The sequence below is a fragment of the Gobius niger genome (genome assembly GCF_951799975.1).
Source record: "Gobius niger genome assembly, chromosome: 8".
NCBI classification, from domain to species: domain Eukaryota; kingdom Metazoa; phylum Chordata; class Actinopteri; order Gobiiformes; family Gobiidae; genus Gobius; species Gobius niger.
In genome coordinates, this window is record NC_136859.1 from 28,087,458 (window position 1) to 28,159,546 (window position 72,089).

General features: G+C 42.4%; 2 protein-coding genes across 2 annotated transcripts; one reads left to right on the plus strand and one right to left on the minus strand.

The window, feature by feature from the left end:
- Window positions 1-1,496: 1,496 nt before the first annotated feature.
- Window positions 1,497-44,354, minus strand: fhl3a (four and a half LIM domains 3a). The gene is made up of 7 exons (XM_079561966.1): window positions 44,206-44,354; window positions 31,985-32,060; window positions 10,097-10,261; window positions 7,190-7,364; window positions 4,975-5,144; window positions 3,445-3,631; window positions 1,497-1,819 (listed from the first exon to the last, which is right to left on the minus strand). Exons 3-7 carry the CDS (start codon window positions 10,250-10,252, stop codon window positions 1,668-1,670), a joined length of 840 nt encoding a protein of 279 aa, XP_079418092.1. The 5' UTR covers window positions 10,253-10,261; window positions 31,985-32,060; window positions 44,206-44,354; the 3' UTR covers window positions 1,497-1,667.
- An 11,179-nt stretch (window positions 44,355-55,533) lies between these two features.
- Window positions 55,534-57,579, plus strand: utp11 (UTP11 small subunit processome component). The gene is made up of 8 exons (XM_079562041.1): window positions 55,534-55,720; window positions 55,851-55,912; window positions 56,199-56,301; window positions 56,381-56,497; window positions 56,567-56,660; window positions 56,771-56,901; window positions 57,199-57,309; window positions 57,391-57,579. The coding sequence occupies exons 1-8, from the start codon at window positions 55,661-55,663 to the stop codon at window positions 57,472-57,474; spliced, it is 762 nt and encodes a 253-aa protein (XP_079418167.1). The 5' UTR covers window positions 55,534-55,660; the 3' UTR covers window positions 57,475-57,579.
- The last annotated feature ends 14,510 nt before the right edge of the window (window positions 57,580-72,089 follow it).

The window sequence follows — 72,089 nt, forward strand, 5'->3', positions numbered from 1 at the left end:
ATTCAAGGGTTTTTCATAACACTACCCCACAAATACACGGGCTCATGAAGTAGTAACACACACGCAGCCACGACCACAAAAACACACACAAAGTGTAAAAGCGAACATTGATTTAATTAGACTTCACAAATAAAGCATTTAGTCGCTTCACATAATTCTGATTTACAGTAAGTCCATTCGGCTGTGACCACAACGGCACACTTTATATACTGTACGTTGAAATGCTTATACGCCAACTCTGACTCACCAGCATCAAAGCTGAAGAAAAAAAAAAGGGGGGGTTACACAAAGAGATTTATAACTTTAGACGCAAACAATAAAACACAGGTTTGAAAGCGCGGTAATACAAGGCAAATAAAGACATGCACGCTCCAGAATCATCACTCAGCTGCTAATGCCGCTGCTCACTTTGAGCATCAGCAACACATAAATATTTACAAAACAAAAGCACAAGCCCAATTCCAAAATGCTGAGTCACTAAAAAAAAAAAAACATACATTGCTAATCAAGCCAGTTAATTCATTTTAGATATGAATATTGAAATTCCTCCAGCACTTTCTTGTTTCGAAGCCTTTGTCGTCCTCGTCCCAACTTGTTTGAGCTGCGTTGCCACATTCAAAATGAACAAATAGTACGACATCGGACTTAACCTCTGGATTTGTTAATACTAATTCATTCATTACAGTTAGTAAAACTGTGTCCCAAATTTCAGGGGAATTGGTCTGATAAAACAAAGTTACATTTAGATGAAACAGACAAAAAGCAGTAACACGACATCAAAGTGGCATATAACCTGTGCCAGGGCTGTGAGAAAGGCTTGTGTGCACATACAGGAGAGTAGAAACGTGTGTAATGCTTGCAATGTTAAGTGCAACTGAACTGATTAAAAGAGTATAATCATTTGCTTGCAATTATTCATCATGTTTGTGGTCGTTTGCCACTATTTTACTACAGTGTCTCGCCTCCTTCCACATCTTTATGTTCAGTACAACGTGACGTCATACACCAGTGAAAGAAAAGTCAGCTTCATTCATTTTGAATGTATGAAGCACGGACGATCACCATTTCCTCTGATTGGGAGACGCAATTTACAGAATCATGTATTTTTCATAACTACGAGCGTCTCTTTTTTTAATAACCACTCTCTGTGTCCCTCCTCTGGGTCCAGACCCATCCTTTGGGAACCATTGCATCTTAAGCACATGGAAAATAAATCCATCTCCTCCTCTGACCTCAACAATATAATGCATACGCTTCAAATTTGTTCAAAAGTGACTTGCACTTTTTGCTCTTTGGCATGATAGCTTCTTACTTTTGCTTATAAGGCACATTATCTGCATACTTGTTAAAATCTTAATGAGAATTCTTTGTAATATTGTACAATACTTGGCGCTTGGACTCACAAGTGGCTACAATTAGCAAAAATGATTTGTAATATCTGGTGGCTAGTTCATACATTATATAAAAAAAACATTCTGTGACTGTATGTAGAGATTCATTTTCACTGGCAGTATCATAAACAAACATCCATACAATCCCAAACAACGACTCGCATGCAAAACCAAGCAACTGATATTTCACAAATGAGAAAAGCATGGCTGTGTCCAATGCCTTGAGTTGAAACAAGAGTCAGTGGGGTAAAGAAGGCAGCTACTGTAAGGCTGGTCTTATAGGCTGGTGTGGCATTCGCGGCATAAGATCCTTTCCCCGTCTGGAAAGAAGCCGGCCCCGACCAGAGTCACGGAGCAGTCGCTGCAGGTGAAGCAGGGCTGGTGCCACTGACGGTCCTCGAAGGAGATGTACTTCCCTCCTCCGAAACCTAGCGCACAGGGAGGAAAAGAGTTTTAGTTTTTGTATTTATTTGAAAACTAGGGAGAGTCCTTTTCTTTTTCACTCTCAGAATTGAATCATATGTTGAGCTGGGTACCGTTAAACGATAACAGTCTGATATCGGAAATAAAGTTGAGGTTCTACCCGTATCGGGGGGAAAAAAAGAAAAGCATCAAAATCTATCTTTAGATCCAAGTTTTCATGGTGTTGGTCCAGGGACACCATTAACACAGTACAAAGTAACTCCTGCCCCTAGAGGCCATAAGCGCCACTGCAGGTGTCATTGCATGTTGCGTTTTTTTACTCATTAATCGCCGGGAGAGTAAATACAACACTGACAGAAAAAAACAAAGGGAGAGAGGGATATTGTACATCCAATTATACAATGAAGATCATTTTTTTTCACTCAAACTTGGCTGTAAATACTGTTTAAGTGGCGCTAGCCCACAGTTAGCTTTGCCCATTAGCCTGTTAGCTTCTTCTTCGTGATTCCATTAGTGTGTATTAGGGCCTCTGACCCGGTGCAGGGAAAGTTGCAATTGTGGTTTTCTGGCCAGAGACACCAGGGGGAGATGAAAGACCCCCCAATCATCCCATTGACACTTGTATTACCCCCAGAGGGACTACGAAAAGGATTTATTTTGGTAAACAAGTTACTTAGTTCTCCGTTAAAGGAAGTGACTTGGTTGCTTCAGCTCAAACAATGCGCAATTGTTTTTACACATTATTTTCTGGTTTTTCCCCCCAATTTTCGCTAATTTTTATTACTAATATTTTCCCCATTTTTCCCCTATTTCCCCCCCCCCCAAATATTTCCTAATTTTAGCAAAAAATTATCCCAATTTTCCCCAATTTTATTTCCCATTTTTCACACACACATATTGTGATTTTGCAGATCTTCCGCACATAATTGTTTTGTTTTCTGATTCTAGATGACAATTATTATAGAATCGGTATCGTAAAAGTATGGTTCAGATATTGGTATTGAAAACCAAGTATCGTTAAAGTACTGGTATCGGAAAAAAATTTAACAATACCCAGCCCTGATCATATGTCTTTTTGAAAGTGTAGCACACAAGTTTTATATATTTTTCATTGGATTTATGTATTTTTTATGACATTTATTTTAAATAGGAATAATATGAGTAATGGTTAAGTTACTAAAGTATTGTGCTGCTTCTTCAAGCCGTCCCATTATCGTATTCAGCAGACCAAAGCAAATTGTGTTATGACATGAGCCTGGTTGATCCCCTCAAATGCTGAAATAGCAGAAAGTTAAGTGCCTGTTTATTGTTTTTCTCAGACATGTTCCCTTCTCCACACAATGGCCGTTTATTTGTCCAAACCATAAACACATGAGCTTCACTGTCAATCCACTTTTTCCGAGGTAACGGCTTTGTTCTTTTTCCCCCAGCACCAAAACCACGCGCAGCCGAATATGCACAAACCCGGAATGTATTGACATCTCTGACAGATTATTGCCACATGATCGAAATAACACCGCGGTTTGCATATCCAAGGATGAGACGTTGATTGTAAACAACTGCACGTGCCTTTAATCAAATCCACTCAGTCCATAAAGTAGGTTGATCTCTAACTTAATTGCGGCGGTACCTGTGATGGGCTTGGAGCAGGCCTCGCACTTCTTGGCGTACAGGCTGCCGAAGCACTTGAGGCAGTAGGGGTTTTCGTCTCGCGAGGTGAAGTGCTGCCCGGCCAGCTGCGTCTTACAGCTCGTGCACACAAAACACTCCTTATGCCAGGGCTCGTCCCTGTAGGTCACCCCTCCTTTAGCCAGGGTCTGAAACCAAGAGGGGGCAATGGTCAAATGCGATAAATAACTTTTGATATTGCATAATAATAATCATTTAAAAAAACTGTTGCATCTCTCTTGTGGACTTCTGTATTCCAAAGTATTTCTATACAAATACGAGTGATGATGTGAAGTCCGTAAGGATCTATGTATATCGTAATATTGAATATTTTACTATTTAATTAATAGTAAATAGAATAAATTAATGTGGTGTGAGGTGGGATTAAATGTTCACTAACAGATTTAGGCAGATTTGTGAATAATATTTCTGTTGTGTATTAGATTAGATTAGATTTTTATTGTCTACTTATTGTGAAATTCGGCTCACCGACACATAAAAACACAAGACTAGGACAATACAAACATGACCAGTAGAAAAATACATAGGAAAAAGAAACGTAGTAAAATAAAACAGAAAAAAAAATGACAGAACAGTTCAGTCCATTTCTGTGGCTAGTGTGTTCAGGTCGCTGTTTCATTCAGAATTCCCACAGCACAAGGGACAAAAGCTTTCTTAAACACAGACTTTTTAGCCAGTGGAACTCTGTATCGCCTCCTAGAGTTTAGAGGCTCAAACTGAGAGTTCAGAGGGTGAGTACTCACTGCTTACAAGTTATAAATGGTAAAGTAAGTGCTTCGTCTTTCAGGTAGTGCGTGCTCGAGATACAGGAGTGTAATCAAAACATATAAGTATGTAAGTGCTTTGTTTGTCATTGTACAAGCGTACAACGAAATTGTGTTGAGTCCTGAGCCGCTGCAACTGAGCCGTCCCGCCACTGTGGGTCAACCTGACCAGCATGTTTATGGAGGCCGGGGAAACGTAGCACCCGGAGGAAACCTGGCTGGCTGCTTTCAATGCATTCAATGGTGCAATAAATTAGCCATTAATACACAACTAATTGATTATCTTTTGATCAATCATTATTTGAAGCATTTACTCTGACAGCCCTTGTAAAAACACGTCTGTGCTAATTGTTACTGTGTTTTCAAATTGATCTAAATTGATCAAATCTAGTTTCTTGAGGTCTGGTCCCAAAGTGATCCGTTCTGCAGAAAAAAATCATGAAAAATCTCAAGGTTTATAGAAGAGTAATATTTCTGTCCAATCATTTCTGACACCAGCGTGCTATTACATGCAAATACTGTCAAATTTTGATTTTTAGTTCATACATTATTTTTTTCTTCAGTATGTCTCTAGTTCCGACCCATACTGTATATAGTGCAGAGTTTAGTGTACTGTATTACTGCCACAGTCTGCAGTACCTTTGGTAAGTATAGCACTATTTGGCATTAAAATTATTATTTTGACCTCATTATGGTAAATGTTGCACCTTTTTACAGCGTGTGCAGCGTGGGGCGAACTTGTCCTCGTAGCAGGTGACGCAGTAGTGCTCGTCTTTGTCCGGGATGAACGACTTGGAGCCAATGGGCTGTTCGCAGCTGTGGCAGATGAAGCAGCCCTCGTGCCATGTGGAGCCGCCGTACTCCAGCTTCCTCGTGCCTGACGGGACAGAAAATACATCCAGAATATAAAGACATAATGATGATGGAAAGAATGAACAGCTAAAGGGACCCATTATCCTTTTGAAATCTCCTGTTAAAGTCATTTTGGTGTTTCTGGTCATACTTTAAGCGGGCTATAAAAAGATGAAATTATTGCGTGATGGTATATAAAACTCATTTTGTTTCAGTAAGGTTTATTTTATTTTGAATCATAATACCACAGCCACCACAATACTTTCCGATTGCTGGAAATCTGATTTTCTTAATGTCCCCAGCCACTCGGTAGCACAGAAATCGGCCTGTTGAGTTCATATGGTTTTACTCTAAAGCAAGGTACAATAGTTCTGTAAAGTGCTGGATTTGATGAAAACACTGACGATAGACCAAACAGATCAAAAATATTCTTTATCCTAATCACCAAGAGCAGTGGTTCTCGTCAGGAGGCACCCAGGGCCTGGTGTAGACATGATTTACATCCAGTATAGACCTAAGTCAGGTCTGCTTTAGACCCTTTTTTTTATCTGGTTTGGTGCTGAGAGCTTGTAGCTTGATCTAGGCCTGGTGCTGGTGATACTTGTTGCAAGGTGAACTATTTCACGGCAGTGTACAAGTGACAGCAGTATAATGAGAGTCAGAGACCATTCCAAATCCATTCAACCAAACAAGAGTAAATATGAAGAAATGATCACAAATAAGCACAGACGTATGCATCTAAGTGTGCTGAAATTTAAAGTGATAGTCTGTAAGATTGCAAAATGAGGAGAAAGAGGGAGAAATACATTTTAAACAGTAAAAAATAAAGTTTCCCTCCTTTGGGCCAGAAAGCCACTCCTGTTTGCAAAATAAGGAGCATATGAACAAAATTTCAAAAGCAAACGATCAAGCTCCTCCCCCTCCCCTCCTGGTTGGACCTGAAAGGACCGGTCAAAGGAAAGCTCGTCTCATTGGTCAAAGTGATGGCACTGGGGAGTCGAATTAGCTGCAGAGATCGGCGAAGGGAGAGACTTTAGAAAAAAATTATTTCATACTACTTACATAACGTCAAATTGCAGGCCCAGGCGGTCAATTATATGTAATCTTTATCATTTGTAAAAGATTTAAACTTACAGACAATCACTTTATTTATAATCAATTCTCGATTCAAATGTACAATGTTTGGTACAAAGGCATTCTATAGGGACAGTTTACCTGACCCACACCTGACACTAACTCACATGTGAACTTTTACAATGCTTAACAGACATGTGATGTTTCATCTACACAAGTCGATTCACCTAATCCTGGGGCTGGAAGTAGGTCAGTTGTAGCTGGAAGCAAAGTCTGCAGAATGTGCTCCTGTTTATACCCATTGTCAATAAACCTCTCCTCTGTCTTCTCCTTATATGTCCTCCTGCACCAGCGCCATGTTTGACGTTGATTCTACGCTGTAGGGCTTTCTGGCAAAACCGCGCCGGTATATGTGCCGTATGTTTGCGTTCTTTATCAAACTGAACCCAGATGAACTCTGAAGCCCCGTAAAAAGGAGAACGACTGAGATGTAGGTTTAATATAAGGAAATTAGAAACCTTTTTGCAATAATAGTGAGATATTATCATGAGGATCTTGAAAAATCTAAACACTTGGAGGTATCTGTTTCAGTAGTGTAGGTATAACTTTGCAAGACATGTGCATTAACCACTTTCGAGCCGGGATTTAAACAAAGATGAGTGTTTGAATGTTTCGCCAGCTTATAGCTCTACATGGGTGCGTTAAAGTAAATACAATAGACAAATGAGCCATTACGCTGTACATCTACCGCTGCTCCTGGAAGCTTAGCTATTTATCTTCACAGCACAAGTCACAGCACTGGCACGTGATGTTTCTAGCATTTATGCGCTGGGATTGATTTTGCAATGTGAACAAAGATCTCATTTCCTTTGATCCGGGTGCCACAACACTCCGCTGCAGCATTACCAGCGGCCTCCCCCGCCCTATCACCACCAATATCTGGCTTCAGACAAGTCAAGTCTCCCATAAAGGCTCGCTGGCTGGGTTCTCTCTTACCAGGCATGACCACCTTGTCACAGGCCACGCATTTGGAGGAGAACTCGTTGCAGTAGCAGTCGTTGCACAGCAGGGCGTCGTCCTGACTGGTGAAGGGCTCGTCGGCCAGAGAGCGGTCGCAGCGGAAACAGCGGAAGCAGTGCTCGTGGTAGTGCCGGTCTTCGTAGAACAGTTCCTGAGAGGGCAGAGGGATATCGGTCACAACGTGCATGAATACTGGCCAGCTGTGGTTCAATTTCTGGTGCTGTAGGTGCAGAGGGTGAGCTGTTGAATCTAAGGGTGTACTCACTTATTCCATGCTGTCCTGTGAATGTTTACATGTTATGGCCAATGAAAATATGACAAAATGTAAATGTTTGGGTGGTATTAGTTGAAGCAGACACTGTTTACTCATTCTTGTGATTTTAATAAAAGATCAGACCACATTTTAAGACCAATTTAGACAGAAAAGTAAGAAATTCCTCACTTTTTCCTCCCACTGCAACTGTTTGCGTTCTTGAAATCTTTGCAACTGCAGGTTTTCCGTAGTGAATATTGTGGGACATAGGGTTTTTCAATGGCTATGACTTGGCTAGTCTATCCAAGCACATTTAGAGGAACAATAGTCATGGATTTGATTGCGAATGAACATGCCAAATATCACTGTGTTCAGCCAATCACATGTCCCTGAGTGAATGAACTATCAAACACTTGCCAAAACATAGACAAAATAAATTGCATTAAATTACAAGAATGGATTAAACAAAACTACAGAACATCTCTCAACAACGACTTGATGTTCTCCAACATTTTGGCGCCCCTGGGCTGCTGAGTTCTCAGACATGAAGAAGAGAGCGGTTAGTTTCCCGTTGATGCATGTCTGTTTGGGTCACAATGACACATGAGCTGTGTTCAAGGCACTAACCACAATGTGCTCACACTGCGCACAGTGATGCATGCTCCACTCTGAAAAATGTCCTGTCGAAAAGAGGAGTAAGGAGATTTGCTGCAGAGGCCCGGAGATGCCAAAAAAATGTGCTCGGAAGATTTTGCATCCATGTCTTGCGAGGCTGCTAATAACTCACCGTTCCTAAGCACAATCTGTTCATTTAGTTGTGTGTTTTGCGTTCAACTGATTTATGAAATGCTTGCGTTTTTCATTAGGGGGAGGTTACAACTTGTTTCTCGTGAATTATATGGTTTTACGGGATAGAAATTAACCCATGGCCCGATGTGGACTTAGCTCAAATTGTCTGTATAATTACAGGTTAAACCAGGCATCCCATCGTGAGCGGACGCACGAAATACAGAGAAAACGCCTCATTTAAACAAAGGGATGCATCAAAGCAGCTCATATTTCTATGGTGAATTTTACTGAAATCCAAAAGTCTAATGAATGGACATGTTATAGCTTATACAAGAAAGAATGAATATATAAATATGTACCTGAGATTATTGACCTCTTAATGACACTATACTACATTTCTAGCAGTGCCAGAGGAAGCTACTTCAGTTTAAACGGAATGGAGACAAAACTCCATTCCAACAACCAACAGTGTTGTATTTCTAAGCACATTTCACAACATTGAGGGTGTGTTTGAGGATCTGTACATTACAGCATTTCTATAAAGGCTCCAAAGTAAAAAAGTACATTTGAGTTGTGTGTTTTGTTCATTTTAAGAACTTTGTCATGCAGACTCCAGAAGAGAAGGTGGCAGTGGTGCAGATGTACCATCGAGGCCACTGACTCACAGCAAGAAAGAAGGTTTGGCCCTGTTGCATTGCCATACAGGTAGTGCAATTGGGTGCAGTTTTTGTTGTTTTGAAGCTGCAAAATTACTTTTTAACACTTATTTACCTTTATTTATTTTCTACTTCAGTACTTACACTTAAAGGTGCATTTTGGAACTTTTTATGTGAAAAAAACCTTTTATTTGTGCGTATTTGACCTTTCAGTGACCCAGCGGCTCTATGAGTAGTCAGCACATGATACCTTTCTTTTCTATCACAGTGGCATCTATGATGCTGCAGGATCAGTTGTTTTTAGAGTTTCTGGAAGGTTTCACTACTGATGGACCCTCTCACCAGAAAATGTTCAAAACAAATGTTCCTGGGGAGTTGTGGAGGCCACCGGGATTGAAAGTAAAGGTGCCATGCCAGTCACAAAGAGGTTAATTGTGTACAAATATCAGTTTTGTTTAGTTGTATTTGCTTAATGCACCTTTAAGTATTAATTTGACTGAGCAACTGAGTAATATGTACCAGGAGTGTCAGTACTTTTACTCAAATAAAGAAATCAAGTACTTCGACCACCACTGCTAAATACTTCTTTTTCATACCTAATTTTGGATTTGAAAAAATGGGACATTTTTTCGGGGCCCACTGCGAGCCGTCCAACCACCCCAGCCAAACTCCAAGAGGGGTAAACTACGGCCATTTCCCGGCCAAAATGGGGGACTTTCCAGCTATGCTAACATTGTGACAACTGCCACCCAGGCTCTGCAGGTGGCAGTTCTTACGAGGGTAGAGAGTTCAGTTTGGAGACGCAGGGGAATCCTTTTTTATCCTATTTTGTCGCAGTATGGGAGAGTTACAGGATAATGCTAAAACGGGAAAACAGCAGGAAAGAAAGGTAAAATTATACAGTGCTGACCACATGCAGCAGTCTCTTTGATTCCCCACGCACATCTCTGTGCAACAAAATATACTGTAACTTTGAGAGTTTATAAAAGCACTATTGGTATTATTAGTTCACTGTAAAAGTTAACTGTTCTACTTCATTACATGAGTCAATCCCGACCAGACAGGACCTGCACTGTAATGCCGTCATGGTGCATAGAAACATGTGCGATGAGCTTCTTTTTTTTTTTAATAATGTGGTAAGCAGCAGCAGCAGCAGGTCTGATCACGCCCGTGTCGGGGCCTCACCCGCGCGTCATGGCCGATCAGCTCCTTGCACTCGTCGCATGTGTTGGAGAAGAGGCTGTCGTAGCACGGGACGCAGTACGGGCTGTCGTCGGACTGGATGTACTTCCGGCCATACAGGGACTCCTTGCAGTTGTCACAGTCGAAACGGTCCGCCATCGTAAAGCCCTGGAAGACACTTCGTGGGATGTGCTTCAGATGAGCTGCGAACCCTAGAAGAAAAAGAAAATGTGATAACCAGCCTCGGTCTCCCCTATCCTTCATAATCACAGAAACTAAATTGCCATAAAATCGCAGAATCATCACACACACACACAAAAAATCAGCCTTGTTCCGCGCCTTCGTATGATTCACCCGCTGCCATTTCAACACCAGTCACTTCTTTCCTCTGCCAATATTTATGCAGTAAATACTTGGCCGTGTCCTCGGGCTCAAACAAAACACGCTGCACAAGTGGAAGCAAGTGGAAAAAAGACAAACAGAGCAACTCGACAAGCACCAGAGCAGGCAGCTATGAACCTCTATTAACTTTTATTACCGTAATGAACAAGAGTGTGGTAGCAACGAGGGATCGGGCGGTCTAGACTGGCACTGTCGCTCTGTTTGTGTGCAAAGGACAAAGCTCCCATGTCGCTGCCTCGCCGTAAAAGCTGCACTGGCTGAAAGCGCACCTGTATTGTAAATATTTATGAGTCAGACCCCACTTGGAAAATGTGGACCACCAGCAGATCCGGCAAGGCTCTGCAGTGTGTTTGTAAATTAGAAGAAACTGTTTGCATGCCACGCCCTTGCCCCGTCTGCATAAATAATTGCAAGTACATACAGATATTGAAAAATAGGGAGAGAAAGAGGAACTAGTACAGTTAAGACCTCTATAAACATGTTCTGAAATGAGATTCTTGTATTAGTTTAACAGTTCATACTGTATTTCAGTTTTCTCTTAAATGCTCCTGAACATGTATATAAACAGTATCTTGATTTGAAATACACATTTGATAATGCAATGCATGGACTTCACCCGGTCCCAAGAGTCATAGCTAGAGGTCGACCGATATGGGTTTTTCTAAGGCCGATGCCAATATGCTTGGCCGATATTTTTGAATGATATTTTTGGCAAATTTTTTTCCAAATATTTGGTCTATAATCCTGTAAAAACAAATACTTGGCCACTCCAGCCAAAGTTATCAAATTTACTTTAGGTGATTTAATCATAGTTTCTGTCCCAGCTTTGATTGGTTGCCGCTAGCATTAGCATGCTGCCATTAGCATTAGCATCCTGCCGTTAGCATTTTGCACGGCGATCAAAAGTACAATTGCGGTGGTTTACACTAACTTGAATTCTCCAGGTTCTGTGCTTCAAAATGACATGCAGCATGGCCATATTGACTGAGATTTAGTGAAACTAACTAACTTTAGTACTAAACTTGTAGTTAACCAATTTTCAACGCAATGTTTCACAATTTCCCTGAGGCCGAGGATAGTGGGAGGACCTGTTTTAAAGCCCTGACAAAATTGTAAAATCCCCAAATATCGGCCCGATACAGCCAGCCGATATATATTGGTCGTCCTGAGACCCTGTGTACGACCTGCATTATTAGGCCCCTGTCACATCTTTTAATCCTCGCTCTAAAGGAGACATCTTTATTGTCTGAAACGATGCTTTTCATCTGGGGCCATGGCACCCTGTCAGAACCAGCAGCTGCGGTTGGCTGAGCACACAATTACATCAGCGGCCTGTCACGGCTCCTAAAGTTTCAAAGTTGTTGACTAAGCTAAACGCCGGCCAAAGACCATTTGATCGTGTGTGACAGTATGGCTCAATGTTGGCAAATTATAAACAAGCTTTATTCCCTTAAATGGCTGCACAAACGTATCAAATGTCGAGGAAAAATGTGGCATGACACAGGTTGAACTAATTATCTTGGCGCTCGCACAATTCACAAGACAAATGTATCCATGAAAAATTATTGAAAAGACTTGGCCACAGAGATGAATGTTACAGTTAAAATACAGTGGTATAATAGTCTGCAAAATGATGCAACAGCTTTTGACAGGGTGTGGCAAACTCTGCTGGGTTTTGCTCCTGATCCTGACAGAACCTTTTTTTCCTTTTTTTTTTAAGTTTGCCATTGCAGGACAGGGCCTGTACCTTGACCTATGTAGCAAATTTATAAAAAATGTTCTTGGTTGAAAACATTTAAACACAAATAATAAAGAATAAAGAAATAAATATATTTCTCCAAAACATGAATCTTGGTCAAAACTTTTGTCATCATTATTTGCAATTGCAGTTTCATTGATCGAACAGTCTTCAGTGTTTTATGTCTTGTCAGTTGACTTGACTCTGTGCAAAACTTCAAATTATAACAACACCGCCCAAGATGTGACTTCCTGTTTCAATCCAGCACACCAAAATAAAAGCACCATCTTATTCATTAGTTAAGCAGTTCATTAGTTCAGCTTTCTTTCTGCCTCAAAATTAACAGACAAAACATTAAAAATGTGTGTATTTAATTATATTCTTGTAATGTTGCAAGTACCTGCTGAACTAATCAATGAGGCGAGCTGTGTGTTTTTATTTTGTTGTGCTGGATCGAAACAGGAAGTGACTTCTTGGGCGGCGTTGTTGTGATGTAAGTCAATTGAGGAAAACTGCTTCGTGACATATGACTACACCCAAACCTCTAACCCAATGGTGCGCACTTGACGTCAAAGGCCCAACGAAAAACTGTGCATTCGACACACCTTTTCTTTAGAATTTCCTGATTGTCCTCCCCCGTTGTCATCATCAGTTATTGTAACATGCTACAGCTACGTGCCGCGCCAGGTTGAAGGTACAGCGTGTGCCTTTATCACTCGGTAGTGGACGAGATCAGGCACGACTCCCGAGGTGGGAAATCTGCGCCATGACGTCAGCTGCAAGTTTCCAATACAAAAGCACACAGATGCTCATTGTCTCCCCCTAAATACAAATAGCTCACAATTTACAGAAGAGCAAAAAAATAAGGTCACACAATCTCCATCCATAGATCTCGTGCTGGTATGTAAATGTTTAACTTGTAACTTCCCTGGTTCTGTTTAGGATCAACTGTACGTTCCTATATTGCTCAACCGCTCCATCGCGGCTCCAATCTTTCCTTCTCTTTCTTACTACAAGTATTTGGAGGTCGCCCGTAACATACTCTACAGGATTGAGCAAGCCTGCCGAGTGTGCCAAGTCCAATCCGATAAGATTAAGTAACAGTTGATTCACGAAAGCGTGGAAGGGAATGCTGCGCGGAACTGCGAAGATCCCAAACCCTGATATCAGAGAGAGGTTTGTTTTTGAGGTGTGGCAGAGACTTATAGGTTTGTTCAAATAAACTTTGCTGATATTGGTGACGTTGGATGGCTCGTTTTTGTGTTTTAAACCAAATCAAGGAGGCACAGAGTTTAAAGCCACACCGCGTAGAATTTTACCCAATAAATAAAATAGAAATACAGCCTTTTATTTTATGACAGATATTTTCATCATTGAAAAATACCTCATAAACGTACAAACATGTCCAAAATGTCACGCAGTGTGCCTTTAAATAAAAATGAATGTTTGTTGTTCTATAATTTGTTCATATATTTGCAATATTTTAGGACATCATTCAATTCTATACTTCAACCTTTCTATACCTTTCTATATGGGCGGCACGGTGGCGCAGCGGTTAGCGCTCACGCCTCACAGCAAGAAGGTCCCGGGTTCGATTCCCACCTGGACGGGGACTTTCTGTGTGGAGTTTGCATGTTCTCTGCGTAGGTTTCCTCCGGGTACTCCGGTTTCCCCTACCACTAAAAACATGTACAATAGATTCCCCAATGGGGCCAGGACTCCCCTGAAAAAGAGATTCTTAATCTCAGTGGGACTTTCCTGGTTAAATAAAGGTCAATAAAAAATAATAATATAGATGAAGTACAATGAACAAATTGGATTTTGAAAGGAGTTTTATATGTATTTGCTCATATGTATTGGACTCACAGTACCTCCTGATGTACTTATTCAAGATAATTCAAATTAGGTGGGTCCTGAAGGATTTTCGGATCGATAAGGGGGCTGCGATGACCCGGACTTTGGGGATGGCCGCTTTATCTTATTGGGGTAGATGGTGTATACAGTGATAGACTGTTTTTCCCTTTGCTGACAGTCAAAAAATACATTTCTGCCAAAGATTTTTTTTGCATATAGGGCGTTCTAAGTGAAACTTTATATAAATAACTGTTCTTATACTCTTTGTCTCCAAATAAAGAGTCACTCAACTTCCCCGCTTTCCCTGAAGGCTATTAAACGTTCTCAAATACACTCAAGCCAGACTGAGTGAGTGTTACAACAGCTGAAATTCTGACAAATGTGTCTGCTTTATTGACAAATGATCCCTTCACTGTGTTAGCCGCAGAGTCATCTAATGGTAACTGTTGTAACATGCTGTCACTGACCACAAACGGTGATAAGGTGAAAATGGAGCTGTATCCTCCCTGATAAGAGCTATAGTAGCAATAACATTCCTCATCATTCCCTGTGAGTCAACTTATAGGCTCCGGTTCTGTTTTATACTGGAAGGGCAAAGTTCAGAGACGTCCCAAAGGATGAGAAATCGTGAGCTTTTGAGAATTTTTTGTTGGTCGCTTCAAAATGATCAAGCACTGTCTTGCTCATGTAAGATATGGCACGCCTTGGTGTCTTCTAGTTCACCTTAAACGCTAGTTTTCATCTTAACTCCTCTCTCAAATCTGGCACATGAAGTGACATCTGTGGTATTCGGATGAAACTGACGACTCGTTGTTAGAGGTTGTTATTGAAACAAGTTTAAAAGGTTAAATGTTGCGAATGAAGCGAATGAATGGAAAAAAAAAATGTTTTAACCTCCGAACCCCCACCTTAACCGAGCACTATGACTCTGCTTTAACCAAATCCAAAAGCTTCTCGACTGGAGCTGACAGCCTCTAGGTCAATGTCACGCCTCATTTGAAAGCTAGGACCAACAAAACTCATCTAAACTGATCTTTTTACTTGTGTTGTTGCCATCACTTTTTTTGTTGCACCTTCATCAGTTTGTCTCCATTTTTGCCGCTTTTTTTCCGGAAACTTTTAGATTTGGGTACTGCCAAACTGGGAAAAAATATGCTAAAGAATATGCTACGACACTAAAGCTAACAAACCCCAACAAAATCACTGGTAAAAGCATTAGAGCTCTTCCATGACAAACTTTGGCCCGAGAATAGAGACTTGCTCTCGTCTTCTAAAGTTTCCATTTGACTCACTACCTTTGGGTATCAAAGTTTTGCCGCCATGGACGTCAGAGGGAGTTGAACCCTGCTGCGGGGTGCACTACATTCAGAGACCGATGACCCCAAACGGCACATCCCAACGGGCTTTACATCTCCTACTGTACACCCTCGCATCAAAACTTCCCAGCAGCGGCAGTGGCCCATCTCCCCCGTGTCTAGTGACTAACAGCCTCTATTTGGGTCAATAATGCTCTAAAATACCAGAGCAGTGACTGAACTCGGCCCCCTGGGAAAAATGTGGGCTTCAAGGAACTCGCGGCCGCTGTTGCTGCTGCTGCTGCTGCCTACACACAGGACGGGCCCAGAAATACGCCATTGCATTTAATTATAGAGTTCAGACCTCCATGAGCAGCAGTGCAGTCGGGTCCATAATGGGCCACATGGAGTTCATCTGAGGAAATTGGTTTGAATAAACTGTTTATCACATGCAGTGTTTAGGGACAATACAAATGATTGCAGAATCCTGGGATGCTTTGGAGCTGGGTGATAGCGGTCAGGACTTGGTATAGTGCAATAAAATGGGAAACAACTAGTCAGGGGATTGTCTCAATTATCTGTGTTCTTTTTTTGTAAGTCAGTTATGATATTGTCTCACCTAAGTGTAAAGAGTGACACATCAAAAATACTGCACATACTGATAAAAAACAGATTACCTTATTTTTCCAAAGCTAAGTAACTATAAGCCAGTAAGTATAATGTAGAATCATTATGTTATTGCTGGCTTAAAGAGACTAGATGCAAGTTGGTCATTGTTATGCTCATTACTGCCACCTCAGGTCTTACACGTAACTGCAGCTTCTATATTTAGCTCGTGCATGACGGCACTTCGGACCCGAATTAACACCTTTTTGAGCGACAGTGCAGGATTTTAGAGGCAGTTGTGGTGAACAGGTCATTCTACACATTAAGACATTGCTGGAACATGTAGGGGGAGGAAAATAATTAATTTTAAACTTTAAACTAAAGTTAGTTAGCTTTGGAACAATAAAGCAAGCGGTTTGCTCAGTTTTTTAAAGTCAAGGAGCCCTAAAATTACCATGCCAACAATCCAGAACCCTCACTGTTGAAACAAATTGATAATATAGTTCAGGGCTGTCCAAACTTTTTTCACCGAGGGCCGCAGATCCATGGTCAATTCAAAAGAGGTTTAAACCGTGCCCCACACCTTTATTTAGGCTTGGAACCATAATGACAGCTCTGACACAATAAATGTTACTTTTCGAGGTTTTAATTGAGTGGAAGTATTAAGATTCCAGTAAAAAGTACCATCTGCCTGGTATAGATAGTGTTTCCCAGTGTATTTTGTCTCGCGCACCCCTTTAGTCGTTCATTTATACACCAAACACCCCTGGCCGTGGGGATCCTGATATTTTTACAAAGTGATCAACTAAACTCATGAGCAAACCGATGCGAAAATACTCTCAAATTCAAGCTCTTTTGCACTTAGCTTAGGGGTTCCTGCACCCCTGGTTGGGAAACACTGATAGAGATAACATGAAGGTGAGATATAGATGAAAGCTTTCTGCTTTTGTTTTCTGAGAGAAAGCCTTTTTTGATCAGCTCACGGTGCCCGGGCTTATAGACACATTACAAGTATGACCCAGTCCCACAGGCCAGCACATTAATCCCTCGTCCAAACTTTGCTTACGCTTAGTTTGACTCCAAATGAACGGTCAGTCATCCAGCTGGGGATAAGCCTGGCAGCTCTCCCCCGTTTCCTGCTGTCCATTAAAAGTATCTACTGGCAAAATATACAAAGGCCCAGACACGGTACTTGACTTCTTGTTACAACAGCGGAGGGACAGGCGCGCTCCTGTCCACAGTATACAGACAAATGTGTCCCCTGTCATATTATACACTCGGACACTGTGTCAACAACGATGACTAACCGCATTTCAACTTCTGCTCCGTGTTACAAGGAAAGCTGTGAGGAAACTGAGCTGTACCTCCCTGATAAGATTAACAGGAGAACGAATGTCATGTCTCGAGCGGGACTTCACATACACTTATGAGCTCGCCGTTCTCTGTGGCAAGTCTTTTTTATATGTTGTGAGCTACTTCATGATTTTATTCACCACAATTTACAAGCAACGATTGAATTACAAAAGACAGGCATACAATTTTAACATGACATTATAATAGAATATCTGAAACTTTCTATAGAGAAGAGTTATATAATGATTTTTTTGGGGGGAAAAGACTATGAGGAAAACACACAGGCCAAAGTGTCTACATAAAGTGGAAGTACGAGTTGCTACCCAAAATAGGAATCTACTGGCATCTGGCTCTTGACAAATGCTTGCGAGTCGAGTTCATTTTAAGTTTTGTTTTACGCCGAAGGGCCAAAGGTTTACGAGAGGTCAGAGAGCGGGTTTGAAGAGAAGTCGCAAACAGCTAAAATTGGCAAGGCTAAATATGGTCAAAGAAAGACCAAAGCAAAGCAAGTTCATATCCATAAAACACAACGCCGTTCGGTTGCGTAAGTGCAATTGTGTACAGAAAAACAACGGCTAAGGTTGAACAGGGGAGTTAAATCATACTGTGTCATGAGGAAGGCTTTGGACAGGGCTGTTGAAATCCATTTGGAGTGACACGCAAGAAGGTCAATGTATAGGCTAACATGTCCGATATTTACTCTACGTGGCGGTAACTTTGAGTGGATAGTAACAGGTTTGCACAAGTTACAATGATTTATCTTTAAAAGGAGTCGCTCGAAAAGTGGCTCTTCATCACCATTACCGTCTGGATCGTTTGGCAGCATTTAGAGCAAATCTTCGATGGAATACACAGACAGTAAAAGCTCAGATCAAACAACGACCTGGTCTGACGGAGAAGGTGACATTTGGGGGGGGGGGGGATACAAAAACAAATGTTGGAGCGGGATCTTAGAGCGATGACCGGTCTTAAATCAGGGAGAGGAGAAGCGAAACGGCTGGTCTTCGGGTAAACACATGCCATGACACTGTGGTCGGACAGGAGCCAGACACGACGCTGATGCTCCGCGGCTGCACTGGAGGATCAGGAGCTCCGGACACTTAACAAACGCATTTAGGCTCTGTTGTAGAGGAATGAAGGAGGCTGAAAAGAGTTGCGAGTGTGATAGCTGCTTTTCTGACAAATGTTTTGGCTGTTACAAGGGTGTGTGTGTGTGTGTAATATTGGACCAAATCCACAGCTGACAGTGCACAATTTAAACAAGTTCAGGAACATTAATGTGATTCTAGGAGGTCAAAGAAGGGGAGATTTTCATTGTCAAATTTAGTTCTGTTCGCTTTTGACTTGTGCACATTGCGAGAGTCCAGATCCATGCATATTCTGGAGGCATGGCCTTAAAGGAACAGGCCACCATTTTTACATACTGAGATATGTTCTAACATGAGCTTAGACGAGTTGATACATACCTGGCAGGTCGTTGCGTGTGCACTCAGTCACGCACAAAGACCAAAGATGTTGTTAGCATTCGGTCTCTCCCAGTATATTCCTGTTGCTCCAAATGGGGGTGAAGTTGGAAGCGACCAAGCTCTTCCACGGGCACGCACAAAGACCAGACAGGTACGTATCAACTCGTCTATGCTCAGGTAAGAACATATCTCTGTATGGAAAAACGGTGACCTGTTCCTTTAAGAAATGAAAAACTATATGTTCAGAAGCACCTTGACATCAAACTCTTCAGTGGGGCACTTGTTGGATGTCTTGCATCAATCGAGCTTCGTCTGGGCACTCTGGTTTCCCCATTAACCAAAAATTTTAATAGCGCATTCATCTGGCAAAAATACTGGAAAGATTTGCACTTACAGTAAAGTGTGTGGTTTTGTTATTGTCCTTTTAGAATTGTAAAGTTCTATCTGACATTTGTGTTGATATTCTTTGGTTTCTGTGCACTACATCAAAGTTTTGTAGATTTTGGTGGATTTTTGAGGTTTTCATCCCATTTTGCTCTATGAATGGTCCAAAAGGTGGAACTTTTAATGCAAATACAACTTGTGTGTAATAGGGTCACTAAACCGTCAAATACGCACTAACAGACGGAACCAGATAGAACCTTGCAACTCTAAAGGGACGTTATATTAAAAATAAAAAAGTTCCCCATGTCAAAAACATGACAGAATGTTTTCTGTGGTCACTCTCAGACCCTTTCCACTTGTGACTAATGCAAGAAGACAAAGGAATGAATTGCACAAAGCCTTCTCGACTGCTTTGGAGCTGAAGTTCATGACACGACATCACAAGGATTCCTGTTATTCTTCTAGAGGCTGCCAACCGCGAGGCAGGCCCATTGGGAGCGACCTCCAGAGCCCCCCCCCCCCTCCCTTGGGCCTTACACAAGCTCAACAGCAACCAACATGACTAATTGTCTTCTTGTATGTCATTTGGCGGTTGGGTCCGCTCGGGGGTCACATATCAACAACATGGCCCTCGATGCGCAGTCAAGCAGGAGTCAAATATTTGGTTTCACTGGATCTGATAAATCATGCGCTGTAATCAAATGTGCGGCAATGAATCTTATCACAGGAAGAAGAGGAAATCGCTCATGCTGTTTACCAAAATGACAAAGCGCTTTCAAATAGCATTATACAAAGAAGAACAGTGACGACAATGGTGATGGATTTAAGTGTAGCTGGGACGGCCGTCTTAGCAGCAAACTTGGGGTCATCATGTCATTTGTGCAATCCGTGGTCACTGAAGTTTGTATAACAGGCTCGGCACTTCAACACGGTCAAAATACTACACGGATAAACAAAGCAAGGCTTGAGTGTGCGCTATTGCAGTCTATTGCTTCAGACATAATTGAGGGCCACACAGAAAACTAACAGTGGGAGAGAGATGGATAGGTGGATTCAGTGGATGGGTGATCGATGGGTTTCAAAGTGCCTTACGCCCAATTGGAAGCACCAAAGAGCCATCCCGTTTGAGGACGGAGCCGAGGCAGCACGGGGCAGACAGCGCAGCGCAAACCTGTCATTGTCCCTGAGCGTTTAAACACCGTGGCGTGGAGTGGGAGGTGACTCAGGCCCCAAATCAAAGCCCAGATCATAAACAGAAAGGACCCAAATGACTACCTGCCGCTCCCAGTGTCACCGCGGCCTTTGTCATTTGTCCATACGCGGCATCTTTTAATGACCGGGCCGATGTCGGGATAAGTCCTGGTGCTTCTTAATATTAGCCTTCATCCCATTGTGAGGCGTGCGGCAGGAGCCGTCAGTCAACACACGGACTATGCAGAGGCTCTCTGGACTGGGCTGTTGAAAGGATTTGCTGTCGTGATGCATGTGTGTAAGAGGCTGTATGTGGTTGGACGTGGAATTGTTTGGCTTGGCAGGTCAGCATTCATACGTGTGTAATTATGCAGTATGTGAACCCATGACCTTGGAAAGAAGATAAGTTTTGTACTAGCTCAGATATCTGGCAAAAAAAAAAGGTTTAGGCCAATTGTCAATCTTTCCTGAGTATAAAACTACACCAAAATCTGTAAGTTAATAATTCCTGCACTTTAGGGCTGTTTTACCTGGTCACCACTAGGAAGGATGAGAGATTCATTGAAAATTTGTTTGGAAAAAGTTGTCTTTACCAGCACAATGGTGTTTGTAAGGCCTGTCTAAAATGTTCTAGAATGGAGAATGTTCGTAATGCACTTTCCAAAAACATGGACAGTAAACATCAGTTATCTTATCATTTCTTATCATTTCTATGAAGAAGACAAAGCATTATACAGCTGCAAGCTTTCAATTACTTATGGACAGCCAAACGCTGCCTAAAGCTGAACATACTTTGGACTCGTCATGAAGCTGTACAAGCAAACATTCATGCCAGAGCATCTTCAATCAAAGCTATGACATCTTTACAATAATAACATTAATGCCTTACACTTGTATTGCGCTTTACAAGCCTGTATTACCGCGTTTCTCAAAGCGCTACACTGTAGTCATTATTCATTCACTCCACACTCGGTGATGGTAAGCTACTGTAGCCACAGCTGCCCAGGGGTAGATTGACGGAAGCAAGGCAAACAGTCTGTGCCATTGGCCCCTCCGACCACCACCAACCACTCTCACACTACGTTTCCCCAGGCTTCCCGGTGCACCCAAACAGTCTCCCATCCAAGAACCAGCCAGGCCCTTCCCAGCTTAGCTTCCCAGATCTGATGGGAACGGGCATAGAAAATGTGGTAGAGAGGAGGAGATATCAGAAGAAGCTCAAAACACCAAAGGTTGTATTGTATAACAATCAAATATCACAAATGCTGGTAACTATATCAGTGGCATGTTATAGATCCTATGTGTATTTACAACAAAAGCAACAACTTAACCCTGCAACTTGACTGTCCAGCAACTTAGAAGAGAACAATGAGTTATATAACACTCGAGATATATACATATTCCTCTTTAGCGCCTGAAATCATCATGTCATCTGTATGTTTTCAAATCTCAATCCCTATCCTTCACAGAGGTGCACCGACACCAAACAATAACATTGCAATTACTTTAAATCATACAGTACCGCTTCAGCCACCACAAGAGCAGCCTCTGGACTCCGGAATAGATTTATTTTTATATCTCAAAGCGGATGGCCAAAAGTCTACATTTTTGGCCCACATTTGTCTCTCTGTCTTTAAAGGAAAGAAAAAAAAAAGATCACTGCCATTCATTTCACATCTGGTTTGCATTGACAGAGTTATGCAGCGGACTCCTGTGTGCCAGGGAAGCCTTGTGGAGAATCACTGCCTGGAGAACGGTGGCGTGTGCTGGTATGTGGCGGCAAATGTTCAGATCATGGCAGAGGGAAAAGTGGAGCCGCTGGACTGGGAGCGAGAGGGCGTAAATCCTGAAGAGAAGCATCCTGACAGTGAGCAAGCAGATCTGGGGATGCGCTTGAGCCCGGCAAACAATGCATTGAGGAGACGGCAAGGAATGCGGTGCGACAGTTGGACTGCTAAGACACAGTCGCTCTCTTTTACCTGTTTTGGATTTACTCGGGGCATTTCAGCTCTCAAATGGCCTTCACTACCTTTGGGTGACTTGTTTCTTGTAATTATTAATATTCTACTTTCTACATTACACTAAATTAAGGAGCTTTTTTTGAAAGCACATGAAAAAATAACTATATATATATAATAAATTCACGATCAGACATTTTGTGTTTAGCTTTTGCATTCATTATCAGCTTTGATTATAGCTCACATTCATTGTGGCATTGTTTCATTCTCAATGGGGTTAAGAGCTGGACTATGTGAACAATCCATGTGTGAAAATGAGATCTCATGCTCCCTGAACCACTCTTTCACAACATGAGCCCAAAGAATCTTGGCATTATCATCTTGGAATATGCCCATGACATCAGGGAAGAAGAAATCCATTGATGGAATAACCTGATGTTCAGGTGGCCAACTGAGCTCATTCTTTGGGCTCATAGTGTTGCTGAACGTAGACCTGACCAACTGCAGTGACCCCAGATCAGAGCAGTGACATCCAGGTGGACACTTTTGTTTGATCTGGCAGTGCATATAGAAACATATAAATGAATGCAGTGGTCCAGCAGGAGCATGCTGTTGGGTCATTTGACAATAGATTATAGGTCATTCACAAAGTAATCAGATTAGCGAATACTATAGGGACAGTTGTGTATGGAGGTATCAAATTCAACTTATAAAGCACTTTTTCTGCCAAAAAAAAAAAAAATGCTACTCAAACTGCCCTTAACACACCCAACCATTGAACTCCCACCCTATATCTCCTTGCACGCACCCCCCACACACCAATAACCTGCAAAATTATTGGTGTGTGCAATTTGTGTTGTATTTTGTAATGTATTTCTGTCCTTTATTATCATTATTACTAGACACATTCAACCAATTAGAGTAGGAAAAAGTAGGTGTCGAGGGATGGGGAGGTTCCACTTACTATGTTGGAGGGGCAGCTTCTTTTACAATAAACACAGATCAGACTTGTTCCTCTGCCATCTGAAAGCAACAGTATATTATTTCCCTTTGAACAAACAGTCATTAATCCATGGCGCTGCTTTACTCCAGTTTCCCAGGCTGATTTGTGACCAAACATGGCTCCCCTCTCAGTCCCTGTCCTGATATCCTCACATCCTCCCAGTCGTCCAAACCCTCTGATCCAACGATAGGACGTTCCTTTGAAATGTGAGCTCCCACTGTTGGGGCAAACATCGCAGCTCTGACACCTGCTTTGTTTGGTTGAATGTTGGAGGCCTGCGCAGTCCGGGAGGGGTTGCACAATCCTGGTGAACAAACCCTGTGAGATGGATTTATTTAGTTTAGGATCCATGCAAGATTTCGGGGCTTGTTCGGGGGCAAGCAACGGAAAACATCAGGAGGTATTACATTTTGCACCCTGAAGCGAAGGCCATCACCGGGGCATTTGTACGGATCGGCCCAGATACTTTGCAAGGGGTGGACTAGTGTAGAGGGAAATCATTGTGTTGCGGTTGGAAAGCATTGTTAATTCCACTGTGAATTTAACATGACATTACTTTATGGTATCTCTATTCACACTCATACACCAGTGTCCAAAAACATCTTTAGCTAAGATAATACTGGGAGGAACAACCAGGATAACTCATTTGATGTCTCTCCCAAACCAAACCAACAAAAAACGATCACACAAGCAGTCGCCATGGATGTAAAACATGAAGAAAACAGATCATGCTGCTCTGTTACAAACAAAAGGACACGAGGAGAGTTAGCGATCGTGTTGTTTATGAGACATGTAACATTAGTGTTACCGTCAGGCTTAGCGTGTTTATATTATGAGAAGTAGTTACTGGAGATTCTTGCCTCTCAATGCACCCAAACGCAACCATTTGTTAACCATTGTAATTGCCGTAGTTCCTCTACTGTTGTAGGCCTGGGGGAGGAGCAACATCTTACACCTTGGGACCACTCCAGGTTTGATACAAAGTGCATTATTTTCCTGCTGTCCAATGAGTCCTAGTTTACAAAGCTTTTGTAGGTAAAACACTGCGCACAAATAAGAGCATTTTGGTACAAAGGACGATCCCCACAAAGTCCACCTTATGTCGCCTCTCTTGAAAACTTGAAAATGGGTCTTCTTGACATCCAAAGAAGCTTCTCCTGGTGGACACACTGGGCGTGTTTGTTTTCTTGAGTGAGCAGTGTGAGAGCATGTAGCAGGGTGGAGATAGGTGCAAACGGAAATTTCCAGAGCACAGAACACACAAAGTCAGGGCAGTGCAGGATATCTCAAACAAGCGGGAAACACTCATGCCAAACCACTCCAAGTACCATAACTACACCGGGAACCCACCATGACCAGCTTAAAAGCTCACAGAACTTGATTTTGCATAATACTGTATGTCATCTTTAAATGAACGGACACTTTATGATTAATGGTTTTGTATAGATAGGGGACGATATCATAAGCTTCTGTCTCCTCCATTTCATTCATAATATAGCATATGTAAAATACTGCTGTTGCATGAATTAATGAACAGATCGAAAGACAAACAGATGTAAGACTGAATGAAGCCTGTCATTGCAAATGTGTGGCCTTCAGCCCTTGGCCTGACCCCAGTGTTGCTAAAAGGAGAACATGTAAGGTCAGGGAGCGCTCAGTCGAGAGTGTGGTTTGAGTTAGTTAGAGCTTTGTAAGGCCTTAGGGAGGATGTTGTTTTCACAGGCCCAGCCCTCACCGAAGGAGTCGACTGTGTCCGTCTGATGCAGTAACCAGTTAGGTACAGAAGCTACGTCTCTCATGACACTGTCCAGAATGGAAAAGCACCTCTGGCCCACTCCATTATTACAAGAACATGTTTTCAATTGCCAACGCCGAGATCGCGGGTCTCATTTTTATCCATCTCTGTTTACGCTGCAGTCCAAAAGTGGATCAGAGAGACATGGACTAAAGCCGTCGCCATGGAGACCTGGATCACATAATCTGATAATGGAAGATGATGGTGCTCTGCGGTGACCCTACTTCTAATGCGACCTGGGTTTGAGGTCATTCTCCGCTCTGTCTTGCTCGGAGAATATTTACACAATGGAGAAGTCCACATTTGTCAAAGAGTTGTATTTTTGCTATTACTGGAGCGGTGCAAGTCATACGAGTTGTGTGGGAGAAAACGTAAATCCTACAAGTGCTCTTGGCCCCGTTTCTAGACAAAACGCAGTCTGTCATGGGAAACTTCAGCGAGGGGGTTTAGAAAACGGGTGATGGGTTTAGGGCAGTTTTCTCTGGGACTGAAATGGTAGCTTTGAAGCTCCTTGCACCAGAGTCCCCTTTATTCAAGCTTCTTCAACTATTTCAGACCCCTTAGCTTTGGTAGTTTTGTAATCTAACCTCAACTAATGTAATCCAGACAATAGTAGTTTAAGCAAAAGGAACAAAACAAACAAAACAAGACTTCACGTATATAATATTCAAAAGCTAAAAGGCAACTTTACATAATATAGGTCCTTTTCTAAAAGCATTGTAATAGTGAGTCTTGCTTGAAGACACATGGGTTACAGTTGAAACCTTGGCAATAACCCACTTTACTCAAATGAGTGGCCCTGGATCATTTAGCGTCACAAGATAGAGATAATAAAACCCCGACATTCACTAACAGCTGATCGTAATTGAGGTTTTTAGCACCTATGAAGCAGTCCCACGGCCAAGTTGGGAGTTGAAAATCGACCTTATGAAAACACTAAAGGACACGTCAGTGCCAAGTGTGAACAAAATGACTGCAGCTGGACACTCACATTGTAAAATATATCCTCCAGAGAGTAAGATGAGAACTAAAGGGGCTCTGTCTCCACTTTGAAACGCACAGGGAGAAGAGACCAAGGCTAAAGCCACAAAAGCTTCAGAGAATATAATTAGGATTGATATGGGCAGTTACAGGAAACACTTTTAATGTTTTTTTAATGATTAAAACAACTTGAGGCACCAAGAACACATGTTGAAAGGAGGATGTGGTAGTAGCATGGAACATCACCCAAATGTAGTGGTATGATATACGTACAGTATATAATGACATTATGACATGGCAATAAATACAGTATACTTTCTAAAACAAGGAGCAGCCAATAAAAGAAATGCTCATAATAATCCAGGTAACCCTAAACAAGATCATTTGCTGCTCCACTGGTTGAAGAATGGGCCAAATGGAGAGGACACATTTTCCTACATGGACAATATTATCTGCAAAAATGTCTTGAAAGCTTTCCACTTCAAACCCCCAACCATTTACAAAAACAAACACTACAATGTGAAGAATCCCATTATATATTAAAGAACTATAAAAAAGAATATCCTTTGGAGAGTAAGATGAAAGCTTACGGAGTTCTGTCTACCAGACTGTTAAACACACACTTACTCTGCTATTAAAAACCTACAACAAGGAGAGGAGGCCAAGGCTGTGTCATTTCAAAAGGCCAAAATGGCTCCTTCAGACCAGTCATTCACAGGTGGTCCGTAAATGCTACGGAGTCAGCACAATCCTGGACAACACGCCTTTGGTCTTATGTTTCACAGCCCGTGCACTCTACAATCTGCGCACTCCTCCAGCCGCAACTGCAGCAGGCAATTATTTATAACTCATCTGGACCATGGGCTCGCGGCTATGGCGATGGCACCTGACCTTGAGGAAAAAAACAAAAAAGGAAAGAAACAACACTTCCCAGCAGCATCCCCAGAGCTGTTGAGCGCCAACAGGTGGATGGTCGCAATCATCACCAAGTATTAACCGTTACGAGCGGCGCGGCACAAGCCACATTCTTAAAAACAGCTGCAAATTATCGCTCATGAGAGCGGCGGACCAAAATACTCGCCCCTAGTCTGGGGGATGTAGAAAAAAAACCTATTAGCCTGGACTGCAGAGCTAATATAGACGTGCCAAAGCGAGGAAGATGTTAGGAGTAATTTCCAGTATATGCAGCCATTTTCCCCCTTGTCAGCCTCGTCTCCAAGGTAATGTGTAAACTTTGACCGTGATGTGGCTGTAAAGCAGTTGGCAGGGAGGTTTCCGGCTCTTTTCACCAAGGCCGCAACCTGCAGTTTTATGACAGACGGTGTCGCGGTGTTAACACCAGCGTTTAGAGACAAGAATTATGAACTTGGATAATTAGTGCATACCAAATATATAGCGGCAATAAAAATGTTCGTGCTCTGGACATTTTCTATACGTTTATTCAATATTTTTCCATCATAAATATCTATCATAATGACCGGTGTAGAACAATACTGTACAGTACTATGATCCTTTCACCGGGTAAAAGTGACGTTAAGTATACGTTTTTATGCACGTGCCAGATTTCTTTCCATATTCCCGGATATAATTAAATGGAAGAGTGGTGTCACGAGAAGGGCATCTGGCTAAAAACATGCCACAGAAGGAAAATTGAGAAACTGACTGAATCCATGTACGTCGTATATAGCAAGTTTTCATGCCCATTGGACTAAATCATGAACAGGGGACATGCTAAAAAATGGTTTAACATTGGTCCAAAGTTAGCTCCTCAAAACCTTGCGGATTTAATTTTGCATAAATCTGGAGTAAGTATGACAATATGCTACAAGCTACAAAAAGAGCCACTGCATGAGCTTCAGCATAGTACAAGCACAGTTGCTAACTAAATCATCAGCTTAAGTTTCTTTGGAGTTAAGACACCTGCGCAGACAGACCCTAGAAGCCCAAACTCCTCTGCTGCAGGCCCTCTAAAATAAATACTACTCGATTACAGCCAGGATGAAGAATGCATTACGTTTGAACAGTGAGGAGAGCCCAGCCCAGCCCAGCGGTGCCTTTGGGCCACGTGGAAGGCAAGTCGCACACTGACACGAGAACAGCAGCAGCAGCGCGAGCAGAGCGGCCGGGGGCACGAAGGATCAAACAGGAAAACAAACAGTCCGTCAGACGTGAAGGAGGGACAATGCGACAGCAGCTGCACACACAGACCGTGTGGAAGGCTTTGTTGGGGGGGGGGGTCTTCCTGCTGATGTTCATTAGTGCCCACACTCCTCATACGAGCTCAGTGCGCTTCAGCGACGCTAACATCAAACACGCTACATGTAACGGAGGAAGCGGCTTTGAAGGCAGAGGATCTTGTTAATAAGAAATACTGAACAAATAGACGGGGTGTTTCATTCAAAGTTGCACTGGAGGTACCTTTAATTACACAACTGTTTCAACATAAGAAACATGGAGAGATCTTTAGTCCAAACACTGCTTTCTATTCAAACATCAAAAGTGCATGTTAGGGCTTCACAACTGATCGCAATTTAATGAAAATTGTTATTTTAATTGTCACTATTAGCAAAGGCTACAGTTCAATAGCCAATTAAATTCCCGAACACAACAAAATAATTGTCCCGTTTATCACAACTAAGCACAACTAAGTAACTCATGCCCCTAGTGGCCATAGGCGGCACTGCAAGTGTGGTCGCATGTTGCGTTTTTTTACTCATTGTCAGTGAGAGTAAATACTAAGCTGACAGAAAAGACAAAGGGAGAGAGGGATGTTGTGCATCCAATTTTACAATGGAGATCATTTTTGTCCACTCAAACTTAGCAGTTGCCTGTTAGCTTCTTCTGCGTGATTCCATTAGTGTGTATTGGTGCCTCCAACCCAGAGGCAGCGAAGTTGCAAATGTAGTTTTCTGGCCAGAGACAACAGGGGGAGATGAAAGTCCCCCCAATCATCCCATTAACACTTGTATTACCCACAAAGGGACTGCGAAAAGGATTTATTAAACAAGTGAGAAGAGAAAACATGTTTTAGTAGTGTTAGCATAGTCCAGTCGTCTGAAAAAAAGTTCCTCTTCTTGAAATATGAACTGCGAAAGTGTTAATGTCCCCAAACTTGTTTAAAATTTGAACTGACGACAACAATACTGGACAAAATTGGAAAGTCATTTTTCAAAACTGTGCAGGCCTACTTAATGTATGATGCGGTATGAGTCGAGGGGAAGCATGAATTTCTCAAGTCACGGTTAACAAGATGTCACAAAATTAATCATAACGTCTGGACTAACACCTGCACACAATGTCGTTGTGTGGTTCTAAAATGATAAATAAAGCACATACTTACTTACTTATATAAGATCATTGCTTGTTTTCTATCATGAAGTTAAGAAAAAGTGATCTATCTTCCTGTTTCCTTTCTCATACACATAAAACTTGTACTGCCTTTGCAAGAGTAATAGAAGTAATCCCGCCATGTTTGGTTCAAGCAGGTAGCAACGTCCTTAGAGGTACGTTAGCCAAAAGTATAAACTATATAGAAACGACAACAAGCCAAAAAATGGGACAACTTGGTTAACTGCTGGGTCTGTATGTACTGTGTGAGTATAGACACGTATGTGTGAATGATAATTTAGTTTGCATTAACCAACTAGCAACTAAATTTAAGGTTAAGGTGAACTTTATGTCCCCGTAGGGAAATTTGTCTCTGCATTTGACCCATCCTATACGATTCAAGTCGATTTTGTGATGAAAAATTACGACACTGTATTGATCTCTGCAGCAAAACAGCAGTCAATGCGATGCAGTGACCGACGTGGATACTATCGAACAACAATGTACTGAAAATGACTTACACATGTCGCAGATAGATCTAGTTTCTGGCATTCATTCACACGCAGTGGGACTCACTACAACTGCATTCTCCACATTGTGACTGGAGCTGGAGTAACTAAAACATGATGTCATGGCTGGGGAGATCGAGGAATGGTCAAATCAGTTTCCATTTAAGGCCCGCTGCAGATACTCCAAATTTCCCCAGACGATTCTGCTGACTGAAGCAAAGCGTGAGCAGAGAAAGCGTATAGGAACATATCTCGCCTGACCTCATTTTCACAATCCCCAGGACCAACTTTTTTCCACTTCTTCTCTGCTCCTTTAACCTTCAATGTGTGACCCAGAAATCCAATGGGAAAATTCTGCTAAATGTAGTTTTTGTGAGGTTTTTAACCAAGTCTGTGTTTTTGCATTTATCCAATTGCTGATGTCATGAGGCGGTGCTTCGGATTTCTTTACTGATCATTTTGGTGTTAAAAATAACCTCCACTACAAACTGCTGTCATCTATTACTATTACCATACTAATAGATGATGGCAGTTGTTTTTAGCTTTGTGATGCTTATGCTCTACTGGCACAGAGTGGAGAAAAAGTAAGTGTTTTGATGAATGATGAATTCATTGAAAAGGTGCCAACAAAGTCAAGTCGGAATAAATCCTCACAGGGATTTCACCAGCCAAGTCCACACCTACGTACATCTAAGGGGAGACGTGGCACTCCATGAAGAGGCACTGGAGACCACACAGTTGACATCACTAAAAAAAAAAAAAAAGTAAGGTTGCTTTGTTTTGATTGAATTACCCCACCTGGATGACTAAGAATTCACACCGTTTTATTATTATTTTATATATAAGCATGAGACTGAAAGGATTGAAAAATGAACTGCTAAACCAATACAACAATGAGAGGAGCGGAGAGGTCTAAACTACAGGGTTATCGAGTTAAGACATGAAAAATCCCTATGCAGACAGATTATAGCTATAGCAGATATAAATACGACCATTCGATTGGATTCAGATTCATTGTGCTGTTCTACTACAGACACAACAGATCAACATAGAAATGAATGTGAAGGTGTCAAATTCCTACGAACTGTCACTCCCAACTGGAAACACTACTGTATGGTCCTTGACGCCGTTAACCAGGATTCACCCCGGAGTCCTGAGAAGCACCGCGCTCTCATTTGGGCTTACAGAAAAGGACTGTCGAGATAAAAGCGTGTAGTCCGCATAATAAATTACACTCGATATGTTCAAAAAGACGGAAAGCCTTTATTGTAAAAGGCCATATCATAAAACACAACACAGGGGAGGTATGGCCTTGACTTGAAAGGAAAATGAAAAGAAAAACACAGCGGCCTACGCACAGACACTATAAATTTACATACAGGATTTATGGTTTTGTTTTATCTCCAACTGATACCCGTCTCAAAAGCATGACGTCACGTCAATGAAAGCTAATATGTAGAATTTCCATTTCATTTATGTAGTGTGCGATCATAAACAAAAACATGCTGAACTACATGTATAAAATGTTTATGAGAGAAAATAGATTAACCAAGCCCCATAGGAAACTAAAGAAGCAATGTAGTTCAAGCAGTTTTTCAGTTGTTACCTTTGTTGGACTAGAATGCATGTGCATAAATGGACATGGATTTATACATCTGCACTATGCATTTTGCACAGCTGGGACGCAATTGTCAAAAACAATTGGATTTGTGACTTTATTTCCCTCCCATGATTCAGTTTGTAAAGTGTCTGCATTATATCTAAACACACCCTCAATCTTTAATTTGACAGACTAAAATACTCTAACCTTCTAAACGAATATGAAAATCACACACATTTCAGAACAAGTCAGTGTAGATTAGCACCACTCATACATGACTCTATCAAGAACATTGTGTTGTTTGCAGAAGACATTATTGGCTTTGACCCATGTGATTTCCTTTACAACTGAAGTCCCATTTTCCATTCTAACCTTTCTTCTTGTGTGCGTGCAATTATGAAATAAAACTATAAACTGTGTTGTACTTACAATTTAGACTTAGTAGACGTGTAATTCTCCACCCAGTATTCTGACAGTCAAAGTGGAACTCCAGTGGTCATCAAACCTGTAGAAAAAATCACAAATGTATTATTATTATTTCTTGTAACCATTTCAAACCAAAAATTTAAATTTGCCTACAGCAGTCGGGAGTAACAGCGGCCACAAATGAAAGACCAGCCAAACCTACAGCTGACGAGATCTCTCGATAGATTCCTCTCACGCTGGCCCGACATTGCATCTAAACCCCGTTATCTACATTTCATTTGAGTCGCAAGGAGAGTCGCAAGTTCACAAATCCTATAGCTATAGTTTCTTGACTTTGCCAGAAGAGCCCCTGCAATCCGTCAGCGCCTTATCTACCCGTGTCACCCAATGGGATCTCTTTATCATGCAGCCATGCAAAACACCATTCATCTTCCCCGCCTAATTCATTATGTGCGATAAAATGCAAAAGAAGTCCCATCTCTGCTGCTAAATGGACTGGTGCGCTGAAAAACAGGTGCTCCGGTAAACACAGATAGCGCTGGTTGAATTATGTTGCGGACCCGTCTATCTCTGGATCTATTAACCAGATTGCCAGCATGACCCGGTTTCTCGCATGCTCCCGCCTCTCCTCTTGTCGTTCCATGTCTAGGTGAGGACTGAGCTTGGAGAAATGCTGTTGAAAAGACAGTGAAAATAAAACAGACACCACTTACAGCTCCAGGCCCATGCATTGATCAAATAAAGTGTACATTTAGGTCACGCGTCGTGTATATTTAACAGTTATACACAGTGCTGGGTACGGTCACGAGACTGGGAAGCATGGAAACATTGCACGTGTTTACCCAAGAGAGATTTATATGGACTTTCCATTCTAGCCTACTGACACGATTTTGTGGAAGGCTGGCGAAACAGGGCCTGTTCACTTCTTTGGACAAAATCTATACAACACATTAAAAATATTCCAATTACATATGACAAAGAGCATTGGGTATCGAAAAAATGACATGAAAAGACATTCAGAGGGAGCTTGGTTTACGTCCATGTGGTCTTGTTGGAAGCAGCCAGCAAAAACGTTCTCCCATTAACAAATGCAGAATTATTAATACATTTTGACTAAATAAAGAACGTTAGCTTCATGCTACATATGCTAACATTCGAGTGTTTTGCTCCTACTGAACAATTTGCCGTGAAAAAAATCCACATGGACCCAATATTGGTTCGATTTTTTTTGGCGTAACCAGAAAACGGCTAAAACGAGTCGAAAATTGTGATTCCAATGAGGGGTTTTCTTCTGCCTCGGCTATGCCACGCCCATTTGTATGACGCGTTGTCATCTGCGTCACCTTGAGAGCTAGCATAATCTAAGCTACACACAACCGTCAACCACGCATTCACACTTGCACGATGCTTAAAGTACCTTGCCCGTAAAAACAATGGCAAGCGCAATGCTAGTAGGGAATGATCACCCGATGCCAGCTGAAGGAGACCTCGCCAGCTGCTGCCAGGGGTCATTTTCATTGGGATGCAAACGACATATAAACCATCTCAAGGACTTTCTTACAGCAAGCTTTCCCATTCCACCCATACGGTCTGACTCCTCCAGCAAGGTATTCCGTAGCAAGAATCCTGCTGAAGATTTAGGGATGGATGCCTAGGTGCTGCAATGCGTTCGGCCATTGCCCACTGCTCCCGATATGATGCCCCACTGGTATTGTATCCTTCGGGGACAATCATTTTACGCTTGTTCGTTCTGTTAGCCCAGTGCATATGCAAACACTTCTGTAGCAGGGAGGGTCATTGCACACGGCTGCTGAGTTTTGAAAAATAGTTTGGTTCCATGGGCCCCTACACAACAATTGACCGCACGATGAGGGCTACAATGTACCAAAATTTGACAACTTTTTGACAAATGACCGTAGGTTTGACACTACCATCATCTCCCAGTCTCCTTTCAGCAGTTTCCCTCTTGAGCAATCACCAAAGCTTGAACATTTTCCACTTACCAGAGCCGGGGCCGCGCATGATGGGATGAGGGATGGGCTTTTTCGGAGGGAGGTCGAATACTTCCTGAGTGAAATCATGGTGCCTGTGTCATTGGCCCCTACTCTGTGCTTCGCTCACCGTCTGGCCCCCATTTTAGCCATTGATCCCGTTTCCATTGCCAGCATTGGATGTGGTTGTGTTTGAAGCTCACTGTTTGGACCCATTAAAGAAACAACGCAATTGCAAACGTATGGTGGATCATGGAAATCTGTTTGCCAGATTTCTGAGAGGAGCATTGTAAACATGGTATAGATCTTTGGGCAGAATCCAGTGAAGGCGCTCCTTTTTTGTTTTTACAGATAGCATTTACGAGCTTCTAATGGTCGCTTTGGCGCTAAGCTGAAGGTCATTAGCCCAAATCTGGCTTTCACACATTTCCTTGGTAATTAAAATGTTATGTCGTGCAGGATTTGGAGGAGGGGTTTGACTTAGCTAATACTTTTGTGGTCTGTCTAAGGCTCTAGTAGTTTGGCTAAGTGCATGGTTTAGGAGTTTTCCGTTGTAGCAAAGGATCTCAAAGTCGTCAACTGGCCTGTGTTGTTGTGGGTTGAGGACAGGAAGCCACTGATGAGAGAAACGTCCTCAGCGTCCTGCCAAGGTGGGCTTATGTGTGGCCTGCGGGAGCACAATCTCAAAAATGTAGCACACGAGTTGCCACATACAGTACTTGTAAGCCTTCACTTCACTTTCTAGAATGCTGCTGCAATGCTGGCGATTGCACATTACCAATTGTACTATATTTCATTTTCGAGTACGTGTATGCCGCTGTGGTCTAGTACATATGGAGCTTTTGTTTCTGCCGAAGCCGCGCAGTGACAGCCTGGTGACAGACACAGACCCTGATGGCTCGCCTTAACCACCACTCTGTCCTCATCCTTTCATTCTCGATTGCAACTTGCACCAAAGCAGCGTCCTCGTTTATTTCTATGCGCTTTTTTTTTCCCTCCCCTGACTTCTATTGTAAATCACCTATGTCCACTTTTAGCCGTCGTCGTCCTTTTATAGCCTCACCAAGGACACGTTCTACCATTTAAGGCTCCTTACCTTACAGCACACCAGAAAAGGGCTGGGGCTGCAGCCAGTGAAGGTGAGGAAGCACACCCCCCCTCTGCACGCTGTCCAAGAACAGTGGAATAATTGTACCCAGGAAGTGCCAAGTGTGCAAGAGTCTGTTGGAGTTGTTGATGTGCGTATTTGGTGGCTGACATAAATCCGCAGCTCAGTACTTGCAGAGGGCCAGGCAAGCCTCAGCCTGTCTCCTCAGCGCACTATTGTCTCAGGCACCCAACCGTGCAAGGTGAAGGGAAAGTGTTGGTAAATACAGGAGATGGGAAGGATTAGGGCTGAGGATAGTCTGTGGACACACGTATAGGTCATCTTATCCAACTGGTATTTTCGTCTCGGGAAAAACTATTCTTATTGGACACTGTGAAGTCGTGTTTGGAGTGGGACAAAAATGCCCTGAATGGGAAAATCTTGCACATTGTATTTTTCATGGTCAAATTGCGCATGGTATATTGTTAACATAGGAAGCGGTGATCATTTCAGAAGCGTTCCGAATGGCATGAACACGGTGTCCTGACTTGATCAACAAGTTCAAGTTGCGACTACAACGTACTCAGCAGCGATTTGCATATGAAATAAGCTGTACTCTTCATGTGCACCTGCTTTCTTTGTATAGACTATTGACCCCCTGTGACCCTTGCTTGGTTAAAAAAAAAAAAACTACAAAAACAATTCAAGTCACCTTGGGAACTGTGTAAAATGCTGCAGAATTCACACCAGGTCTCACTCTTGACTATTTTCACTTCTACCAGCAAAATTCTGGAAAACGCATAACTTCCTTAAATTAAAGTGATAGTCTGGAAGTCTAAATGTATCACAAATATATAAAATGTGCAAAATCTATCACCTGGTCCTGCATTTTGACGTTAAGTAAATATTACTATATGTGTTGTTTTTTTTGTAAAGTCCCTCCTTCCCGGATCTCGGCAACTAATCAGAGTCTCGCATCCTCCCGCGTTGACCAATGAGAGAAGCTTTTCCTGTGAACCAGCCTGTCAGGTCCAATCAGGAGGGAGGGGGAGGAGCTTGATCGCGTAGTTCTGACAATTATGTTCCTGCTCGCCCCATTTTGCCAACTAAGAAGGGCTTTCTGTTTATAGAGGGGAGGAATTTGACTGTTTACCTTCAAATTGAACCTTATCTCTCCTCACAACTAACAGACTATCACTTTAAATAAATCAAATCTGCTCTCAAGCATTCAAGTTCCAACCAGTGTTTACTTGCAGTGTGAGACCATCCCTCCGCCTTGCCGCTAATAAACAGATGAGATAATACAATTTGATGTTTTTACGACACATAACAAATCACACTCCATCTGTATACTTCTCGGAACGCATTTTGCAACACCAAGAACGAGCATGTAAAAACAGCACCACAAATCAGCCCATGATATGGAAAATATCCGCCATCCACGCTGCGTATACCTCCAAACACTCCATATTTGGAAGCGCTAGATTGACACGGCAAGATTAAAGGACAGTTTCTTAGCGTGGAGAAATTGGAGAAACAAACCTCTATGTTTGATTATTGTTCAGCCAGGATAAGATGTAACAGAAATATGCGAGTCTGGGAGGGCCTCCGTGCGCGTGAGAAGGTGAAATGGTGTAGTGCTGGTCTGGGGTTTCAAGTGTCGATGTGTTCAGTTTTCAGCGGTTCTCAAACTTATCGCCAAAACATGCTACTGATGACCAGCTAGACACAGAAGATGCTATTTTTGCTGTGGGTAATAAAAGAATGGATTTGGATGAGGGCAGAACCTATTTAAATCTTATATTTGGCCGACTTTAGTCAACATCTGCCATCCACAACTGTTGGGATTACGTTTAAGTGTGGTGTAGCTTCTGTAACCTACAGCCTATGGGCATTGGCACGACACGCATTTCCCATTGTAACAAATTCCTCAGTGCTGAGTAGAAGCCGGTGATGTTGAATGAATGAAATGCCCCCAAACTGGGCTCCAACACCTTGCCATCCATCCACCCACTCTCTCGCTCTCATGACTCCATTTCCTCCGCCATGATGTCACAGCCTTGCTTCATTCCTTGCAGATGTGGGAACCGGGCTTATTAAGTCTCATGGAAGTGGTCCACGCAGTAATGCTCTTAGCGCTGGGGGCGAGCAAACAGGACATGCGCTTCAGGGAAGTACAGGAGAACGGTGCAGGGATTGGTGGAGGTGAGGACGGCAGTGTAAGTTTCGGTACATTCAATCGAAATAAAGTGGTTAAAGAAACAATTAAAAAGGGACGTCAAGGTTAGGGCTTTTAGAAAACTGAATGACTTGTTCGTAGTTTAATCTATACAATTGGCAGGTGGACATAAAGTTACAGCCAATTAACAGCGCCTTATGGATTATCTAGACTATCAAGAGTATTAATAGATTTACCTTCCCTGTTTGCAAAAGAACGTATGTGAGCAGTAGCCGCTTATGTGACCTTCGCCGCCATTACGAGTACACCCTGCTGAAATATGGCCGTGGGTGACTGCCTAATGGCCCTGTCTGCCCAGGGTTTACAGTGTTTTGAAAGGTGACATTTTGGGCCCTGAGCAGAGCTGTTGTGTTTGAGGCCTGCTGTGTGTCACAGGCTGGTTTAAAGACTACATGCCACAGTCCTAAATATTACCCAATTAAACGGGGAGGAAGCACATCCGCAGGGAAGGATGTCGAGTCGGCAGGTCTGGCACAAAGAAAAACACTCAGTGGGATCCGTGTAGGTGGCTAATTACTGGTTAACAAGTCGAAGGAAAAATCGGGCAATTGCCATTTTTTGCAGATCTTTCAGGGATGAGTTACCGCAGAAGGAAATGATGCAGTGTGAAAATGTGACACAATAGGGCAGCAATTTTGGGGGAGTATCCAATTGCAATTTTATACATAGTGTTAGATCTGTGTTTTCAAATCAACATTTTAAACACTGCACATCTAAACCATGCCTTGGAGTATTGACATTTGAGAGAAGAGTGAAAAATGAACCACTAATCTACTACGGGGATCTTGCACATAGTGGTATAAGTCTGCAACTCAGTGGTCTTCAAACCAGTGCGTCGGAACTGAAAAGTAGGTCATGATCATTTAGCCAAAAAGGATGATCAATGCTTCGTATTCAACAGTACTTGTCTCATTTGAATGTTGTCCCTCTATGCATACTAGATTTAAGTGCTACTTCTGAAATTGTCCGTCCGAGAATGTCAGCCTCCTAATTCATGTATTTATTTTCTTTTATGTTTGGAGGGGAATAACGTAATGTGAATAGTATTTCTCTGTATTCACGCAGTTTTGAGCAATGCTCAGGTAATCCTGTTAGCTGTTTCTTCTTCTACGGTGTCAGCGCTTCGTTCTGTACTTCAAGGTCATTGGTCTGGTCTTCCAGTGATCGTTAAAACCCCAAACTGTCCTCCGCATTATTAAAGCGCATAATCCACCGTTATATCGGTTCTGAACTGTGTCTATCACGGCTCTAACCCACGCTGTCAATCGAAACTGAAAGTGAGTTAAAACATAAGTTATTCCCACAGCTACCAATAGAAGGAGCCCCAGTTAAGGTCTCCTCTAGCGCCTGTATTTCAATGTTACTATTTCATTTGTACAGAGACATAATTTCAAATGATAAAACATTAAATATCAATGCTGAGGCACTTTTAAAAGTCTATTTTTAAGCACCATATGCATTATATATTTACAATATAAAACATGACAATAATGCTAGGAAACTGATGATTCATGTTTTTTTCCCATTACATCGACAGTAAGAATGGCTTATGAATAAAGCACCAACAATAAGTAAACAGCTTTTACAGAATATAGATATAGTTTTCCACTGTAAAACGCTCGATATACAGTACACACTTGCGGTTTGAGAATCCTGTGGTTTGCTGCTTGATTAAAGGTCAGTATTAAGGGCAATCATCCCTTTCCGCTCGCATGCCGAAAGCGCGGTTGCCCTAATCTTCGCCTTTTATCCCGGCGCATTAAGATGGAATTACACACCTCCTAAACTCCAGAATGTATTTTTTCCCCACACATTCTTGAGCTTCTGTTAAATATAGGCTATCCTATGATTCCGCCATTAGCCACAAGCCACCATAACCATTGATTATATGGATTCCTATTACACTATTACCACTTGTAGGAACCCTCGGCAATTTGTCCACAGTATTTCTGCTTGTCTGTCTCCCCCGTCTCTCTCATTCTTTCTGTTTGTTATGACTCGTCTAATTGACACTTTGCTGACTAAATACCCACATGTCATACTTATTTATGGATATCTGCAACAGTACTCCCCACGAGGAATGGAATGGTCGCGCCAGAAATCCGTCTTTTTAACCCCAAAACCAGCAGAAAACATACAGCTGGCATATTTTTTGATTCAACTCGGTCATAGTCGTTCCAGGAATTGAGGACAGACGGATCTAAAATCGTGATCTCAAGCAGGACATAATGGAACACTTACTAACCGGCGCGCAGATTGCATCACAGGTACACGGCGAACTCTGCACTGGCATTAGAAAAAAAAAAACACCTTCCACGCTTCGGGCCACGGCAACACCAGGGTCTGAGTCAGTGAATACAACCGGGCAACATGAGATGACGCAGCGTGAATGTCATGGCATACTCAACGCAAAAAAACATCTGGTTTAGGTGAGCCAGACGCAAGGAAATTACTATTAAAATTAGCAATAACCAGACCATCCATCCTAGTTCTCAGGGTTAGGGTTTCATTTCCTCCCAAAGACACTTGGCACTGGTTTGACCCATAGCATGAGGAGGCGTCCACCCACTGACCCAAATGTAAAGAGATTCGGTGTCAGCAACTATAGTGCACACTGTCCAAGACACTTCACCAACCGTCCTTCACTCTATCAGTGAGAGTGCAAATATGGAGCAATGGATGCAAATTAGCCCCCATATACAATCCGATAGTTATCTGAGTTGGGAGATGTTATAGCCCTAACTTCATCTATATGTACTGACCAGCCTGCCATTGCCAGACTAACTGCAAAACTCTACATCTGTTTGTGCCAGGGTAAGTGTGTTGGACTGAGTGGGCCCATTGGAGTAAGTGAAGTCTCGCCATTCTCCTCTATAAACTGCAATTACTCTGTATTAAACCAGCAAGTGTCTGTTTATAAGACAGCAGCAATTGGAAGCTTACAAGAAGGCATTTCCTTTGAAAACAGCTCTTGCTCTGAGAGCCTCAGGTAAGTGCTAGGTATGGACCTGTAATTGTATCTCTAAAGGAATGTAATGACCCCATTAGCAAACGCTCACTTACTTTTTACACTGGATCATTTTGTGTCCACTGCAGCTATACAAAAACGTACTTTCTGCATTGTTGTAGTCAGTAGGAATAGGAATAGTTTTAGTGGGTGGGTTTGAGAAAACATTAAATATGAGAGAAACAAACGCGATTTGAACTATATCTTGAACATTGCAAAATATTGGTCACATTTTTTGAACCATTTACAAACACATTTAAACAAAAATCGCAAGAAAATTGTGCCATAAGCTCAAATGGAATAAAAAAAGAAAAGAAAGATTCTGACTAAAACTGAACTTTTCCACATTTTCAAGGTTTCATGTTTGTTGTTTGAAGCTGTGCAATCAATGAATTGTAAATCTTCAGCAATTTTGCGATACTTTGTGGCTCTTGCGATATAGATAATGTGAATTTTGTGATATGCTGCGCAGGGAAGGGAAGCATTTTCAAAACTGCTCTAGTGGGGTCTTCAAGCCCGATGCAGTGCCGGTTACAAATAAAATCAAAAACAGAGCATCACTTAGACATCACAGGTTTACAGCAACATGTGTAAGGACACAAAGGACGGGAAAAGTGTGAGGCCTGATGACGCCTGGCCCGGTACCTCCCATGAGGCCTCCCTGGTTTGGTCGGATAGAGTTTCAGACGTTTACTAACAGCGTTCCACTGAGGAAGCTGACTGGAGTGGCCCTCACAATAACAGCGCAGCACCTGGCCCCTGTGCCCATGCAGGCACCCGGGGGTCACTTCCCCCTCTGAGGGAATGCAGACGCACTCCTGAGCCAGCCACGCGCCCCCCACCTCGCGCTGAGAGAGGGGGGCATCCAGGGGAAAGCACAGAGACAACTGAAAAAACATGGCTGCCCAGGGAAATGTGGTGAAATGTCAAGACAAGATGCAGAAGCGGTTTGTATAACCGTGCAATAAATGTGCTGTTAATACAAGAATTCTAACAGGAAATAATTACAAATTTGTAATCTGTAATGTGTTATCTTTTTTGTTTGGTTTTGGTCACAATATTCGGCTCAATTGGCTTAAAAAAAAAAAAAATAGCCATCATTATCAGCAAATGATGGAACAAAATGCCAAACAAAGCTCTACTATGAACAAAATCTAACCAAATTATATGAACTGCAACTATTTTAAAGCCCAAACCTTTTATGAATGGACATAATGGGTTTGAAATGAAAGGTAGAAAGCTAAAAATCATGCAGAATAAGAAGAATAAGATCATCTAAACATGTCACGTTTTGACACTTTCATTACCTAGGCAACCTGATGAGTGAATATGATAAATAAACTCATCAAGGACTTTTTTAGTAGCCCATCAGCGCCACCCCATATCTATTTGTTATTTCACATAGCCTCCCAGTTTGACAGTGTGACACAACCTCTACCTGAAGTTGATATTCAAAATCAAGCCCTTTAACCAATGTAAATGCAGCTCCCCTAAACCACCTGCAAACACTTGACCGCCATTTCTTCCTCGCTATTCTTGGCTAAAAGTCAAAAGATGCCAAGCCGCAAGGCCCGACCGCGAGCCGTCCCGTTGGGTTAGTGTGATTCCCTGAGCAAGTTCTGGGTCTGGCTCGGGTCCAGGCTCCACGCGGGACTAACCTTTGCGAAAACACCGAGCCCTCCGAAGAATGTGGACACGGTCAGCGAGACAGCGGCGGAGAGGAAGAGGAAAGAGCAAACAAAAAAACATTCTATGGGCTGTGGTCGTGTCATGGGTGCAGCGCGGAGGCCCGTGCCCTGAACAGGACGGAGTGACTGGTTTGAGGGCGGCTGGGTGTTCCGAGTATTTGGACAGTTACTTAGACAGAGTGTAAAAATAACATGTCAATGGAGGATGCACAGTGGGATGCTTTGCAGACTGCATTCCTCGCTGAGGTGTCATTTCTATAGAAACCGGGCACAGAAAGCAACACTGCGTGAGCAAATGTGGGCTAGAAATGTGCTCTGTAACGTACTATGCGAGAAGCAACTCTCGTTCCATTGAGAAGAAACACAATGGTCACACGGACACACAGCTTGAAGAAATATAGAGCTAGTGAGCCCCTTAAAAGTATGCTGTGACCCAAGTAAGTCTATGGATAAGCCAACTGATAGTAAAGTAAATGGAGACAATACATGGTAAAGTAAGTGTGTCATAGAAATATAATAATAGGATTTTTGTTATGTTCAAACAGTAGCCAAGGAACACTTGCATTTACTCCAAGTCTCATGAATCAGCGGCACAGTATGACGCAACAGGTAGCGGACATCCACGTCATGTCTGTCTTTACGATGATGTAAAAGCAGTGGGAGCCGCTTGCAGGCCCATGCAGAGTCAGACACACCCTCAGCAGCCGACTGCACGCTTCCTGCTGCTGGGGAGAGGAAAGTGCCTATCACCGGGTCACACTTATAGGCACAAAGGTGAGCTATAGAAACACTGATGTATGGTGGATCAATCTTGGGCTGTTGTCTAACTAATGTCTGACAAAAAGATCATCATTGTAACAATTGAAGGTCCAATATATAATGCTTTTATAGTAGAGTGGAGTGAAATTGTTGCTGTTCAAAAAGTGGATAAAACTGGAATGTTAGTGCATTCAGAAAGTTAGGCATACAATTGGACCACAACTAACAGTTTAAACTATTTACACGCCTCTTTTCATTGTCTCTAAGTCTTTCATTCATCCACTGCTCAGTCCAACTCCGCGGTAAACTATGCAAGTAGACCTAGAGGGGGAAGCTGATGAAAAAAATGGCAGAAATTTGCATGCCTTCCACCTGACAACTGGCAAGGTCACCACAAGGTAAAGTGAGTCTCATCCAAACACACACACACACACACGTACGTTGCCACTTCCTGACAATATGCGCTTAGAAACCATCCCGGCTATAAGGCGACAATTTCAAAGCTGACACTTCCTTCTACTATTCACTGGCTCACGGTCCTGCTGAAGGCTGGCAGTGGCAGCAGGGCATAAACACAGAGCAGAAGAAGTCCAGACCCATCACAGACACCCCATTTCCACTTCACTTCCCGCACACAGGCACAGGAAGTTCTCTCCTCCTCCACGGCTGTTTACTTAATGCTGCCTGCTCCTCTGGGCCTTTGTGTTTGGCTAAGGTGTGAAATATTAAGCGCGCCGTCACACTCCGGTGCCCACGCCCGCCTTTATCTCCCAAGCCCGCATCCGAGCTAAAACCATAAAGAGTGAATCATATGGTACAGTCACTTTAACTTAATCATTACCTTAGAACAATGCGGTAGCAAATACATCAGTGGAGCAATTATACCATCTGTTGTCACTAATTTTAGTCTCGGGTCGAGGCGAAGGGACAGTATGGGAGGCAGCCAATCCCAGCTCAGCTCACAAGGACTTGGGGAATACAGCAAAAGTTAGTGTGACATATGGCCAGAGTTCACTGAGGGTCAAGAAAACAGATTTGACTTAATTGCGAGCAGTTAATCATAGCTGGGCCTAGCATACAGTAGCTCATGGTGAAAAAGATGATTGAATTGTAGTTCAGGGATAAATGCTCTATCCACTCAGCCACTTCTAAGAGTGTTGTTTTACTGCAATGTTCCCTCACCAATGCAAACATCCTATATTTCCCTTGCCCCCACGTCTTGTCAATCATTACAATTCAACTCATCTGTAATTCACCAAGTCAACACATTTCTCTTCTCCTGCCCTGACATTTTTCATTCAAAAGCAGTGATGTGTCATTCATTCACAAGACGACACACAACTTTGACACGGCAGCGTTATTTGAGTGGAAACTCGTGAGAATGTTGACTTTTTTTTGAACACCACCAGATTGTATGAGCGACAAAGAGTGTTTAAAAAAAAAAAGGTCCTACCGGGAGAGCGGTGTGCGTAAAAGTTGCCAGAACTCGCCTCCGGTGCACCGCGCGCTGGGTTTTACGCAGGGATCGAGTCGCAGCTCCCGACTTCAGGGAAACTTTGTTGTGGATTCCTCCGCGCGTAAGTCAAAGCGCTTTGGTGAAGAGTGATGCAGTTTTGCCGGTTACTTTTGTGCTACTACTGGAGGAAGTTGACTACGTTGAGTCACAAGATCCCGCCCCCCTAAAAAACATTCCTCCCTCCCTCTCTCTCTCTCTCCCTCTCTCTCTGGCCTCCGTGTCTCCTGCCACTTCAAACGAGTCAAGTCCAGGCAGCGAGGGCCCGGTGTCTCCTCTCTACTTACCTCCACTTTGCTCTAATGCAATCAGGCCTAATGCCGCATACACGGGCTGACAGCTTCCAAGAGGCCCGATTCGCCCCTCATTTAATTTGCCAATTCATTAGAAAAGAGCCAAACAGGGACATGTTCCAAGTACGCTCTTGCATTATAGTTATTTAGTAGTTTATTCATTTAGTTCCTGCTTGTTACAGATTAATGTTCGAAAGGCACATCATCAGTTGAATAAGACCTGGATGTCACACATTTTCAAATTCTTTATGATATTCAGATAAGTTGGTCTGGTCAGAATGTTCGTGCTACGTGAAGCTAATTGTGTCCTTGGGCAAAACACTTCAGCCACCTTGCCTCCAGTGTCTGTGTACATTGGTATGTACTGTATTTATGATGGGAGAGCGTAACCACAGCGCAAAGTCTTGTTCACCACAAAAGATTCATAATGGGGTGAAAATGGTGCTCCCTGGGCCACTCTTTCACAATGTGAGCCCGATGAATCCTGGCATTGTCATCTTGGAATATGAAAAGAATATGAAAAGAAATTTGCCTTGATGCCTGATCCCGTCAGCCCTTGGAAGCTAACCAACTTACTTGGGTACTTGGATGGGAGACCATTTGGTAACACCAGGAAGCCCAGCGAATGTCGTGAGTTGGTGGCAGTCGGAGGGGTCGATGGCGCAGACTGGTTGCATCGCTTCTGTGAGTCTACCCCGGGGCAGCTGTGGCTACAGTAGCAGCTTACTGTGGTCGGCACGGTAGCACAGCGGAGAGAAGGTCCAGGACGGGGTATTTCTGTGTGGAGTTTGCATGTTCTCCCTGTGTCTGCATAGGTTTCTTCCAGGTACTCCGGTTTCCCCTAGCACTAAAAACATGTACAATAGGCCAGGATGATGGTGATGATGGTACGGTGGTGATCAGAGACGTGTGCAGTTGCGAAAGCGCTTCTGTCAGTCTCCCCCAGGGGAAACTGAAGCTACAAACGTAGTTTACCACCACCGAGTATGGAGTGAATGTACAATTGTCTCATGTAAAGCGCTTTGTGACCATGTCTGTGAAAGGCGCTATAAAAATAAAGATCTTCTTCTTCTTTTTATCAACACCAAGTATGGAGTGAATGAATAATGCAATGTAAAGCGTCTTATACATTATTATTAATAAATCCACTGATAATAATAACTTCATTCAGGATGTTCACAAACTCAAACGCATGATCTGAGTAATTAACAAAATTGTCATTGTGGGCATTAAAATATTCGCCTTTCTAACTGACCATTTGTGTGCCCATAGTTGCTCATAAACGTCAGAAACCATGTCCTAGTCTGCACATAATCAAGTAAACTGATAAAAAATGGAGAATTCATAAGTTTTGGAAAATTGGAAAACACACAATAAGTCAATAAGAAACATCACTGAGGTAATAGACATTGCATGAAAACAGCACTATTAGAATGTACCAGCGCTATTAAATTACCCCTAACTGAGTCATCGGAGGTTGGATCCAAATGGAAAACTGTGTGACATGTCTATCCAATCTTTATCCAAACACAACCCAGGCAGACCACGAGCTCCTCTGGCCTCAGGTAACACCTTGTGAAACGTGCAAACACAGCGAGTGAACGGAGAGCCAGACAGTTGCTATGTGAAGTCACGGCAAAACAGAGATGAGGTCAATTTTGGTGTTTGTTCCTGCATCTTTGACCTTACAATACCTCTGAAAAATGACCAGTGCAAAAACACTTCTTTAACCAAGCCACTCTCAAATCAATTCACATTTCGCAGGCTAATTCCTTTGCCTCGCCTCAACAGGTGGTAGCGGGGACGTGCTCGTAGACGCACAGCTGGCACGGTTCATATTTGGAAGGATCTGGGCATGACATCATTTGAGTCAGTGGCATTAACCAGTGTAGGCCTGGCTGCAGAAGTAATGGTGGATCTGTTGACGGAGGGGCACCATGCGGTATGGGTTTCGTTGTTTTATGCAGAAAATTAGCCTGGTGATTTAGATTAAGCGTTGTGTATCTTGTGAGAAAAATGCAAAAATGCATCAAACTCAATTTTCCACAAAAAGATTGGTTTGCAGCACAAGGATGTTCATTTGTATTAGCGAATCATAACCTCTTACCCCCCCGGTCTGAACCTAGGGCATTTTCTCCAGTTTCGCATGACCCAAAAACTTCTTGAAAAAAGCTTCAAAATATTGACAAAAATAAGACGAAAATGAGGATGAAAATGCAACAAAAAAGTGACAAAAAGTCAACAAAAAAATGGACACATCAGATGAAAAAGACAACATGACAATAACGCAAGGAAAAAGATACATTAACATCATTTTCTTGGCTTTCAAATTAGGCGTTGCCCTGGCCTACAGGCTGTAACCTTTCAGATTTGGGTAAAGTTGAACTGGAGAAAATGCATTTGGTTAAGGCTGGGAGATAAGAGATAAAATCGTGACATTTTGATTTATTGATTTTCGCAATTTAACTTACAGGGGAGCACCTTTTGGCAACTTCATCCATCTCTGGGAAGAAACTATTCTGGCCTTTTAAAGGTGTCATATATTCCCCATACAGAAAAGATCTTGTATCACTGATGGGAGAGTGTGACTGCTGTGCTATAGACTTCTCCAGCACCTCACAAGGATTCACACTGGGGTTAAAGGGATATTTCAGGATTTTTGACATAGGGCCTCATTTCCTAGTTATCCAGAGTGTTGCTGATTTCTGGAGATGTTTTGTTTTGTAATTCATGCAGTTCTTATGTTTGAAGAGTTACGTCGCGTTATGCTAGTGCTAGGCTAGCTTATTTCTATGGTATCAGCTAGCCTGCATTAAAAAACAGTCTGACCCACTCCACGGTGCACCTGAGGCAAATCACTTATGACGCCAGACTAACAATATAAATGTTTGTGAGCGGGTCAGACTGTTTTTAATGCAGGCTGGCTGATATCGTCGAAATGCACTAGCCTAGCGCCACGAAACTCTTCAAATATAAGAACTGCTTGAATTACAAAAAAAAATATCTCCAGAAATCAGCAACACTCTGGATAACTAGGAAATGAGGCCCTATGTCAAAAATCCTGAAGTATCCCTTTACTGGACTCTGTTGCAGCCAATCCATGTGTGAAAATGATGTTTCTTTGTTTATGCCCCCGTGGCATCAGGGACGACGAAACCCAGGCATTGTTATTATTCCTTACCCGGACCACTATGTGTATTTAATCTCATCAAAGTTTACTGTGGAAATCACCAGAAAATTCAAGTTGAATATGCCGAATGTATCTATCTACTGTTTTTGTCTATGTTTCGATTTTCTCAATGTCGCGCTTCCAGCAGTCCCCTCGGTGCCCGCTCCTTCACTCCTTTGAGTTTACACAAGATTGCAGTCGTCAAGAGAGAATCAGTTACTGGACGGACACAAAGCCGCCCACTGTTTCTGTGCAGTGTTGACTTGTTGGTGCAAACGAACATTGGACGTTTTACACAAATCAATCATATTTGGGCGGGGCAGAAAAAGGTGAACAGGTGACTTTCTCAGTTTGGGAGGACAGTTTTCTGCTGTTCGGCCAGGGGATGCTGTGGTTGATGTGTGATCATACGGATGTCTCTTGCACATGCAGTTCATACACTGTAATAAAGAAAGAGGAAGAAGAAAAACACACTCTGTACAATCACTTGACCTCTTAACACCCGCCTAAACCGAATGCATGATGTCCTCTTTGGCTTGAAATTTTGTCACTTTTTAGTTGCGTTTTTGTCACATCTATGTCACATCTTTGTTGGATTTTTGTCACATTTTTGTCACATTTTTGTCACATTTTTGTCACTTTTTTGTCACATTTTTGTTGAAATTTTGTCACTTTTTAGTTGCGTTTTTGTCCCATTTTTGTCACATCTATGTCACATCTTTGTTGAATTTTTGTCACATTTTTGTCACATATTTGTTGAATTTTTGTCACATCTTTGTTGAATTTTTGTCACATTTTTGTTGAATTTTTGTCACATTTTTGTTGAATTTTTGTCACATTTTTGTCACATTTTTGTCACTTTTTGGTTGAGTTTTTGTCACATTTTTGTTGAGTTTTTGTCACATTTTTGTTGAAATTTTGTCACTTTTTAGTTGCGTTTTTGTCACATTTTTGTCACATCTATGTCACATCTTTGTTGAATTTTTGTCACATTTTTGTCACTTTTTGGTTGAGTTTTTGTCACATTTTTGTTGAGTTTTTGTCACATTTTTGTTGAAATTTTGTCACTTTTTAGTTGCGTTTTTGTCACATTTTTGTCACATCTATGTCACATCTTTGTTGAATTTTTGTCACATTTTTGTCACTTTTTGGTTGAGTTTTTGTCACATTTTTGTTGAGTTTTTGTCACATTTTTGTTGAAATTTTGTCACTTTTTAGTTGCGTTTTTGTCACATTTTTGTCACATCTATGTCACATCTTTGTTGAATTTTTGTCACATTTTTGTTTAATTTTTGTCACTTTTTGGTTGAGTTTTTATCACATTTCTGTCACATTTTTGTTGAGTTTGTGTCACTTTTATGTTGCGTTTGCATCCTTGTTTTCTTCTAATTTTTTGGTGCTTTTTTCCCAAGAAGCTTTTTGATTAGGCTAAAGCCAAACTGGAGACAATGAGATCCGTTCAGATGGGAGTTAAGAGGTTTAATAATGCTGATTTTTTTTCTTTCTTATCACCATTTGATTCACTTGAGTTATCATCAAAAATACATTATGAGAGACTTGCTTTTTTTACTTGCACTCCTCACCTCCTGCCTTCGTAACTTCGAACATATGACCCGTGTCTTTGATGGTCCTGTGACAGCCCCATGTGTGTCCTTACACTCCCTCCAAAGCCTTCATTATGATCTCTAATTTTACCCATCAGGCGTGGTCCCCCGTCACGCTGCATCAAATTAGAGGAGAGGTGCCTGTCCGTGCATCTCAGTCAGAGTAAAAGCATTTCACTTAAAACCTCACACATGAAGCGCATCTCTGTCAGCCACCTGGAAAACAAGTCAAAAGGTTAACACGGTTACTCATTAGCTCCGGTGTGGCGTTCGAGAAGCTGCAGCTGTGACTCCAAACGGCCGACAATGAACGCAGTTGTGCTATGGCCGTGTGGAGAGTTTTCACAGGAGATGACAGTCACGCTCTGTTAAAATGGATTTAAGGTTGTAAACTGTAAATGTGTTAGGGGCAACTGAGAGCACTAAAAGTGATAGGCATCAGGACCTTTGAAAGGGTTATGTTGATTCGTGAGAGTGTCCACTTTCTTCTGTGGTATTGGACAGGAGAAAAACAACAGCAAGCCTCTGTGGAGGTGCTGGGTGATGTCCGGAAAGATTTCCTTTTCGCGATCAAACCCACACATTTAACACACAGCTATGGAAATATTGACTCTGCTAGAAGAAATGACTTTTCACCACTGATATAACCGGATTCGAATGTATCTGAAAGGCACACCGTGTAGAATTTTACTTCTAAATAAAATTGAAATACTAGCATTTATTTTATGATCGATCATTTCATCATTGGAAAAAAAACTCATAAATGTACAAACAAACATGTGTTTTCACTGTGAGCGGCTCAGCTCTCCAAAGACATAACTGCAACTTTACCGAGAGTGGGTACGTCTCCAGCTCGTCTCCATGGAGATGTGAGTAAAGTCAGTAGAATTTGAGATTAAAATAGGTTCGGTCCTCATCCAAATCCTTTCTTTTATTATTCCCTGCAGTAATAGTGTTTTTCTGTGTCGATCTGGTCAATAGGAGCATATTTTGCACTAATGGCAACAGTATAGTCCAAAAGTTACGCAGTGTCCCTTAAACCTGGTAGTTTAAAAAACGATCAAAAAAGAAAAAAAAAGTATGAAACCCTACTGCACTGACAGGTGAGTAGAGCATAACTTGATGATAAGGTATTAAATGTTGTTAGAAAAGATGAAAGCTGTCTCCTAACTAATAGTTATGATCTGGGGTTGCTGCACTTGGTCAGGTCTAGGTTCAGCAACTGAACATCCCGAATGACCGGGTTATTCCATCAATGGATTTCTTCTTCCCTGATGGCACGGGCGTATTCCAAGAGTTTGATGCCAGGATTCATCGGGTTCTTATTGTGAAAGAGTGGCTCAGGGAGCACGAGACATCATTTTCACACATGGATTGCTCACCACAGAGTCCAGATCTCAACCCCATTGTAAAATCTTTTGGATGTGCTGGAGAAGGCTTCGCGCAGTGATCACAGTCTCACAGCCCAAAGTCGATCCAACCAAATATTACAGCATGAGAACTTTTTTTCACTGTAGCTTTGTAGCTAGCAGCATCACAATTACAGAAATGTTCATTAAGGTGTTCTGTCCCTGTCAAATAAACTAATAAAGACTTACATAAGCTGTAATACTTTCCTTGACATCTATTTAAACAGGAATGAAAATGTCTTGCAGGAGAGTTCCGATTCCAGAGGGAATCCTATTGTACACGTTTTGTGCATGCACCACGAGGAGTACTAAAGGTTACTCAACTGCAACAAGTAAATGTAATTCATTTTCTTTCTGAATGACTAGGAGATCTAATAAATCTATTAAACACATGATAATGCACTTCTCCTGTTATTTGTTTCTTAGTTGACTGTCAGCTGCTGGCCCGTCCATACAATGGTTGTGGTTAACATCAACATTGTGCATCCTGTCAGCTTCTCGGCCTTCTGGCTTCTTCCAAATATGGTAACCTAGTGTCCGTCCATCTCCCCAGTTTCTCACACTTGCCTCAACAGCCTCCAGAAGGGAATTTCAGACTTACAATTACTGTTAAATGACCATTTTTAAAGCCCTTACAGCATGGAAGACACTTTAAATCCAATGAGTGGGTGCTAAAAGCTGCTTTTTCTGAGCGCACTGGGGACCTACCTCTTGACTTCACTTCACTGCCACGATTACCCGGCATTCAACGAGTCACTAATATATTTTAAATCTCCAGCCGGGATAATGAGCAGTTTGCAAGCACTTAATTGTAGATGAGTTTTGTTTTACAAGAGTTCGCGGTCTACTCGAGCTTATGGTGAGAATCCCACCCAGAAGTGCACCTACTCCGCAGCTGACAGCCGGCAGCTACGCGGAGAAGCATTTGGACGGCATTCTGGGAGTAGCCACTACCAACATTTTTACAGGCTTAGCTCTGAATTATTTAATCCTGGTGTTTGTGTGTAACGCGGAAGGGATGCAGCTCGGATGGAGGCCAGGGCTCCGTGTTTTGCCGGGGATGGAGGGGGTAGAGGAGAGGATGGACCCGGGGAGACATACCAAAGCCTTGAGCTCAGCCCGATGCAGCGGCCGACTCTATATAGTATGTCGGCGGCGTCGTACAGGAAAAGCTGCATCCTATCGTTTTCACCAACATTATCTGGGATTGTACCTTTACAGGCTCTGTGTAGGTGTGCAGGGTTAATGGAACCCCCGCCTTAGCCGAGCATTTTTTCTCCAGTTCGACTCACATCTAAAAGCTTCTTGAAAAAAGTGTCAAAAAAGAGGATTAAAACAAAGCAACAAAAGCATCAAAAGAGCGAGGAAAACACAACAAAACAGGCGACAAGAAAGCTCTGAAAAAACAAAACAAAAAGCAATGAAAAAGCAACAAAAATGGTTACAAACAAGCGACAAAAACGGTTACAAAAAAGCGACAAAAACGCAGCAAAACAGGCAACAAAAAAGTGCTGAAAAAGCAAACAAAGCAGGCAACCAGGGGCGGACTGGCCATATGTCCATTCTGGAAGAGCACAGAAGGGCCACTGGCTCTAGGGCCACCAGTCCCGCCTCAACCGAGCTTTACCCAAATCTAAAAAAAAACACAGACAAAAAAAAACTACAAAAACATGAGAAAAACACAAAAAATGACTAAAAAAACAATACAAATATGACAAAAATGTAGTGACGTGACGAAAAGTTTCCATCACTTTTGTAGGTCTTAGCTTTCAAATGAGGCGTTACATTGTTACTCTCCAGTCGAGAAGCTTTTAGATTTGGGTAAAGCCCAGTATAAAAAAAACATGAATCTAAAAGGAATTCCGTGGAGTATGGTGTACCACAAGGTTCAATTTTGGGACCACTATTATTTATTATTTATATTAATGATTTTGCTTCTGTTTCTACGGCCACCTTTCCCGCTCTTTTTGCTGATGAAACCAATCAAAAAAATAATAATAAAAAGTCGAACTGGGGAAAATGCACTCGTTAATGTTAAGGCGGGTGGTAAAAGGTTAAAATATGTATTTGTGGAAGTGCACAATTACGCTAATTTGGGCCAGGCTAGTCAGAGTCCAGGGCTGTTTTTCAGTCCCAGTCCGCCCCTGCAGGCAACCAAAATGCAACAAAAAAAAAAGACACAAAGGCATCAATACAGGCGGCAAGAAGTGGTGAAAATAAAACACAAAAAAGCATTAAAAAAAGTGATGAAAAAAAGCACAAAAAAATATGCTGAAAAAGTGACAACACAAGGGCTTAGCTTTCAAATGAGGCATTACACTGGCCTAATAGTCTGTGAGCTCCAGTCGAGAAGCTTCTAGATTTGGGTAAAGTTGAGCAGGAGAAAATGTGCCCGATTTAAGGCGGGGGTGAAGGGGATTGAATATGCAAAAATGAAAAACAGGCTACAGGTAAATATCCAGGCGGGTTCCCATCCGGACCACAATTTAGTAAACACTACAGTGAGATACTGTATGTGCTTGTGCGTGTGTGTAGTCCCCTATAATGACCTTCCACCACTGCTCTAGCCTCTCGTGGCTCCCTATGCGTGACACTCTGAATGATTAATACTGACGCTAAACAGGAAGGAACCCGCTAAGTCAAAACGCAGATACTTTTTTAACCCATAAATCCCGGCTGACTTCTGAGCGCGCCTGTTTAAACACATGTTGCTTAAAGGCGGAGGCGGGAAGAATACACAAAAACGGTATAGAAGATTTGGAAATACATTTTGTGTCAAATTAAGGTTAGGGTGGACTTCATCGCCTCACTTCCTGTAGAGAAATGTGTCCTCTTGAGTAAAGCTTGGTCAAGACGCTTTGGTTCGGACACTGGGGAACTGGAGAAAATGCACTCGGTTAAGGCGGGAGTTAAGATTTAAAGGGGGGGTATTATGCAAAATCGACTTTTTCAAGCTTTACATCATGTTATTATGTCATTCCCTCATTAAAAACCTGCCTGAAGAGTTGCCTTGGCAAGTTCATGTATTTTTGAGTAATCTGTAAAAACTCTGATTTTAGGGATAGGTTTGCCTGAGTCCTCCTAGGAACGCCCCCACCTCCTGGAGACGCCTCCGAGCTTTCGTCACCAGCCGAGTAACCAACCACTGCTCCTCAGCAGAACCCCCTCCCCACTGATGCCACAGACAGCGTGTGGAGGGGGCGTGTCGGAAAGGCTCAGAGGTTCTTAAAGAGACAGAGGCCTATTTCAAGACATTCACTACAGCCATTTTGAGAGAGCAATTTTATACAAGGCAGTTATTCTAATTTACTGCATTTAGAGACCAACAAAAGGTTCCATCATCATTGTAGAGTGCTATAGACTGGTGCTATGTGATTGAAAAAAGCATAATACCCCCTCATTAACACCGAGAATCACCTGGGAGAGTTTAGGTCAGGTCTAAAACCGGTAAATAACAGGACCAAACCATGTGAGCAGGCCTGGGAGTAAAAAAGTGCGACCCACCTCTGCATGCTTGCATCAGTGGGACCTTCGGCTCAAAACCTTCACTGCAATCAGACTGATAAACAAGCCTATGACATAATGTGGAAACAGTGATCCCATTCACAGACCTCATCACCCGCAAAACATTCGGCATGCCGGGCAAATCTCACACGTATAAAGCACATTCCTGGCGGTTAGTTGGTGGGATAGTGAGCTGCTACTTGGGGGGAAAAAATGGCTGTGTAGTGGTGGAACATCACTCTGCAAACCTCTCCTCTCACATCTTCAGAGCCGGGCTCGGAGATTAGGAGACACGGTGACTGCCCGCCTTTTGCTGCTGGTCTCCCAAAATATCTCGTTGGAAAGAGAATCGTCTGTTTTTTTCCCCCCTGAGCTGTGGTCGTGGAGATGACCCCATCATGTTGAAACTTCCTGTACTGTTCCCTATAGGACAAGATTGCAACACAAGTGGATAAAGGGAAAACTTATTTAGGCTTGATTAGCTTTGGAGGGAGACAAAGGGTAGGAAGAATGAATGGAAAAAAAATAACTTAATCGAGTGCATGTTCTCCAGTTCGGCTATACCCAAATCTAAAATCTTACAGACCTATTAAGACCTACAAAACTGATCTAAATGGATTTTTTTCCGTACGTTGCTACCATGTTGTCATCAGATTTTTGTCACTTTTTCATTGCTTTTTTGTCACTCTTTAGTTGCTGTTTTTGTTGCTTTTTTTATTGCGTTTTTGACCCATTTTTGTCACTTTTTCATAGATTTATTATTTATTTATTTTTCGCTTTTTCATACATTTTTAGATTCGGGTAATGCCTAATTTGACAAAATGTGCTTGGTTGTGGTTAAGAAGTGAAGCAACAGAATTATTTCACATTGACGCCTATAAATAATAAGCTAGTACATAGGCTACAGTTAAAGTCAACAAAACAACGCATAAAAACAACATTAACATAAAGTAAAATACATTTAGATGAGCTCACATTAGCAACTTCAAATGTATTTCACCGCAGCGTTAAAAAGAAATCTTATGTCTGCGCGCTTGTTACCGAACAGCACGACAGCACTGCCCTCTTGTGTGCGGTTTGTGTATTGCATAGTAAAATATTACATTAATAATGAAGAATATGCATTTATCTCTGAAACATAGCACCGATTTAAAGTAATGGGAACATCCCAAAAAATACACTAAAATTACACTCTCTATCACGAACTTGATCCGCTTCCACTGAATAGAAACCTGTCGCGAATCTGCGGAGAGGAAACACACTGGGCAGGAAGCAGGAACCCACGTGTCCCCCACACCAGCCTCAGGCAGCCACTGTGCTGGTTTACAAGGAATTTAAAAGCTCTAAATTAGCTTCTACAAACTCCTACAGCTCGTTTTGTTACAACTAAAGACATTTTCCAAATCGTTGGTCAGAATGTCTTCCTTCAGGAAAGCGTTAAAGTCGCGACAGAGAAACCATCATGAAAGATCACAGGTTTGTTGTTGGTTCCCATGTTAGCTTACTGTTAGCCAAAGATGATCGTTTTGAATAAATGTGGGATATTCACGACAAAACAATTATTTCATATATTGTTTAAAGTGTGTTATCTTTTTTTCCTCACCAGCCGGGTTCCAGAAAACATCTGGGACTGTTGGAGAAAAAGAAGGACTACAAACTCAGAGCAGAGTAAGTTGATCAAGTGCATTTCTGTAAATCTGGAAGAAAATTCGTTATTGATAATGATGAAAAATATCGCTGAGAAATATGTGACTTGGTAGTGTTTTTTTAATTTTATTTTTTTATTGGGGTTGGTAAGTACTATGCATTACATTAATTGAAGGATTGTGTACAGTCCATTAAAACCTATCTACTGCAGCACAGTAGTTCGTTGATATTGCCAACAATTTTATAAGATAAAGTCAGTATCTTTCTTCTTAGACCATAGTAGTGATTGTGTGATTTCATTCTACAGTGACTACCACAAGAAACAAAACACTATTGCTGCTTTGCGAAAGAAAGCTTTGGACAAGAATCCAGATGAGTTCTACTTTAAAATGATCAACTCACAGCTGAAGGTGAGAGGAACGAAGCATTCACTTCTTGTAATCAGCCAATGAATAAGTCTGTTATAATGCTTCTTTGTGCTTATGGCAGGATGGGGTGCACGTAGCAAAGAAATCCACTGACGAGGAGATGACCGAGGAACAGAAGAAGATCATGCGGACACAGGATATTAGATACATCGAAATGAAGAGGGTTGCAGAGGCTAAGGTGTGTTTGAATTTCCTTGTGACACAAATTATTTGACAAGCCTTTCCAATCATGTAATACTGTTTTCAGAAAATCGAAAGGTTAAAAGGAGAGCTCCATCTTTTGGAGGCAGATGACAAACCAAAAAACAAGCACACATTCTTTGTTGATTCTAAAAAAGAAGGTATTCTTCTGCTGCTCTATTAATAATCTTTTAAGCTATTGTTTACCAAAAAGCTTGACAGTCCAAGGCGATCAAATATTGAATGTAAAATTGTTTATGTCCTCATTCAGTGCATTCCTTTGACTTGGCCTCGCACCTTAAAACGGTCCCTGAGCTGGTGGACAGAGTTTTCAACAGGCCAACGATAGACACCTTGAATACGAAGCGCATCCAAGGAGCTACGGATCCTAAAAGTGTGGAGGTAAGAGCGAATTTAAAAGACGGGCTTGATCATATAGCAACATCGGCTCAGTTCGTGGAGACTCCCGTGTTTGTGTTCACGTGGGAACTGGTGAAAATTGGCCATAACATTTACAATGTACGTAAATGCTATGATCAATGTCATTATATATTTGCGTCTCATGTATGTTCATCAACATGCACTGTCGTGTTTCTCCAAACACTGTTTATTTTTCTTTTCTATTTTCCCAAAGACTAAATTGCGCTATCGTTCTAACAAGGCAACAATATATGAATCAATATGTTTATTTGTCAACAGAAGCTCAGTAAGCAACGTAAACACCAGTATAAAATCCTATGCCAGAGGATTGACAGAGAAAAGAAGATGTTTGTCATTAGTGAGAAAATTCAGACCAGAAAAGACCTTCAGGTAAGACGATGGTGTCGCACTCGCATTCAAAGGTTAAATTGGTTTGAAACACTCTTATACTCTTGTGTTTTTTTTATTCAGGATAAAAGGAAGAAGGTAAAGGTGAAGAATGAAACAAACACTTCTGCAGCGGTCTACAAATTTGAAGCCAAGAGGCAGCGCTGATTAAGGAAGACTTTAGATGACCACATGAGGACACTGTTCGACAAAAACAGTCCAGCTGTGTATATATTTATTGATAATGACTTTTCTCAAATAAAGATTAAACAATCCTTTATGCCTCTGCCTCCTTTTATCTTGTACATGTTAGTACATAGTGAAGTTCCCTTAAGCTGCCAGCAGGTGGCATTAGTGTTCTTTGCGGTGATGCAAAAAGGTTTGGGTGTAAAGCAAAGGGACTTCGTAATAATTCTAAATAAATGATGTCCCAATGATGTTCCATTAAGAAATAATGAGGCACAACTACAGATCTAGTCATCAATTCAGGTTTAAATTTTCATACACATCCCACATTAGTGCAGTCCACAGTCTATTTTCCTACAGGAATTGGAAAAATAGTTTGGCTCTAGTGTTTTTTTTATTTGTTGGTAATGTTTAGGGTTTTTTTTTTCAGTGGATCATGTACAGTATATTCTAAATCTGTTTTACTTGCACATTGTTGGTGTCTGTTGGGGGAAAAAAACAACTTGATGTTGCTTTTTCATACAACAGATCTGGAGACGCAGGTTGAGCGCAGCCCCCACATCAGCTGAAGGACACTCTTTTGTGGGCTGCATCCTTCAAAGATACAGCCCTTGACTTCCTTTGCGGATCATAGTGAGTTTGTTGTGCATCATATTCCCTAAAGTCATTTCACAGGTAATAACAGAGACAACTGTAGCAAATCAGGACTGTTTTAAATTAGTCACACAATATCCTACGCACAACTGTGTATGAGCTGAACAATGAAGTTGGACCCCTATATCTCGCTTGTGTTTTGTGCTTTATTTTTGTTACATTTGCCCTTAATTTGAGTAAAAATTCATTTAAATTAAGAAAAACAAAACATCGCATTGCACTCAAAATAATTATTTGATGTATATCAAGATTTATTGTCTAACTTTTTGTGATAGTTTTTAGTCAAAATTACTAAAATTGAGGGTCAAATATTCATAATTTGAGTCATTTTTACTTAGCAGTATTTAGTATATAATAATATATAGTTTTGAAGCATACCGTAGTGCTACATTTAAATATTGGTGAAAAAACAACCAGCTTTACTCAAAGAAATACATTGTCATTTATTGTTCTTGATCAGTGGTTCTGAACCTTTCACACCAAGTAACATTTCTTATAATAGTTTTTTTTGTTTTTTTGTTTTTTTGTTTTTTAAATAGGGATATCCAGCATTAAATCAACATCTAAACCAGGAAAAGCCCCATAATGCACACCTAATATTGTGTATATTACAATGAAAGTCTATCCTCTGAAAGCCCTGGGCAAAACCGAAAGAAGCCTTCCAGTGGTACACAGGCCACAGTTTAAGAACCACTGTATAGATAATGAATAATGTAGCATATACAGTATATAAGGTATTTATATTATTCAGGCACAGTAAACCATATAATGGACAGGTACCCAAAAATTAGTAGGAACTTATCAATTACTCTTTCATTTGCTCATTATAAACCCTGTATCTTATTATGTCAAAGACAAAGTTCTGTACTTTTTGAGTGTGTATGGATAATTTTAAACTAATGACAGCACGGACGTTAAATTCCAGAAGAAAAATCGGTTACTTAGCTGCTTTTAAAGCCAGACGCTCTCCCCTGCAGCCATCAGTCTCTGTCATAAAAATCAAAGTTTATTAGCTCAATATACAGTAACAAAACGCTTCATAAATCCACATAACTGTACGCGCATTGGCATGTAGAGAGCTCCAGTCGGCCGTACCAAGTGTAAGCGTAATTACTGCTTTCATCTCATCCTGTGTAATAGACTCAAGGCCCAGCAGCGGCAGCACTGACCCAGCCTGATCGATCACGGAGGTGGCAGGCGCTTCATAAACAGCACCCATCCATCAGCCTGTCCCGGGACCCAGAGCAGGAGAGAGGGGAGAGCCAGGATCAGAAATGTCACCCGCCACCAGCCAACAGGAAGAGAGAGAACGAGGGAAGCGGGGTCCACACAAGGCTTTGGCCCGAACGGTGCTGACCAGAGCAAAGGGGAGCCAACACCCAGACAGGTCAGAAGAAGGGAAGAGTAATGGGTGGTGTTCACTTGGACCTCTCAGACCAATACAATACTCAATAAAAAGTGAAAAGCAACAAAGGCAGGGTATGCAAATTGAGGGGAAAATTGAATTTAGGCTATGTGCATGTAATTGCCAACCAATAAAGTAGAGCCACGGCCAGTGAGAGATACGTGCACTTCGATGTAAAACCAATTACACCAGAAAAGTGGTCAAAAATGATATATTCAATGTCAAACAATGTCATTTTAAAGGTGCATTATGCATCATTTTATGTGGAAAAAAGTTGATATTTGTGTGTATTTGACCTTGTACTGTAGTCAGCATGACGCCTTTACTTTCCATCACAGTGGTCAATCTGGGATACATTTTTTGGAAGGTTTTCACTGACAAACGATATCACCAGAAAACCTACAAAACTATTGATCCTGGAGCCTCTAACAGACCACCATGATTAAAAGTAAAGGTGCCATGCTGACCACTCATACAGCCGCTGGGTCACTACAAGGTCAAATACACCGAAATATTAACTTTTTTTGGAAGAAAAAGTTGCACAATGCACCTTTAATAGCAATAGCTGCACCTGTCGACACTGACTTGTGCTGTCACTATTATCTAGTAATATTGAAAATGATCTGGAAGGTATAGAAAGTGATAGAAAAATAGGCAATAACTTTATAATAACATCAATTTTACATTAAATGGCTACTATTAACATTGGGGAAAAGCTCAGCCACAGTGCCCTGCTTGCAGCAAAGTTAAAATTTTAAGGAGAATTTTTACTCATGGGAAGTGAGTAATGGGAGCTATACCTGACATTTTTTCTTTTGTAGGGTAATTTTTTTTTGCCCATATCAGTATGTTGTAAAAGTAGTCATTTGAGAACAAATCAGCCTGATAAAGTATGCGCCGTATTCTGATTTGTTGATGTTGTGTATGGTCAACCCAAATAGTCAAGATGTGACTCTGAAGGACAGCCATGATGGTATAAACACCCATTTCGTCACATTTTGACTAAAAAGCCCGAGAGCCTACACAGACAGGCCCGCCTTATCCAACGGGCTAGCAGGGGCTGGAGCCCAGGGGCCTACTATTGTCAAGGGCCTATCAGAATTAAAGAAAAAAGGAAAAAGAAAAGATGATTCGTCGATTTCCATGTCAATCACTTCACTTCACGCTGTGTACCTGGAGTAGGCCCGCCCTTCTTGGCCCAGAGGGCCTATCAGATATAATCGAATTCCATAATATTGTAATTTGTTTGTTTTACCTGTCAATCACATACTGCAGCGTCAACTGACCAATTGGCTAGAATTTGTCATCGCATCGCATTGATTCTATGACAAATTCTAACCAATCCAAGCGCATAGAAAGACGTAACTTATGTACGTAACGCATCTATTCACTTTCACACTTCTTGATGGCGACTCGTAGCGAGGGACAGAAATGTCAGGGAAGGAAAAGTTTGAGAGCGGTGCACAGAAAAGAAAGACGCAAAAGGAGAAGGAGCGTCGTGATAAAGACCTGATGAGCCATATGCCGAAGCTATCGGGCTTTTTAAAATCAACACCCAGAGGTGGAACCAGCGCCGCGGACGCAGGCACCTCCACAAGCCTCGGCGAACTGGCCCCGCAGCCGCTGCAGCCAGCGCCCCTGACACGGGAGGCGCAGGCCGCGCAGCTGACAGCGAGAGCGAAGAGGAGACTGTTGGCTCTCAATCCGGTGAGGAGGAGCTGCTAGAGGAGGTGCCACTGCCTTCCCCGTATAGCCAACCCAGCCTTCAACCAGTAGCTATGCAGCTGCCATTTCCCCGCTACGCCCAGACGAGTCGGGGGGGGGAGAGCGCGGACCAGTTAGGAGCAGAGAAGGAAAAAGACGCCGCTGAAGCAGACACTCCTCCCGCAGCAGGAGGAGGAGTGGAAGAGGACTCGAACATTGTGGAGCATTTTAACTCAGACCCTGTTCGATGGCTGGGGAGCGCTCCTTTTCAAAGCTTTCATTGGTAAAATCTCGCCTGAGGTCAGGGATGCACCAAGAGAGACTTAGCCACATCTTTCACTGATGTCACTTGAAAATGACATCGTTCGTGACTTGGACTTTACGGACATAATTAAAGACTTCTCAGCCAGAAAGTCAAGAAAAAGACCTTTTTAAGATGTATAGCTATGCTCATTTTTATTATTTCTGCCATATTTTTGAAGCATGTTTTCTGTTTGCAAGAGACAGTCTGTTTTAGTTGAGTTGTAGTTTTTTTTTTTATTTGCATTAAAGATAGAGATTTTGATACACATTGCAAGATGTCATTTAACATTTATTTTTGACACATGTAGGAGTTGCAGGTTGGGGTTTTTATGGGATTTAGGGTTAGGGTTTGCGCTGAGGGGGGGCCTACAATTCTGTTCAAGCCCCGGGGCCTATGGGTAGGTTAAGGCGGGCCTGTACACAGACATTAGGTATAGTTACTTTAATTACCAATATAATTGAGTTTTGCCCTCATACAGCTTTGTTTATTATTGACTATTTTTCAAAGAAAGCGTTTTTGTTTCCAAGTTACTATCTTGCCCCTTAAATGCCACTTGCTCCTGACTTGACATTTCCACTCATTGATGTCTGTGGCCTCTCCGTCACTGAATGACTGACTTCCTCTTGCTCCCCCCGCCTCCCCCCTCTCCTGCGTCACAGAGAGTCAGCAGCGTGCGTGCTCTGGACCCTTAGGCTGGGGGCGTCCCATAAGCGAAGGTTCAGGGTAAGGGGGGTTTGCAGCGGAGGAGGCGGAGGTCAGCGAGGAGAGCCCAGGGGTCAAAACACTGTGTGCGCAATTCCGGGACCCCAATCTAACCGGCACAGTCAGTACAGACGAGCTACTGTTCCTCCTCAAGATCGCCTTTCTTTCCCCCCGAGCAGAGCAGCGCTATAGCTGGGCTGCGGCTGAGGACCCAAGGGTGGGCAGTGGGCGACCTCCGTGATTTTAAAGATATAGACAGACATTCCTCTATTGTCAAGGAGCCCATAATTCATTTGGCCATCCTGTCGCCCCTAACCCTGCCGCTACAGTGAAGTGACCCCGGAGGTTTGCTAACGGACAGTCATTTTCGGAATGGGGGAGTAAAGTGGTCTATGGCGGTGGCAGCTGCGGGCCGTGACATTGACCCTAATACACTATAAGAGCTGTTTGAGCCAAAGTGGAAACTGGTTAAGAATGGGTCTATTACAAAGGGCGTCTGTTGGAGAGTTAAGTTACTAGACTAGTCATAGAAAAATGTTTGTAATAAAAACAACATGTTTTAGAATCATTGAAATGTTTTGTACCATAACAAATGATAAATAGCAATGAAAATGTTTTCGCAACTGTGGTAGTATTCTTTAAGTTCAGTATGAACAATGTGAACAAGAGTTATTAATGATTGTAACTGCAGGTATAGATTTGATGCTTTTATTCGCTGCCAACATGTGTCCTTCAGTTAGAGCGATCGCGGTTGTTTTTTCCCCATGTTTTGGTGAATAGTAGGGAAACAGCTGATGTGTCTATTCGTGTAGGCGTGTAACAAATCCCAGATTTGTTTCAGAGCACATTGTTTTGCCAATCATTTAACTATTATTATATTGATTTAATACATTCATGTTGTCTACCAAAGCCCTGGACGTGATGACACTGCTCATATTGTAGCCGATATCTTTAGAAGTTTATTAGCGCAATTGATAACTCGCTAAAATAAATACAGTATTATCCCTATAATCAAATGAAAGCTGTCAACATTTTGTTGTGAACCAACTTTACAGGATCTCGTGGCATAGGTCACAGTTCTTGTGTTCTTGAGACAAAATGCTTTTGGTTCTGGTGAAGACCAGTTTTTATAAAGGTTCTCCTCCACACCAGGAATCCAGGAATGTAGTTGCACTGTAGCAAAGTCAGAATTAGGAAACAGGTACCAGCATGCAATGAAAATACAGTGACGGTATACTTGTTAGCCCTACCAACAAGGTAGACTGGGACCCAAGGGTCTACATGGTCCAAGAGGGATCCCAAACAAGATTCCCCAACTGAACCAGCAGAGCAGACTTTTCTTTTCATACACTTGACCAAACAGGACCCTGGCTCAAGATCTGGACAAAGGTTTACCAGAGAACGGGGCAGAACGGGGTGCCCCAATTGCACTGATGGATGTGCAAAGTTCAGACCACAAAAGAACATAGTTAACCTCACCTCGCCTCGCACAATGAAATTTTACAAATCACACGGTGGCTGAGTAGTCTGTGCTCGTCTCTCGCAGCAAGAATGTCCCAAGTTTGATTTCCAGACCATGTGGGCCTTTGTGTTTGGAGTTTGCATGCTGTCTTTGTGTCTGAGCTGAGTGGCTGTTTTCTGGTTGGCCTGGTTAACCCCATCTACCTAAAACATGCACAATAGGCAAATCCTCCAGCTGTAGGTGCTATTGGCCATGGACATAGCTCATAATCTGGAGATGGATCCCTTGGCACTGTTTTTTGCAGCAGAAATGAAGGTTGGGCCAAAAGCGGATGAAAATATTTCCCATGAGGAAAACAAAGCACTTCAAAGTTACTTTAATAACGTGCGGCCTATCATTGGATTGACCCATTGTGTACGTAACGATGGCTAACTTATGATGATGGCGCGGGCTTTTTACAACTCACCGTGCAGCCAAATTAGCCACTCACAAATTTGACATGATCAAAAGCACATCTCACTTGAACGCCACCTCCCTTACAATGGAGCAGCCAGTCTCCAAAGCCTCATAGCTAAGCGAGCCAAGGTTAAGCACGGTTAAGGAGAACACTAATCGATCCCTCATTTGGCAACGGCAGAGCAGATGAGGTAGTGGGGAGAAGAGAGAGCGAGGTAGCCTGGGGTTTGTATGCTCGGGGGGGGGCGGGCGTCTGAACGTACAGGGAAAGGGGGGGATGAGACGCACTTTTTATCTTTATTCCTCTCCTTTAACTTGAAGCCGGGTGTCATGGGGCTTTTGAAGCAGTGGATTGAGTGGAGGGACATTGGGTGGTGGGGGGGGGGCTCTTCATGCCAGGGGGCGGAGAAGATCTTTACAGCTTTGACAGTAGCCCTGACGTGTGCGTGTGCCGGTGTGTTTGTGTGTTCGGCTACGGGACAGTGCGCTGGCATTGTTTGCACGGAGAGGTTGGATATGTCTGGCTCTTGCACAGAGGTGGGGATCACGCAGCCCCCTTTTTTAAAATTGTCGCTAATGAGCCCTGGCTTGTGAGAGGCACTCGAATTGATTAAATTTGCATGGGAGCCTAAATCATGACAGGGGGGCTTCAGACGCGTGCCCCGCCACCTTTAGGTGCACACACATCCCAACTGCACCTCAGGAGCCACGGGGGGTGTCTGTCAGAAGGAGGAGGGGGCAGGACAGACCAAATGGGTGGAACAAGGTGCGTTACTCATGCATGCAAAGCGCAGTCATAGCTCAAATAAAGGCTTCTGTATTGTAAACTGGGTCAACACCCGAGTGAGACTATTATTTTAGCTGATCATAATTGTGTTACATAAAGAATGGCATCTGACGACCAACCCATGTCGAATGTTAATTACCGACAACTTTACGACCTCATCAGATTTGTATAAAGCCAGATCAGGCTGGCTGCCTTCAGTCTCCTCTGATCCTCTGAAACGGTGCACCGCCTCCTGAGTTTGTCCCTGTTTCAGAGCGTGATGTCCTGCACTGGTCAGCTCCTCCCCCTCCTCCTGCTCTTTCAGAATTAATTAAATAAGTGAGTTTTGATGAAAAAAATAGACAGAGGGACCACATTTTTTTTTAAATTGGTCAACAATAGTGAACCTCCAAGCATTGTTTCCTAGAGTCAAGAGATCTTTTTTTACCAACCTTAATTGTCGGGGGTTCGAATCCCGTGTCCTGCAGTTGAAGACTGTCGTTGTGTCCTTGGGCAAGACACTTCACCCAGTGCCTATGTGTGAGTGGTTGGTGGTGGTCGGAGGGATCGTTGGCGTCGATGTGAGCAGCCTCGCTTCTGTCAGTCTACCCCAGGGGAAACCATGGCTACAAATGAACCCTCTCTGTCATGAGTGAAGCGCTTTGGGTGTAACTTGTGTCATATGAAAAGCGCTATACAAATAAGATTCCCTTCCCCTTCCCTTCCCTTAATTTATTAGCAAATTAGAACACACATACCCAAATATTGGGTTACCTGCACTTGTAGAAATGGGCAAAAAACTTTATAGTAAGTGACTAAGTGAGTAAACTTTTTTTTAAAATAGTAGTCATTGTTTTACAGTCTAATAAAATCCAAAACACGAATACAACATGCCAAAAAATGTCCTTAACAGTTTCATCCCAGAGTCTGGGGCAACAGCCGAAGAGAGAAAGGTGCCCCCCTTAGGTGTAGTAGGTGCACAACAAGTCAGCAATATACTGGAGAGAATATGGGCTTTATTTTTTTTTCTGTTTGCATGTAAACATTACCAACAAGCAATAAAACAGCCCCCCGTAGCCCCCCATCTCCGCTCCCCATCCGGCCTACAGGGGTGTCTGCGCTAGGAGGACGAGGGGGGGCCGGACACACCGGGGGTGGGACTTTGGGTGCATTACTGTCAGTCCATCAGTCAGCCGCGCGCCTCGGGGACGTGTTCATTAGGCTTTAACTAGCGGGTCTGTCCTTGTCTCCAGCCTCTGCGTGTCATTGCGCGCCGTCATTGCGCGCGCGTGTGTATGTGTACAGTATATTTATGCACGCGTCGCCTCGGATCACAACACTCTGTATCTGTGTGCAGGGGGTTAAATGTGTTTTGACACTGTGCAATAGCCTGTAATTACCGATTATGGACACCGGTATTGTCTTTGAGATGGGTCGGATTGCGCTGCTAACAACTACGGGGTAAATAGGAACGCGGTACACGGTCAGGCTAAGAGGAGGCAAGCGTTAATTCCGATATTTTGCGGAGGGTGCTGATAATTTCGGTTGGCCTTGTGTGGGCTTTGTCCTCTTTCAGTCACTTGACCTCAAGCTGACAGGCGCACACCTGCTGTAGATTGCGCTCAGCTGGATAGAAGGGAACAGAAAGTGCCACACACCAGTGACCAGTCTGAATCCACACTTTCTATTGTTTTTAAAGGTTTCTAAGCTGTGGAAGATCACGTTATTTTGTCCTACTATATCATCGCCAGATAGAGATACCAACTCCAGCCACAAAGCGTCAGTAAAATGCAAATTGAAGCTTAAAATCTGGCTAATCGCGCAATGTGGCTACGCTAATTCCGCTAACCTGAAGTCGTGAGCACCAGTACCTCACATCCTATTTATATCTTATGAAGATTAGCTTACATCCGTTCGAATAATCATTTTCTTAATATTCCATGGTCCTGGTAGATTAAGGTTGTTTGAGTTTGTCTTTTCATCTCGCAAATTAGGGCTTGAGGTTTTTTCTGTATTGGACATTGAGTACCAGAAAGTCCTTGTTGTCTGATTGCGTGAATTGCTCTCGAACATAGCCAAACAACTCTGAATTACAATAGATTAGGCTATTACGCTAATTGCTAGCGTCATTTAAGTTAACTAAACGTTCAGCTATTGCACCCCTTCTCATCCGTGATAAAATAAGAATACAAACAAGTTTAACAGTACCATGTCAGTAAGGGCCCCATGATTCCTTTCCTGGGCTCTGTATGTGCCTCCTCCTCTGCTTGGACGTGGACCAAACACCTGCTAGAGATCTTAACCGAACAAGTGAAATGACCAACCTCACCTGCCCGACATCCTGTTTCCGACATCCTTTTGTGCATTTGCAGTCTTGCCCCGCTATTTTTTCCTGCAAAGATAATCTGTCTACAGCGCCTCACTGCGCACGGCGAGAGCTACTTAGTGCATTTGGACCGAGCGGTGACTACAGCCGCGGTGCATGTGTGCCATTGTAGCACGGGGGCTAGCTTGCGCGTGGTTAGCGCGGGTGATTGCCGTAATCAGCTGGGGCCGTTAATCAGGGTTTGTTCGTCAGTGGCCTGATGAGGGGCGATGAGGGCCGCTGATTGTAATGCCACGCTTTGATCGGTCTCGACTACAGACAATCATTATCATACTTTTTTTTTTTTCCTCCCCCGTTTTGAATTCCCACTTTTGAAAATGAAGATTGCCAAAGAGTAAACAAACAATGTAAACAATGTAATTCCATATGATTCCCCGGCAGCCAATAGGATGCTGCGAATGTGTTATTAGCAATATATTGGATATTTTCATTCCAGTGGGCACAATGGCTGACAATGTGTTATATATATCACTATTTAGGTGTCAGAGTCACCCCTATCAAATAACATAAGAAGGGGGAGGGGGTGCGGAGGTGATAGCGATATAGGTATGTGATTGTTTGGGGGCTGGGTAGGCAAATGTGACCCCTCGCTTTTATATCTTGTCACATGCCGCCTTGCAGCTGATTGTATTTTTTCCCCCCTTCTTCTTAGTGCAACGGAGGGGAGAGTAGTGGGTACCATCGGTGCTATTATGGCCGCCTCATCAGCCAAGTCCCTACAAGGCCTGATACAAATTAATTAACCTAATTAGGGAGTGTGATTGCGGGTGTGATTATAGGGGCTGGGAGGTGGGGTAAGAGGGGCTCGGGAGGGGGTGGGGGGGCAGTGAGGGTGGGGGTGTGCTGGCAGTCAGGGCCCGGGCCATGATGAGCCGCGAGGTGTGGGAAAGCAGCCAAGACGCTCTGCATGTCTAATGAGAGAACCTCCCCATCCACTCGCTCTCCACTTCCTATTTACCTCACTCTTGTTCTTTTTTTTTTCATTCACATGTCTGGTGTGTAACTTGGGCCCCGTTTGCCTGAAGGTACATCCAGAAAAGTCATCAATATTTTGCATGAACTCTCATGTGCTTTCAATAAATTTGTCACTTTGTTTGGATAATTGGGATAAAGGGAATTTGCTGGAGCACCTGTTGTGCTGTTTCAGACAACCATCTATTATGAGTTTATTATTGAAAATTTGAATGTACATACATTGATAGTTTCTAAAATATTGCGAAAGCTGTGGAAAAGCACCCTTTTCCACTATCAACGCCAGCAGGGTGCGCACCGACTCCCTGTTTGTAGCATTACAACTTCAGCGTGTTGGAACAGGTCTCCTTTTGGGACTATCTTGCCCAATTGCCTTAAAGGGGCTAGATGCAAGTTGGTCATTTTATGCTCACTACAGCCACCTCAGGTCATACACGTAACTGCAGCTTCTATATTAAGCTTGTGCATTACGCCAAATCTGACCCGAAGAAACAACTTTTTGAGTGACAGTGCAGGATTTTAGAGGCAGTTGTGGTGAACAGGTCTGGCCTCATTCTGCACATTAGGACATCGCTGGAACATGCAGGAGGAGAAAAATACATCATTTGAACATTTTTAAACTCCTTATAGTCCCTTTAAAGTAGGGGTTGCCAACTACAGAAAAGTAAACATGAACAGGCACGAGGCGGGCCGACAGTTAAGTGCGGAAGAAGAAGAATTACTATTTAAAAAATGTATTAACCTCTTAACCCTCACCTGAACCGAGCACATTTTGTCCAGTTTCAAAGTGTCAAAACAGTGACGAAAACAAGGATGAAAATACCACACACAAAAGAGCAACAAAAACGTGCCAGAAAAGCAACAGTAACAATAACAACAACAGTAACAATAACAGTAACAATAAAAAAAACTGACAAAAACACGACTAAAAAGTTACAAAAATGTGACGAAAACAAAAAGAAACCAAAAAAAACCTTCAAACCAGACCAAAGGAAAGACGAGAACACGACAAAAATGGGACAAAAAAATTCACCATAAGTTTTGTAGGTCTTAGTTTTCCTATAGGCCTATACTGGCCTTAAGCTTCAGTCGAGAAGCTTTTAGATTTGGGTTAAAGCACATTTATAAAGAAGTACAGCAATAGTTTCAAAAGTCTCCAAGATGTTGAAATTGTGTGCCTTATCAGTTCAGAATCAATACACTCAAGGAGATAAGGAACGATTCTGAAAAAGGAATTCCAAATCAGGAACAATTCGATGTTTTAAGGAACGGTAGGAAATCGTAGCGCTGATCCGATGCCAAACATGATGTGAACAAACAAGGGTCAAATGCAGAAACCAAAATTTCCCCAAAAGATACATGAAATTCAAACTCACTGATTTAATATGCCAATTCCTGCAAGCTTGGAGGCCAATCAGTTGTGACCCAAGAAGAAGAAGAAGAATAGAAATGATAAAACGGGGTAGATTTCAAACAATCAATGATAAAACATGCACCGGCAACCTCCAAATACCAGGATAGTGCATAACTTTAGAAAGAGAACAAGCTTGATAGACCTAAACTATTGGGGAAGGCTGTTTAATGGGACCAGGCTGAGTAAGGAAACAGGGAGAGTCAGCACCGAGAGATAACAATACGCTCGACTAATTTCAATTAAAACAATGCCATGCTCCGTGCACAACAATCTACCACACTCCTGAAGCATGAGTTTACTGCGGTTCAAACGCATCCCACCTCTATTCTATAGCAATTACGCCATGAGCACAGCTAAACAGGCCCTTTCACAAGTATTTTTCATTCTGTTATCAGTTCCACCCGGGAGGTCGAAGCCATGTGGTCAGTGTTATCTATATTCACCACATTGGTCGAAAAATGTGATATTTCCTTTTGAGTTTTGGAAAAGTCCTCAATTTTCTATGTTCACTTTAATGGTAGTTTACAAACAATCCCCATTTGGGAGCCTGAGCATATGCACTGGGTCCAATCAACTCAGCAGTGGTTCTCAAACTGTGACGGTAATTCATCTATTCTTTGGCTAAGGGTGTTTTTTTGAACTGTACAATGAAATTTTGCTTGGTTAGTACTTGTTTAGAATTGCTAAAGTCGTGATTTAGACCTGGTTTAGTCTTAGTTTAGACCTTGTTCAGCCCAAGTTTGATCTACCACCTGAAAAAAAAGAAAAAAGTCACCTCAAACAAAAATGTCACACACTCTAATATTTGGCTGTACCGCCTATAGCTTTGATTACAGCACACACTCGCTGTGGCGTTGATTCAAGAAGCTTCTGCAATGTCAAAGCATCCAGTGTTGCGTTCATTTTCCCCAAGATCTTGTATTGATGATGGGAGACTGTGACCACTGTGCAAAGCCTTCTCCAGCACATCCGAAAGATTCTCAATAGATACAGACTCTGGAATCGCCTATATCAGGGGTGTCCAAACTTTTTTCATGGGGGGCCGCATACTGAAGCGTACACAGGGTGAAGGGCCATAGATCGGTAGTTAGTGCAGCAAAACCTTTGACTAGCAGAGGTTTAAATTGCGCCCCACACCTTTATTTCTTCTCAAAACCTTCATGCCAGCTCTGTCTCACAGTAAAGGGTTAGTTGTTAGGTTAGAATTGTGTGGAATTATTACATTTCAAATAAAAAGGACTATCTCTGATGATGTGTCCCGATTCAGGAAAAAAGCAGAGGGCCACCAAAAATTGGTCTGAGGGCCGCATTTGGCCCCCGGGCCGCACTTTGGACACCCCTGGCCTATATGGTCATGTTTGAAACAGTTAAGGGGGAAACAATTTGGAGAAAAATCTAAACTTTCTCCAATTATTCAAAAACGACTTTAACAAATGCTGAATTACTAATATAGTTTTGTACTAAATAAAGATACAAAGCCATGAAGAGGCGTTCAACATCTCATAAATATACACGGAGAATGCTAACATTGTGCTAATGCTAACGGCTAGCTAGCACTAGCTACGACGGGTGTTTTTTCACTTCTACTGAACAATCTGCTGTGAATAAACATCCATATGGGCCCGATTTACACTTGACTTTATTTATGTGTGGTAAATAAGTTCATGTTCCACCAGTAAATGGCTAAAAAGCGTGGAAAACTGTTTCCCAAAAGATTCTATTTTCCCCCTCAGCGAAGCCACGCCTCCTTCTATGACGCAATGCCGTCTGCATGCATGGGGTTAATACCTGGACTCTGGTGGCCAATTCATGTGCAAAATGATATCTCGTGCTCCCTGAACCACTTTTTCACCATGTGAGTCCGATGAATCCTGGCATTAGTCATCTCGGAATAAGCTTGTGCCATCAGAGAAGAAGAAACCCAGTGATGGAACAATAGCTCATTCTTTGGACACACAGTGTTACTGAACCTAGACCCGACCAACTGCAGAAACCCCCGATCAGACACTGTGAAAAGTTTTAGAACCACAGCATTAGGATATCATGGTTGGATAACTAACATATCCTCCATTGTCCTTAAATAGTCACATTCAATAGTCACATTCAATTACCTGAAGTTGATCCATTTGTGTGAGTGTTTACCTTTCACATTGTATCTCCATTGACCTTTCTTTTAGGGCTTTTGTGAATGTGGATCTCCCACTTGAACATAGGCCTTGTCCTCATCTCTGGGTAGGCACCGCCGGGAACCACAGCTTTACACGCAAAGTGCGCACGCTCCCCACCACTGCCACAACACACCAGAGGAGCAATATTCAAATCTCCTCCTATTTGTATTGGAAACAGAACAAAGAATTTCTTCAGACCCAAGC

Excerpts from the sequence above, each read along its gene's own strand:
- fhl3a (XM_079561966.1), bottom strand. The coding sequence starts at position 10,252 with ATGGCGGACCGTTTCGACTGTGACAACTGCAAGGAGTCCCTGTATGGC. Across the intron at positions 5,145-7,189 it reads TGACAAGGTGGTCATGCCTG|GCACGAGGAAGCTGGAGTAC; the intron begins GTAAGAGAGAAC and ends CTGTCCCGTCAG. Across the intron at positions 3,632-4,974 it reads GCTGCACACGCTGTAAAAAG|ACCCTGGCTAAAGGAGGGGT; the intron begins GTGCAACATTTA and ends TCTTGGTTTCAG.
- utp11 (XM_079562041.1), top strand. The coding sequence starts at position 55,661 with ATGTCTTCCTTCAGGAAAGCGTTAAAGTCGCGACAGAGAAACCATCAT. Across the intron at positions 55,721-55,850 it reads ACCATCATGAAAGATCACAG|CCGGGTTCCAGAAAACATCT; the intron begins GTTTGTTGTTGG and ends TTTCCTCACCAG. Across the intron at positions 56,661-56,770 it reads TGTTGATTCTAAAAAAGAAG|TGCATTCCTTTGACTTGGCC; the intron begins GTATTCTTCTGC and ends GTCCTCATTCAG.